This window comes from Physcomitrium patens, chromosome 23, assembly GCF_059467195.1.
Source record: "Physcomitrium patens ecotype Gransden chromosome 23, ASM5946719v1, whole genome shotgun sequence".
NCBI lineage: Eukaryota > Viridiplantae > Streptophyta > Bryopsida > Funariales > Funariaceae > Physcomitrium > Physcomitrium patens.
Window position 1 is genome coordinate 8459952 of NC_143432.1, and position 72089 is coordinate 8532040.

At 34.6% G+C, this 72089-nt stretch overlaps 2 protein-coding genes across 2 annotated transcripts; one reads left to right on the forward strand and one right to left on the reverse strand.

Annotated features, from left to right (window-relative positions):
- Positions 1-25635: 25635 nt before the first annotated feature.
- LOC141044818 (tRNA dimethylallyltransferase 9-like) lies at positions 25636-28992 on the reverse strand. Its single transcript, XM_073530551.2, has 4 exons — positions 28873-28992; positions 28645-28766; positions 27958-28524; positions 25636-27757 (listed from the first exon to the last, which is right to left on the reverse strand). Exons 1-4 carry the CDS (start codon positions 28990-28992, stop codon positions 26794-26796), a joined length of 1773 nt encoding a protein of 590 aa, XP_073386652.1. The 3' UTR covers positions 25636-26793.
- Positions 28993-40589: 11597 nt separating this feature from the next.
- LOC141044819 (tRNA dimethylallyltransferase 9-like) lies at positions 40590-43947 on the forward strand. Its single transcript, XM_073530552.2, has 4 exons — positions 40590-40709; positions 40816-40937; positions 41058-41624; positions 41825-43947. Exons 1-4 carry the CDS (start codon positions 40590-40592, stop codon positions 42786-42788), a joined length of 1773 nt encoding a protein of 590 aa, XP_073386653.1. The 3' UTR covers positions 42789-43947.
- Positions 43948-72089: the final 28142 nt, after the last annotated feature.

The window sequence follows — 72089 nt, forward strand, 5'->3', positions numbered from 1 at the left end:
GAGTATTTAAGCACATTAAAGCAACAAAAAGATTAGATAGATTAAGAATTTAAGAAAATTTGTAAGAAAACCTATGGATATTTTTTACGTAATAGATATTTATGGAAGCATCTAAAAAAAAATAAAAAATATCACAACAAATTATATGTGGTTTAGAAGCTCATTAAAAGATTATTAAAGCATTTTATGAAAGTTTATAGGTAGAACATTAAGATATTTTAGCAATATTTACTAATTTAAAAAAAAATATTGATAGAAGGGCATGTACAAAGTCGTAGCAACTTTTGTAGGATCTTATGAAACTTACTAAGTGTATTCAAATATTTGGCATTGAAATGGATTATATCCAATATATCCTTTAGTTTTACATTATAAGTGGATAGTAGATTTAGTGGCAATGCCTATGGATCTTAGACAAATAAAGTATTTGGTACTTGTATGAGAAGATTTATCAAATATGGTTGAAGGATGAGAATTAAAAACAAAAGATATTAAAGGTATATGTCAATTTTTATTAGAAGATGTTATTTGTCACTATGGTTGTATTGAAAAAATTATAGCTAATAGAGGTGAATTGGATGCAAAGAAAGTATGAAATGCTTTTAGTAGAATAGGAATTAAATTTTTTTTAACAACAATGTATAATCCAGAAGGTAATAGTAAGAATAAGCATGGACATTCATCTATTGTTAAGGCATTTATAAAGGTACGCAATGGCAAAGCATATGAATGGCCTAGACTACTATCATTTGCACTATGGGCTGATTGCACAAGTTATAATTCAATAACAAGTTATATACCTTGTAAATTAATGTATGGACAAAAATAAATTATACCAATAGAAGAGATTGTACCTACATGGAATTTAATATCTTAGAAGAGTGATCTCAATAAAGAAGAATTTTTAGTATTATAGATTCAACAATTAAAAAAAAGACCTAATGATATTGAAGTGATAATGAAGATGTTGAAAGAAGTAAAAAAAAAATAATAAAAAAAGATTTGATAAAAATATTGATTATGACCTAAGGCAATTGAAGATGGTGATTGGATGTTTGTTTATGATAATAACTTGAATAAACAATATGATACAACAAAAAAAATTATAAAGAGATGGTTTAGGCCTTATGTTGTCAAACAAATATATGATAATGGAATATATTTGTTAAGAGAACTTCATGGTACAAAAGTTAAGATACCTATAGTAGAAAAGCAAATCAAGTTATTTAAACAAAGAGGTGAAGACATTTGTTTTTATAAAGAACAAAATCCAATACAAGACCTTAAGATAGAAAAAAAAAAAACAAATTAAAAATCAAGAATTTTACCAAGTTGAAAAAAAACTATATCAATTTAATAATAAATACTTAGTGCATATTGGAATGCAAAGTTTTAAGAGGGATGGATGTTGTAATATAACATGGTTAATGAATGAAAGAAAAAAAATTATATTATAAGAGATCTTATTTTAAAATATAATAGTAAATTATCTTAAAAATATAGATAATAATCAAAAAGATAGTAAAACTAAAGGATGCTAATGTTACAAGATTTTTAATATGATATTATAAAATGATTCAAGTACAATTACTCATATGTAATAGTAGTCATATTTTATGTTATTTTGTATATTAAACTTCAATAATTCTTATTGCTCTATGTGATTGTATTTTTGAAACAATGCTCACTTAAGTATTGCAAATGGTCAAGATCTTGTAATTTTTGGATTGGAATGCAAGACAAATGAATAGAAAGCTTGCATCAACTGCACATTTTGTACAAATTGAAGAAAACCATGATCTAAAATGAAATAGAAACCTTCAAGAATTATATTTAGTAATTTGAACACATTAAATTCTTGTGGTCAAAGAATTGATGTAAACCTTAATGGTCACTTATATCACAAATATACAGAGGCTTTGCAATAGGTTATTTTGCTCAATGAGTATACACTAAGTGTGTAAGCAATTTTGATTGAGGCACGTTGTTGTGTTGTAACATGACTATTTGGTAAAAATATAAAAAAAAGATATTATTAATAATTAGTCATCTTGGATGTTAGAAACAATGGCCAATTCCAATGCCAATATTCAAGGTCAGTTAATGTCATCCCATCAGCGTCATCGAACCAAGTATCCTCCATACCAACGAGACAATCAGGATTATTTTTCAATCCTATATGGAACAAGTCTAGGAGGTATATACTGGTGGAGACATCCAATATGCATGATGGGGGTGCAGGAAGACCACTTCGTCATTTTTGTTGCAAACAGGTTGGTCATTATGCCAATGAATATTCCAATTCCAAAGCTAGTGATGATTACACGTTAGTGTGTAGGAATTGCAAGCAGTCGAGGCATACTTACCAGCAATGTAATCCTCTATCGAATTTCAATAAATAGGATCAGTAAATCCAAAGCCAAGAAAAAATTGAGGAGATAAATCGAGGTCCTTAAGATTCTCTGATAAATCGGGTGGAATGAGTCCGAGCTATTTTTACTAGGAATTGATAAAAGGAGATAGGACCAATTCAATATTTTGGTGAGTCTGATGTAAAGGGCCAATTTGACCCAATTATGGGGACATCCAATCTAGGTGCTGGTATGGACTTCTTACCCAGTATGAGATCTGATTTGATTGGGCAATCCAATGAGGTCCCGAATACGGAGGCTTTGGTTCCATTTCAAGCTATTCCATTCTCTATGCTGTTTCGAGAAAAACGTCCTTTCCGCGGAAAGATCATTTTAGAGACAAGAATTTTGAAGAAGCACCGTCAGTTGTTCCAATTCGCAGTCTAGGGTGGGAGAAAAGGGGACCACACGGAGTTAAAAGGGAGGAGAGGATAAGTAAAGGGGCATTCGGAGATTGAGATTTGGGTGACGGAGAGCTAGCTTTAAGCTCCTCCAAAAGGTATAGAATTGGATTTTCATAGGATTTGAAAGAACTTTTGCAATTATTGCTAAAAGTCAATGTTTCTATTGGTGATTTGGGTTTTTTTTTTTTTTTTTTTTTTTTTGTAATAAAGTTAAAGCTGATATTCTTGACTATTTTGTGAAATTGGAAAAACTTCTACGATTGAAATTTAGAGGTGTCTAGAGGATTGAGTATGCCGAGTACATGCAAAAGTTTATGTTAATCTGACGGAACAAATAGAAGTTATTTGACTATTAGTGTAAAGAGGTATTCGAAGTTAGCAGATTGGGATTGTTTAGGGTTTCTATAATATCTAAAGATCTACCAATTGGAATAAGGTGACTTTTGGCGTGGTAAGTCTAGGACTTCTAGGCGGCGATCTAGATATATTAGAGTGGATTTACGGCATTTTCTTGCAATCTGTAAGTTAGATTGGATTGAAACTTTTTGAGCATTTAGAAGGCTTGCAAAGACACTAGTGGTAGAAGTTTACAACAATCGGATGGTCAAATTGAAAATTATAGCTTGTCGAAGCTCATTGTCTAGGATTAGGATTTAAAAAATAAAATAAAAAAAATAAATAAATAAATAAATAAAATAAAATAAAAAATAAAACTAAAAAATAATAAAAGACTTGTGCTCATAATATCTTAAAGTTATTAAAATTAGTATTTCTAAATATTTTATATTGGGATTAAGCTTTTACATTGAAATCCGAAATAATTATATTTAGATGGTTGAAACCTACTAGCCTACTTGGATACTTGCAAAACATTGTTTTATCTTCTCGTAGAATAGGTAAATAAACTTTGTGGTAAGTTATTGGTTGGTTATTGACAACCTTGAGAATTAGACTGATGGTTAGGCAATTTAGTTGGTAACAGTAGGTTGTTAGTGGAATAAATAGTTAAAAATTCAAAGGATCATAACCTTTGGAATCCACTGGCCAACAGATCATCTTTTTGGTAGGATAAATAGATTGAAGAAAGTAAGCCGAGGGCCAGAATGTGAGAGTCGTAAGTCGTGATAATCTTGGTGCTACCTCTTTGTTTTCTTTATTATTTTCTTATAAAGAATTATCATTGAGAGAAGTATTGTTGAATTGATAATTATAGAATGGATTATGGGTTAAATTAAGATAGAAGTAGTAAGCCTCAGTATTTTGTAGTTTGATAATTGATTTCAGATAGCCAGAGTATAGTCAATTGTGATACTAACAGATCCAATTCATATAACCAGTCTTTCCCTGTGTTCGAACCCACCTCTATTAGTTCAATTACTTTGATCTACTAAAGCTTGAACACAACAAGAAGAACATTTTGGCGCCACTGTCGGAGAAATGATAACAATATGAAATATTAGAAATTCATTGTATGGGAGATGGAATTATATTTTGGATGAAAACGTGAGAAGAACCAGTTTTAGGGTTATAGATATGTGAGTTATAATTGAAGGCAATATTAATTTTATAAAGAAGAATGAAAGATTATGAGTGATAATTACGAGGGAGAGGATTATCAAAGAATTAATCTACAAACAAAAGAAAGACAGGAGCGATTACACATAAGAAATATCCTATAGGAACGACAAAAAAGAATTGCAGGTCCAAGAAAAACCAAAAGAAGAAAAATTCATATTCAAATAATAAGGAAACCAGTGATAATATCAATGGCCGCAAGAGTGTCAGAAGTACCAATTGCAATACAAATGGGAGCAGTAGGAGACCGAACTACAAGTGTGGCATAATTATCTATTTTTAGTAGTTGATCAGGCTCTGATCTCGATCACCATATATCTCAATTCTTGACAGCCTGCGTGGCTAATAATGGTAGAACTGAAGACATTTGGTTGAGATGATTGCCAGCAACTTTAAAAGATACAGCTTTTGAATGGTATATTTAGCAACCAGTGGATAGATTTCTCAATTAGAAGGCCTTGAAGAATGCCTTCCTAATCCATTTTAGACCAATTGGATTTGAAGATCGACTTCGAGAAAGTTTTATGAATAGCAAGATATTTGCGGAGGAATCCGTAGAGTCCTATTATAGCCGGATCATGGATATACTTTGTAAATAGTCAAATAATCAAATGCCAAATACGTTTATATTATTGATATTAATTAATGGTTTACATCTACCAAAATAAAAAATGTTTATAAAAGAGGCTCAACTAGCTACGGTAGAGGCATCGTTGGCACGAGCAAAGGTATGGAAAGAATGTCATTATGACCAATTGTTAACAATGGGGCCACGATGATTCCAAGTTCAAGAAGCCAACAAATACAACCAGAAAATGTGTTGATGGATAATTATCCACAAATGGCTGCCTCCAATGTGAAGAATGTTATGTTACAACAACCAATTAATGCTACACCACTCCAAGTAATAGCACCAATAATGATGAGACCTTACTTTAAATCGCCAACCTATCAAAAACCAGAGTTGTTTACAAATGCGACTATTAAAGATCCAAATGAAGCCTTGTTATTAAATCTAATAAAGAAGATGGAAGAATTGGCCATGAATTTGGCTAAAGATAAAGAGAAACGATATAAACCTTCTAATAAAAGACCTTATATATAGTGTAATAATTGTAAGGAACAAGGTCTTTTTGATACGGAATGTCCATCACTTAGACAAACAGATGTTCAATGTACATTTTATGGAGGAAAGCACCCTATCCAAAACTGTTGGCATTTACAAAGCCAACAACAATTTAGTAATGAGACCATGATCCCACCGACTTAGTGGTAAGTCAATCAAATTCAAACTGGAAATACGTATGGATGGAATGGAAATCGATCTAATCGACAAAATTGAACATTCAATAATTTTTAAAGTTCCAATTTTAATCAGAGGTCTGCATCAAACCCCCAGAACTATGGGAAGGGACAGTAGAGGTATCAGCAATATGCTCTACCAACATCATCGAATCAAGTATCCTCCGTACAAATGAGACAACCACAATTATTTTCTAACCCTATATGGAACAAGCCTAGTAGGTATATACTGGTGGAGACACTCAATATGCCAAATGGAGGTGTAAGAAGACCACTTTGTTGTTTTCGTTGCAAACAGATTGGTCATTATACCAGTGAATATTCCAATCATAGAGCTAGTGATGATTATGCGCCAGTATATGCAAATTATAAGTAGTCGGGACATACTTATCAGTAATGTAATGCTTTATTCAATTTCAATAATCGAGATCAATAGATCCAAAGCCAAGGAAAAATGGAGGAGATAAATCAAGGTCCTTAAGATTCACCAGTTCATCAAGTAGAAGTAGTCCAAGCTATCCCTACAAGAAGTCAGTAAAAGAGAAAAGAACCAATTCAACATTTGGGTGATCCTAAAGCGAAGGGCCAATTGTACCTAATTATAGGGCCATCAAATCCAGGTCTTGACGTAGATCCCTTACTCAGTATAAGACTAGAATCAATTGTGCACTCCAATGAGGTACCAATTACGGAGGCTTCAGTTCCGTTTCAAGTTGTTTTATTCTCTACACAGTTTTGAGAAATGTTCTTTCCATTGAAAGATCTTCAAAGAAGCATGAATTCTAATGAACCAATATCAGCCTAGTTGAGAGAACAATCTTATCCATTGAAAGAATCAATTTTAGAGGCTCCGTCAAATTTAATTCCAATAGCTTTACCAATTTCCAATATAAAAAAAACCAATTTATCTGCATCGATGTCTAAGACTAGGAAGAAAAAATAGACATTGGGAATTACGACTAATACAAAACCATATGATATTCTAAAAGATTTGGGCATCATACAATCTACGATCTCTATGAAGCAACTATTGGTGGTAGCACCTTAGTGCCGAGCTATCTTGAATTCCTCATTAATTTGTTGTAGATCTCGAAATAAAGAAATCAAAGAAGTAAGTTTGAATCTAGATCCAGGTGCAACAACGAATGATGTCTCAATTGATGGAGTGTTACTATCGGAAGTACAAGTAGATGGAGGATCTAGTATAAATCTTATGAATGTTGCTACAATAGAGGAGTTGGATTTCGATCATTTATTATCTACTATAGTAGTTTTGAGAATAGTTGATTCTAGTCAACTTAAATCTATGGATATTTTATGAAGTATTGATATAGTAATTGCACAGATTACCTACAAAATTGATTATATTATTTTTTGATTGCAAAGCTCTATATTGTCATACTCAATTTTATTGAAGTGATCGTGGTTGTATCAAGCTAAAGCTTAAAATGATTGGGACCATGGTACATTAACAATTGAGAAAGGTAATGATAAAATTAAACTTCAAAAGTATCCTATCTAATATTACGGAGAAAATCAATTGGCCAGTTCAAAAATTCACGTCGGATTGTGAAGATGAGTCTACAGAAGAAAAAATTGGTACACTTGACCTAATTTATGCTGATACAAGATAAGTTATCGAGCACACTAGAATGAACTACTAGTGTAGGGGACCGAGAGAGTACTTAGTTCCTCTAGATATTATTGACGATTTTGATCATATGATTGCATATTGAATGAATAGACAGGATATTAATCACGTAAGTACTATGGAAGTGGACTTGGAAAGTTTTCATGTATCGGATTTTATGAAAGATTCTAGAATTGAGTAGAACATCAGTCCAAGAACACCTGAAATTCCACAATGTCAACCAATTAATTTAGGTACAGGGAAGGCTCCCTAAATCATTCAGATTTATAATAGTATAAAAGGCAAGTAGAAAGAAATTTGGATGGATTACTTTTTAATGCATAAAACTACTTTCGCATCATCATATGCAGATTTGAAAGGAATTTTAGCTGAAGTTTGTGAGCATCAAATTATATTGGAGGAGAACGCTACACTAGTATGCAAAAGATAACATTGACTTAATCTAAAATACTCACTTATGGTAAAAGAAGAACTAGATAAACTCTTAGAGGTTGGATTTATCTATTTAGTTCCTTTCAGTGAATGGATTTCACTAATTGTTATGGTACCAAAAAAGAATGGAAAAATTTACACTTGTCAAGATTTCCAAAAATTAAATGCGGCTATCAAGAAGGATTATTTTCCTTTACCATTCACGGATAGTATATTGGATGCCGTTGTTGGACATAAATGTTATTTATTTCTTGATGGATTCTTCGATTATAATCAAGTTAAGATTGCAAAAGAAGATCAATTAAAAACTACTTTTACTACAAATTGGGAGATCTTTACCTACAAGATTATGCCGTTTGGGCTTTGTAATATACTAGCTACATTTCAAAGAGTAATGATGCAAGCATTCTAGAATTATTTACAAATTTCAATAGAAATATTTCTAGATGATTTTTGTACATTTAGTACGAGAGCCAGGTATTTAGAATGTCTAGGTCAATATTTAAATCAATGTACCAAATATGGAATTTCTTTAAATTCGGAAAAATACCAATTTGGTGTACCTTCTAGTAAACTGTTGGGTCATATAATTTCAATGGAAAGTATTGCTACAGATCCGGATAAAATAAAGATTATAATAGAATTAAAGCAACCAGACAGTATTACAAGTGTTTGAGTATTTGTTAGCCATGTCAGTTATTATTGGCAATTTATCTATCTATTCACAGTTATATGCCTTCTCTTGACAAATCTCTTAAAGAAACCACCAACCGATGGGATCAGTCCATTTTGGACAAATGAATGTACAATCGCATTCAAAACATTGAAACAAAATTTGGTTTCAGTACCAATATTGGTGGCACCTTGTTGGAAAAAACCATTCCAAGTTTATGTGGATGCATCTAATGTTGTGATTGATTCTGTGCTAAGCCAAAAAGATGACTGGAGTTTTGATCACCCTATTTATTATGTAAGTCGTCAATTAGTAGCAACTAAAAAAAATTATACAACAACCGAAAGAGAAGCATTCGGAATGATTTATTCCGTACAAAAGTTTCGATATTATCTTCTTGGTTATAAATTTATTTTTCATGTCAACCATGATGCTTTAAAATATATGATTAATAAGCATCAATTGAGTGGTCATATTGCACGATGAATTCTACTCTTGTAAGAATTTGACTTTACTATTCAAGTAAGACCAGAGAAATCACATTCCAATGCGGACCATTTATCTTGATTATCCAATATATTGGGTAATGAACCCATTAACGATGCACTATCCGATGCAGAACTATTTGCAATAGATGTAATTACTTCGGAATATAGTGAAATAATTCAATACTTGACATTTCAAACCTTTCTATCCAATTTTAATGAAAAGTTTAAACGATGCTTAATATTAAAATGTGCACCTTATACGATGATTGGTAAAGCTTTATATAAATAAGACAAGGATGGAGTTTTGTGATGCTATATTTATTAGACTAAAGTGCATATTATTTTGGAAGGTTGCCACTTGGATAGTTGTGGTAGATATTCTGCAAGGAACAACACGGCTTGTAAAGCTTTACAAGCTGGTTATTGGTGGCCAACAATGTTTGCAGATGCCTACCAATTTGTCCATCATTGTGACCCATGTTAGAGAATGGGTCAACCTACTGGAACTTCAACAATGCTATTGGTACCAATTTTGGCTCAAGCACCTTTTGAAAAATGGGGAATTGATTTTGTGAGACCAATTACACGAGCTTCGAGAAATGGATAAAAATAATATATACTGGTAGCAATGGATTACGTAATAAAATGGACTGAAGCAGTAGCTATGAAAACCGATAGTGCAAGTATAGTAGCAACTTTTTTCTATGAAAATATTATTATACGGTTCGATTGTCCACGAGAATTGGTTAGTGATCGAGGAATTCATTTTATAAATAGTACAATCAAAGCACTCATGGCTAAATACAAGATAAAATATTGGAAGACTACATCATATCACCCTAGAGCCAATAGACAAACGAAAAAGACTAATAGAATTTTATGTAAAATCTTAACAAAAATAGTTTCAGGAGTGGAAATAAATTGGGATACTAAGTTGTTCGCACCTTTATGGGCATATCGTACTGCATATAAAGTTACTACCAATGCTACCCCTTTTCAATTGATTTATGGCTCAGAAGCAATATTACTTATTGAATTAGAAGTCCAAAGTTTACAAATTACTATAGATACTAGATTGGAAGATCAGGATTCATTACGGCACCGTTTAGAAGAATTGAAAAAATTGGATGAAACTAGAGCAAATGCATTAATGATAATAGAAATAACACAAAAACAAAGGAAGACTTATTATGATAGTAAGCTTAGACCAAAGGCTTTTATGCCAAATGATTTGGTACTTATTTATGATAGTTTATTTAAAAAATTTCTAAAAAAATTTCAAGTTCGATGGCATGGGCCATATCATGTTATTGAAGGATTTCCAAATGGTTTAGTACAATTGGAAGATTTTATGGATACTAAATTTATGATACAGATCAATGGTAATCGACTTAAACTTTACTATCCATAAACTCGGGACGAGTTTTTTGTTACAAAAGAGGGAGTCAATCCAATTGATTGGACCATAGTAAGAAGTAGGAGGGGGGCTCTTTACAAGCATCATGTTTTCTTTTGTGGTTAAGGAGAAAATGGTGAACATGATATCTGAGACAATAAGGATGGAGACTGATTGGAAGGAATGGCAAGAACGACAAGAACGGCTGCACTTGGAGTTTGCAATGTTGCAGACTAAATTAGCTGTATTAGTGAAGGAGGCCAATAATTTAGTACAGATCAATACACCAGTTTCAGCGATGACACCTTCGGAGATACCTTTGAAACCGATAGAAGAATGGTAGAAGATATTGGAGGAGCATAACAACCAAATTGCTCCACATGAGTCTCAGGTACGGAAATTAAATTTGTTGGATGAAGATCTGATGGTGCATTTGGATGGAGAACCCTCAAACACTAAGGCATATGACAAAGATTTAAAGAGGAGAAGGTCATCAATTCAAAGGGTGGTAAGCCAATGCTGCTACGTCTTTATAAGTTGAGGCTAAATAATATTTGCGAAGACACTACACAATTAGGAGTGGAGCTATGTAGAATAGGTAAATAAACTTTGTAGTAAGTTATTGGTTGGTTATTGACAACCTTGAGAATTAGACTCATGGTTAGGCAATTCATATAACCAGTCTTTTCCTGTATTCGAACCCACCTCTATTAATTCAATTACTTTGGTCTACTGAAGCTTAAATGCAACGAGAACAATACTTCCACAGCCAGATGACAGATGTGTTCTCAAACAAGATAGCACGTAATACAATATAAGTGGTGAACTCGATGTGAAAGCTTGAGGTAGAAGTTATTGGATTTTTTTTATTTTCATTTTATTTTATAGAGAACGAGAATAAAAATTTTGAAGGATCTTTGGGAGGAGCTTCAAGTAGAGCTTCTAATAGAATTTCTTTGAAAGGACAAGGTATGTACATGGATCCATCCATTGCTAGTATATTTCAAGCCTTATCATTATCTATGCAGCAACAGCAAAGCAATGATCACAAAGAAGCTTTAGCAACAAAAACTTTGCAAGCAGTGGTAAATAAAATTGATTGGTTTGATGGAAGGGATATTTCAAAATACTTAAGAGGTTATATTTGGGAAATGGAATTAAATCAAGTTTCTGAGAAGAAGATGGTTGAATTATTTGGACTAGCCATGATACTAGAGATAAGAGAGCATATTATCTCAATTATAGAGCATTATGGAAATTCATGGGAGATTTTTTCACATGTATTAAAAGACAAATATTTCTTAGAGGACACTGATCATGTTACTAAAAAACTATTTCTAGAATGGATTGAGTGGCCTAATAAGAATTTGCAAGCAACAGAGCTACTAAGAAAATTTGAGAGGCAATATTCTCAATTATTGAAGGTAGAAAAATTGACATTAGAGCCAAACAAGGTTGAATTATTTCTTCAAGTTGCTGATGGAGAATTACAAGAGAAATTAGAGTTGCTTCGTAAAGACAAAGAAGAAGATGAAGGATTGACAACAAAGTAGAAAAATATTGAAAATGCGGTGGGTTTGCTTACAAAAAGAGAAAAGAGGAAGGATAAGAGTAATATTCTAAAAGCAATACAAGCACCTAAAATTCCAGTACATACAACATGACCAACAATGCCTATTGTTCAACCTTCAACATCTTTATCAAAAAAAAGAGAGATGGAAATTGAAGAAATTATACGTGGAATGCGAGATCTTTAAATCAAATTGGCAATATTTGAAGAAAATACTTCTACAAACAATTTGAAGAATGTTTCAAAATAAAGGTATGTACAAAGATGTATCTGGTGTAATGACGCTTCACATACTAGAAAGGATTGTAATAAATTTAATAATATGATACAGCAAGGAGTTATTTGCTGAAAAGATGGAAAGATTGCATTAAAGGATACAGAGAATCTCTTTTAAACCAATTTTGGCAAAGGAGGTATGAGAGCATTGGTTCAAGATTACTTAATAGAATATGGAATAGCATCACGAGAGAGTGCAAGTTATGGTGCTAGAGTAGATGATGACTTTGGCAGAAGTATAGAAACCAGTGAATTTTGGGCTTCTGCCATTTCTACAATGTAAAAAGAAAAAATGCCTCGGAAAGCATTATTGAGGACTGCAGCTGCAATATGAGGTGGAACAAGTTGGAAAGATCCTGTTGAGTCTCTTTCAGTTCATGCATATATTGCTAAGAGTCAACATGAAGCCTTGATGGAAGAAAAGAAACGAGAAAATTTTGATGATACAAGAGAAGGAAATTCTTCTAAGAGATAGACTCGAGGAAACAAGGCTCGTGAGGCGGTTTCATAAGAATTGCTCATAAAGGATATTTCAGCATCATTGGAAGAAAAAACAAAGGAGACAAAAGATAAGAATAAATCAATTGCTTATAAGCTACTTTCTGATATTAAAGCAGCAACAAATTTAAAAGAAGTGTTGAAAGAACGTATATTAAATGCTAAGGTGGAATTCACATTGAAAGAGATTTTGAGAATTGCAAAGAAGGAGTTTCATGATGTCATCATTGATAGCATTAAGCGAAAGAGGCAATTAATGGGCAAAGCTGAAATGAGACATACTATTGATGCAGAATTATATAAAGATGAAGAAGAGGTTGATATTGGTTACAAGCAATCAACAAATGAAAAGAATGGATATAATCAATGAGTACATTTCAAAGATTATAGTGATAAGAAAATGAAAGCTTTAAGCCATTATACTCAAAAACATTGGACAAGGGCAACTACTAAAGTATTGGTGAAAGTAGGAGATATAGAAGAACCAATTGTTGCTTTAGTTGACCATGGTTCTGAAATAAAACTTATGTCTAAGGATCTTTATAAGAAACAGAAATGGCCAATTGATGTAGAACATGGATAGATAATATGAGCAACTAATGACACGTGAGGCGAATTATATGGAGCTTGTTCATATGTCAAAATTTGGATTGGAGATATTGTGACAAAATAACATTTCTTTGTTCAAGATACAACGTCTTATCCATTGATTTTAAAACAACCTTATATTACGGCAACATGGATGGAAACAAAAGTACTAGATGATGGTTCTGCTTATGCAAGGGTACATAATGAAGATAAAAGGAAAGCTGTACAGTTTCTAACAGTACCTCCTAATCATGAACGGAATTGAGATAGGTTGAAGGAGAAACCATTGTCAAGGATTTCGAGAGGGAAGTACCACTATAAAGTGGAATTATGGAGGTACAAAAGAGGAGGTACTCTCGCGAGATGAAGGTACCTTTGATGCAAGTTTTATTGATATTTTTTAGAATGGAAATATTATATATAAGAAAGTTGATGATTTTAAAAGAAAAGAAAGAAAAAGATTATATATTATTGAAAGGGAATTATGCAAGTTAGAGACATTAGAAGATGATGAGAAGATTTTAGGTGTTTATGAAGAAAATAGATTGAAAGATTTTTTAGAATTAATTATATCTATTGGATTAGGAGATAATCATAAGATTGTCGAAATTCATTTGAGGGAGGTTTATTCTATACTTGAATCTTTTCAAGCACCATAAGTTATTGTAGAGACAAAATATAAAATAGTAGATAAAAAGATAAAACTTGTTGTCGGACCTTTACTAAAAGATTCTAAGGAACAAATGGAAGAAGCATAAAAAGAAGAGAGTTTAAGAGATCCAAAGAAGATTAGACATCAATTTACAAAGGAGACTTTTGAAGAATTGAAGATTGGATGTGATGGTTCCTTATTTCCAACAAAAATTGAATATTTTAAAAAAATGCTTGCAAAATGAGGTAAATTATTTACTTTTGGGTCTCGTAAAATAGAACATATAGATCCTAATATTGTTGCTCCTATGGTTATCTTTATAGTACCTCATGTGCCTTGGAATTTAAGGCCAATTCTCGTGCCGAGGGCACATTTATCTAAATTGGTAGAATTATTAAAAGAAAGGATGCAAATGAAAGTTTTAGAGCCTTCTTTTGCTCTATATTCTAGTTGTTGATTTATGGTGCCTAAGAAAAATGGATTCTTATGTTTTATTCAAGATATGTAGTCAATAAATGCAATAACTATAAGAAATTCAGGTTTAGGACCTTTAGTAGACAAGTTTGCAGAAGCATTTGTAGGAAGGATAATTTATTCAATAGATGATTTATATTCGAGTTATGATCAATTTTAACTTGCGCATGGGAGTAGAGATCTAACAACAATGAGAATGCCACTTGGATTACTTAAAATGTGTACTCTCCAACAGGGTGCTACTAATTCAATCGCACATATGATGAATGGGATGAATAAGGTATTAAGAGACTTCATTCCTGAAAAAAACTATGCCCTTTTTAGATGATGTTTCTATCAAAGGATGTAAAGAAGGAGAAAAAGATGAAACTTTAGATGAGAGGGGGTGTCGCAAATATGTTGTTGATCATATACAAGATTGTGAAAAGATTTTAACTTGACTTGAAGAGATTCATCTTATACTTTCAGGAGCAAAACTTATATTTGGAGTGCAGGAAGTTCTTATTATTGGATATTTGTGTGGATTTCATGGGAGAAAGCCAAATCCAAGTAAAGTTGATGCAATTGGAAGAATGAAAGATTCATGTGACTCTTTAACGGAAGTACATAGGTTTTAGAGGCTTGTGTATTTTATCGTATATAGATTTCTCATTATGCTCATGTAGCAGATCCATTGTATGAATTATTACGTAAGGATTATCGATTTAAATAGAAAAGAAAGCATACTGAAGTAATGCAGAAGCTAAAGGTATTATTGGTAACACCTCCAATTTTAAGAAAAATTGATTATGACTGTAATAGATAAGTAATTCTTACTGTGGATACCAGTCCTATTGCTATTGGATGGGTTGTGGATTAAGATGATTCGAGTGGAAATAGATTTGTAGTTTGATTTGGAACTAAAGTTTTAAGTACTCGTCAACGTGCATATTCACAAATCAAAAGAGAACTTTGGGAAGTTGTTTCAGCTATGAAGCTGAAAAGGATTATTTGATTGGTACAACAGTAGTAATTGAAATGAATTGCTTGCCATTACTTACAATGATTACTAATTGTTCAATGCCGCATATTACAATGTTAAGACGAATTGCTCATATTAAGTCATTAAATCTGGAATTTAAACATGTTGCTAGAAAAGACAATTTAGTAGCAGACATGCTATCTAAAGCAAGATATAAAAGAGAAGAAAAAATGGTTGAAGACATTGATGATGTTGGATCAAAATTCTATTCAGTATCAAATCTTATCAAAGAAGACAAGCTATTTCTTGAAGAATTTTATGAAAGAGAATTATTAGATATTGATCATTACTTGAATACCTTGACTAAACAAAAAAATTGGTCTACAAAAAAATTTAAAAAAATAAAAAAAAAAACATATAGATTTTTGCTTCAAGAAAGATTCTTATGAAAGAAACCAAAAAAAGGAATTGGAATGCCACAAAGAGTGATAGGCAATAAGGAAGAGAAACAAAAATTATTAAAGGAATTTTATGATAGTTTATGGACAGGACATAGAGGAATTTGGGCTACTTTTGCTAAACTTAAGGAACAATATTGATGGAAAAATATGTATCGAGATGTGCTCTTATTTGTAGAATCATGTGACATTTGTCAAGCATATTCTAATATACGACATGAAGATGGTCTTCATCCTACATATCCTCTAACTATTTATTTTAAATAGATTATTGATTTGATTATTATGCCAATCAAATTATGGCAAATGAGATATTTGGTCTTAGCTCATGAAGATTTATCAAATCAAGTAGAAGGAAGAGCATTGAGAATAAAAACTATGGAAGAAATTTGTAGATTTTTGCTTGAAGATGTTATTTGTCGCTACAGATGTATAGGAAAAATCACTGCAAATAATGGAGAATTAAATGCATAAGAAGCTTGTGAATTCTTTGAAAGATGTGGAATTAAACTATCACTGACTACTGCTTATAATCTTGAAGGAAATGCAAAAAATAAACGTGGTCATTCACCAATTGTGAAAGCATTAATTAAAGCTTGTACTGGGAAGGTTAGAGAATGGCCACGACTTTTGTCATTTGCATCATGGGCTGATCAAACAATTCATAGCTCAGTAACAAGATATATGCCTATTGAGCTTATGACAAGCCAAAAACCAATTTTGCCAATTGAAGAAAAAGTACCTACTTAGAGTATGCTACCATAGGAAGATGGATTGACAAGAGAAGAACTTCTAGCTATTAGAATTCAACAATTAGAGCAAAGATCAAAAGATGTGCAAATAACATTAGAAAGGTTAAAAAGAGCGAGGTTATAAAATAAGACACGATTTAATAAGCAACGTCAATTGAGGCCTAAAGTAATTGAAGAAGGTGATTGGATTTTGGTCTATGATAGTAGCTTGGATAATCAGCATAGTGCTTTAAGGAAGTTTTTTAAACGATGGTTTGGACCGTATGTGGTAACAACTGTTCATGATAATACAACTTATTCATTGCGGGAGTTAGATGGAAGAAGGTTAAAAATACCAATTGTAGGGAAGCGAGTAAATATATTTAAACAAAGATACACATAAATAAATATAAAAGACCTTAGTGAAGATATAGATATTCTTCAACAAGAAGATGAATTTGACATTGATAGCAAAAATGATGAAGAGAATTTGGACAAAGACTTGAAGAATGTATTATGAATCAAACAACAACTGGGTTATTTGGTGCATATCAGAGGATGCACAGATTCAAAGGAGGTGGATGTCATGTTGTAACACGACTATATGGTGAAAATATAAATAAAAAAGATATTATTAATATTTAGTCATCTTAGATGTTAGAAACAGTGGCCAAGTCTAGTGCCAATATTCAGGGTCAATTAATGTCATTCCATCGGCATTATCGAATTAAGTACCCTTTGTACCAACGAGATAATCAGGATCATTTTTCAACCCTTTATGGAACAAGCTTAGTAGATATACACTGGTGGAGACATCCAATATGCATGATGGGGATATAGGAAGACCACTTCATCATTTTTGTTGCAGACAGGTTGGTCATTATGCCAGTGAATGTTCTAATCCCAAAGCCAATGATGATTACTCGCTAGTGTGTAGGAATTGCAAGCAATCGAGGCATACTTATCAGCAATGTAATGCTCCATTCAATTTCAATAAATAGGATCAGCAGATTCAAAGCCAAGAAAAAATTGAGGAGATAAATCAAGGTCCTCAAGATTCTCCAATAAATTGGATGGAATGAGTTCGAGCCGTTCTCACCAAGAGTTGGCAAAAAGAGAAAGGACCAATTCAATATTCAGGTGAGTCTGATGTGAAGTGCCAATTTGACCTAATTACGGGGACATCCAATCCAAGTCCTAGTATAGGCCTCTTACACAATATGAGACCTGACTTAGTTGGGCAACTCAATGAGGTCCCGAATACGGAGGCTTCGGTTCCATTTCAAGCTGTTCCGTTCTCTATGCCATTTAAGAAGAAACGTCCTTTCCACGGAAAAGTCCTTTTAGAGACAGGAATTTTAGGGAAGCGCCATTGGCTGTTCCAATTCGGAGTCCAGGGTGGGAGAAAAAGGGACCACACAGAGTTAAAAGGGAGGAGAGGATAAAGAAAGGGACATTTGGAGATTGGGATTTTGGAGACGGAGAGCTAGCTTCAAGCTCCTCCAAAAGGTATAGAATTGGATTTTCATAGGATTTGGGAGAACTTTTGCAATCGTTGCTAAAAGTCAATGTTTCTATTGGTGATTTGGGTTTTTTTTTTTTTTTTTTTTTTTTGCAATAAAATTAAAGCTGATACTCTTGACTATTTTGTGAAATTAGAAAAACTTATGCAGTTAAAATTTAGAGGTGTCTAGAGGATTGAGTATGCCAAGTGCATGCAAAAATTTGTGTTAATCTGACGGAACAGATAGAGGTTATTTGACCATTAGTGTAAAGAGGTATCGAAAGTTAGCAGATTGGAGTTGTTTAGGATTTCTATAATATCTAGAGATCTATCAACTAGAATAAGGTAACTTTTGGTGTGGTAAGTCTAGGTCTTCTAGGTGGCGGTCAAGATACATTAGTGTGGGTTTACTGCATTTTCTTGCAATCTGTAAGTTAGATTGGATTGAAACTTCTTGAGCATTTAGAAGGCTTGCAAAGACACTAGTGGTAGAAGTTTACAACAATCGGACGGTCAGATTGAGAATTATAGCTTGCCGAAGCTTGTTGTCTAGGATTAGAGTTTAAAAAAAAATAATAATAATTAATTAATAAATAAATTAATAAATAAATTAATAAAAAAATAAAATAAAATAAAATAAAATAATAAAATAAAAAAATAAAAAAAGACTTGTATTTATAATATCTTGAAGTTATTAAAAATAGTATTTATAAGCATTTTGTTTTGGAATTAAGCTTTTACATTGAAATCTGAAATAGTTGTATTTAGATGGTTGAAACCCACTAGCCTACCTGGATACTTGCAAAACATTATTTTATCTTCTACAACCAGATGCCCGGTGCATTCTCAAGTAAGATAGCACATAATATAATAATGTAGCATGTGTCAATCTATTGCATAAATCAAACAAATAGTATAAGTAGATGAAACAAATAGCTTGTAAAAAATGGCTTATACAACATATTTTGATGAAATATTTTTCACAAGCTCAATGAATCATAGAAGATGCTCTATATGTCTTCACAAGCATATGTTTGATTAAACATGTTGTATCAACAACTTTTAAGGTTATCATCAAATTCTAGAATTGCAAAGTAATCACACGACTTCTGAGCATACCTTGCACTCTACATAGAAAAATATTTATGTTAGAATTCCATATGCTTTCAGTTTGAGAAAGTTGTGATAATACTTATTTTTTTTTAAAATCTTGTCTTGTGTATGTGAGATCTATAGAAAAACTACTTCAACAAACAATAGTGGTATACACATGACTATTTGAATGTATCACGACTTCTTTTCTACAATAAATAAATGAATGAATTAGAATAAAATTAAGTATATATTTTTTTAAAATGATAAAAAGAAATATTTTTATTATGTTAAAATTATGAAGTTTTAAAAAATAGAAATATTTACTTATAATATCATCTTATATAAACTAATAAAAAAATATAATGATTATATTCAAATAAATAGAAATACCAAGCATGCAAAAAAATTAAGAAGTGATATTTTTATATTTCTATTTGATTATATATTTAAAATATTTAAATATATTTTATTTTAATAATGATATAATGATATTTTATAAATTATTAAATCAAATTTTATTCAAGACTATTAATTATTTGCAAAAAAAGAAAAATAATATATTTCTATTTTTGATTAAGAAAACTTTTTTTATAGAAAAAAACATCCAATTCTTTTGTATAATTTAAATCTATGAATAAAAAAAATAATTATTTATTTTTATAATAAATCTTTTTTTTTTGTTATAAAAGACAATACAATCTAATACATAGGCAATCTAACTACCTCCAACAATTTCAACTTATTCAAAAACAAACAACTATAATTTAGGATAAATTTAGAATAAGCAAGACATAGTAGTAGTAGTAGCACAAATTGTGGTAGTATTAGCAATATCTTTAATTCATATTAGCATTTTTTTGAGGTTTTTTGAGTATTTAAAAACAATACCAATGAAAATATTTGAATGGTAAATTCATAGAAGAAAAAAAATTTGGACAGAGATTTGGCTGACTACCAAATACTATACAAATATAATTTTATCCTGCTTGCACTAATCTAGTAGAGGTGGTGTGCAACAAGCCTCTTGTTTGATGTTTGAGGCCCTTTCCCTCCACAAAACTTCTTGCCTCTCCATGTGTGTAAATACGTATGACGGCCTGTATCCGGGTTGTTGAAATGTGACCCTGAATTCCATCACAACGTCATTAAACTGAAGCCCGTCTTCGTCTATAATGACAAGGGCAGATGCATCCTTTTCACAATGGAGCAGAGCAATCTGATTTGCCCAGTTCACCTCTCTCCCACCCATTTGTAGATGAACACATAGTGCGGATCCACAGTGATGAGGCACAGGCTTGAGGTTTCAATAATGGTCGCCGACTACCAAGGTTGAGTCGAAGAGGTGTCAAAGGCTTGATGTAGCTGCAGTGATAGGGGTTAGCAGCTTCCGATGGAATCTTCGATGCGCAACGCATCTCCAACCTCATCAGCACTGTATATTCTCTAGCCTGACTTGATAGTGATTAGGATAGTGCGACTGTATTGGAACATGACTGCGTCCAGTAGAGTTGTTGCCGTTGTTGCATTCCAACTGGATACTGATATGAATGGTTGTGGCGTGAGAACGATCACATAGAGATTCTTTGGAGTTCTAGAGTCTCATTTCTTGGTAGGTCCACACATTGAATGGCGCGCTTTGAATGTCTGTAACTCACTCTTCCGGGTTTCCCTGCAATCTAAAGTTTGGCGTACTTTTCGTAGCATTCCTAATCAGACGGCAGGTCGAACCTTTGAACGTAAACACCGACTGCGATGTGGATATGATAGCGATCCGCTACAGATCATCAGATTGCTGCTGTGATTCTGTGACTGATGCCCGTCGAACATTTCGGGCATTGATACATCAGATTAAAGTACAGTGAGAAAGGCGATCGTGATGCTCTGCGTATTGAATATAAAAACTCTCCTCAGTTATACACGAACAACGTCACACCAAGTGACCTGTATTCAATCGGTGCAATGCACTTCAAATCACTTTACAGTCTGTATTCAAGATGCTTCGAGCAATATCACACACCTCTACGCTTACAGTGATCCCTAAGTAAAAGACTAATCAATCCGTAATATTACATTGATTTATTTTATAACAGAAGGTCCGGTTTATTCATAAGAAGAAAGTTGAATGAATGACTTCATCTAACACTCCCACTAGTTCATTGCACCTTTCTTCTTGCCGAATGTTTTGTCTTATCTCCCATTCACCCTGCACTGCAATAGAAGTGTCGACTTCCAACAAAGTTCAAAGTTTATGAAAATGATCTCAAAGAATGGCTTTGGTAAAGACATTAGTAAGCTAATTTTAAGGAGCTACATATTTAAAATCAATTTATTGTTTTTTTCCAAAGGTTGCAAATAAAGAAGTACTTAATTTTTTCATGTTTTTTTCCAAATACTAGATTTTTGACCAATGTAATTGTACCTTGGTTGTTGCAAAAAAATAGAACTAGCATGAACACTATTAACTATTAAGGCTAGTTTTTGTAATAATCTAGATCAACCAAATTACTTTTTTGGTAGCTTCAACCATGGCAATGAGCTTGGATACAATGGATGAATTTGTGATTAATTCTTATTGTTGACTTATTCCACCAACAAGGACATATACATATTTAATTTGATTTTTGCCATTATTTGGATCATGTACAAAATTAATATTAAAAAATTTACAAAGATAAAAATCAAGAGTAATAAATTATTATAATATATATTATTATCTATAAATATGCCAAATACAATATATAATTTATCGTAAAAATTATAATGTATGAATAAATTTATTTTAAAAGATATAAATTATTTTTTTAATAAAAGCATTAAATTTTTTATTCTATTATCTTGCATTATGTCTTATAGTCTTATAACTTATAGATGTTTTTTTAGAATTTAAAAAATAAATGGCAAAGATTTCTTTATTTATAATCCTTAAATTGATACATGTATTTTTTTTATTCAAGTTATTATTTTAAAAATATTTTTTCAATATCAACTTATTATAATTTAATATTTTGTGTGATTGTAATTGTTAAAAAAATACTAATAGAATGAAGTTTGACAATGGAACTAAATGTTTTAAAAATATTAATGTTGGTGTCAAGGTGAGAGTTTATTTCAAGAAAACATAGAGTTTCTTGCTATAGCTAGATATGGTCAAACATTGCCTTTCATTCAAATGAAGTCTACTACCTCATATATATATGGTAGCTCTTGATAGTATGTAATAGTTGACACTCTTTTTTTCACTCAAATAAATGCCATAGCTTTATACTTTATTAGATTTTAGTATGTGATGGCTCTTTAGGATGCTACTTAATTCATACATATATATACCAAATTTTACTTCCTAAAATTCTCTATAACATACTTTATGAGCAAAAAAAGCCATAAATTATGTTAGCATAAGGTAAATGATTCCTCTTTATAAAAAAAAAGACACCATAGTTTTATATCAACTCTTCTTGAAGTAAATGAGAGCTTTTCAAAAAGCTTATAAAAAGAAGAAAAATTTCTTAAAATTCCAAATCCAAATTCAAAATACACTATAAAAAAATCTCTAAAAAAAAACCTTGAAGATTGATTGGCTCTTTTTTTATCCAAAAAGATACTGTTGGTTCATATTAATTCCTCTTAGAGTAAGTGAGAGGTCTTTAGAAATTTTATAAAGAAAGAAATAACTTCTCAAAATCTCAAAACCAAGTTCAAAATATAATATGAAAAAACCTCCAAAATAAAACCTTAAAGAGTGATTGATTATTCATAAGAGGAGGAGAGAGTTTGAACAAAGGAGAAGGAGAAAGCAGTCCAAAAATTGATACTTACCTATATCACTCCACCTCAATTCCATATTTCTTTACTTTAGCACCATACCACTCTATCTCAAGTTCATACTAATCTATCTTGATTTATATATATATATATATACAAATATTTTTTTTTATATATTATACCTCTTTCTAGCATAACACCAAAATTTTATGTGAATCGTATTGCAATTGGCCAAACCTTATATTTGTCAATTTTTCCAATTGATTTATATTTATGTTTATATCTATTCATATCAAATAGCTTTATAATCATTTGGTAGTGGTTATAGATCTCTAGTTTTATTGATAAAAAAAAATATATATTTGATTTGCATGGCATTTATCTATTGTATAAAATTTGATAAATCTAAGGTATCATTAAAAATTTGGAGTTCAAAAAAACATGCTTCTATTACACCTAAATAAGTTGTTGAAGTATCAAAAGCTATAATAAAATAATTTAGTATGCAAAATAAAGAATTTAATATTTGAGGTATTGATTTATAACATTAATGTTGCGGTAGAATATATTGATCTTAAGTAGGATCATTATGGATAGAAACTCTTAACATTTTGAGGCCTCATATTAATTGTGTAATTTCTTGGTTGTTAGAAATTTTAATTTATAAATCTTCCACTACTTAAAAAGATTCTTTAACTTTTGTAAATATATTTATCAATTCAAAATATGTGCAATGCAAAACTTGGTACAAAACTTAGTACAAAATTCTATGGATTCATTATGCATGAACTCTCATGACGATTAGAGATTAAGATGGATCAATCTCAACATTGAGCATTGAAAGAAGATCATAAAATAAAAAATTATATGGATTATAACTTCTTAAAGTTTTATCAAATAAAACATCAAAGCTTTCAATAACTTTGTTTGATATCAAATCCTATGATCAACATGCTTTACTTAAAAGAAAATAATTCATAAATATTATGAATGTATTCTTACCATCAAGCTTGGTCTATTTTAATTTATTAACATGGACATAAGGAAGGCAACTAAAAGCCTTATAATGAGCTACTAATGATTCTTTTTATAAGTCCATAAATCAAAAGAAGTTTTATGTCTAATTTATTAGTTAATAGTGTGATTTAGAATATAAATTGCTCCATAGCAACAACTATAAATTTATTTTGTATAAAGTAGATCTTATAGTTTTTAAATAAAGTATGGTACAATTGTCTTGTTCTATAAATCTATTTTTATTATGGTACAATTGTCTTGTTCTATAAATCTATTTTTATTATGGTACAATTGTCTTGTTCTATAAATCTATTTTTATTATGGTACAATTGTCTTGTTCTACAAATCTGTTTCTATTGTGGAGCATAAATGGTGCTAAACTCATGACTAATAGCAACATTGTTTAAATACTTTTGGAATGCCAAATTATGGCACTTTGTAACATAATCTGTGCAACCACATGCCTAGAGTTAACATGTCATTCTCCTTTGAATGAATGAATGAAATCATTTGCTGCGGTCAGTTGTGTCCTCTGTTGCGACGGAATCAGCATATCAATTTCTACTATTGGACATCACCAAGTAGGCATGCAAAGTAAAGGTTGAAGTCATGAATTCAAAATCATTTGTGTTATCCAAAGAAATCAATTTTATGTTTCGCCGGTGTATTATTACTGTCACTAGAGCTCGAGTAACATTAAAGGCTTTTGGTAATATTGGCTTCACTAAGTGTGTTACGTGAAGAAGACGACGAATTACCTCTCCGAAGCAGACAATCAATGGACCACATATTTCTTTCACCGCAGTTAAAACAACGAGTTTTACTCTTCAAGTCGCAAAGACAATTCACATTGCGTTGATGTTCACGGCGGTTGATGGATCCGGGTTTTGAGCTTGTGCTCCTGTAAAGAAAGCTAAATCTCCCAACTCATCCAAAATTACCTTGGATTCGCAATAAGGTCTAGTGGCACAGAAGTCGCTCCTGGAGAGCTGGTACATCTTGCTCTTCCTTGTGGACATTTGTCTACGCAACAAGTATACTATTGCAACTTGGTGGCAAGCTCAACATAATTTTTGAAAAAATCATGTGTTCTGGAATTTCGCTATTAAGGTCTTTGAGCAGCAGCGCCACTGTCTCAATGTTTTGTATGTGAGAACTAATATCGTTAGTGTGGGACATTTTGTGGTCATATAATTTCTCCTATAATTGAAACACGTTTTCAGCGGTTCGCTGAAGGTCAATTGAACATAGCTTTGTCCACATATTTTTGGCAGTGGAACAACTTGCTAACTTCAAGTATACTCTTGAAAATATTCCCAATCTAATCAACATACAAGAATCTGCATTCTTCTGGTCCCATGCGTCGATTTGTTCTTGCAATTCATTGTTATTCCGTGTACCTGGTGTAACTGCTGGTCTCTTTTCAATTCCAGTGACTACGTTAATCACCTTTTTTGATTGAAACGCAATCTTCAAATGGTACAACCAGACAGAAAAATGGTCGCCATTGAAAACCTTGACACCAAACTTTTTTCTTTTCTCCTTTTGCATTAGCAAACGGAAAGAGTTAGAAAAAGAAGGAGCAGTACTATTTATTTCAAGATTAATAATCAATAGTGGAAAGCAAGAATGTAAAAATTAATATTTTCGGCAAGCACATCAATTAAGCACAGTAGAGGCTCATAACCTATTGAACATAAAAACTCTCCTCAGTTATACACTAACAACGTCACACGCAGTGACCTGTATTCAATCGGTGCAATGCACTTCCAATCACTTTACAGTCTGTATTCAAGATGCTGCGAGCAATATCACACATCCCTACGCTTACAGTGATCACTAAGTATAAGACTAACCAATCCGTAATACTGCATTCATTTATTTACAACAAAAGGTCAGATTCATTCGTAAGAAGACAGTTGAATGAATGACTTCATCCAAAAATGCACCAACTTTGGAACCCTCATGTTCGGGTCGGCGGGCTACTATGCATGCGACACTACCACAGAAACTGAGCGTCTGCCAAATCGTACACGCACAGAGTTTGAAACGAAGCAACACGCGAATGCATTACTTCCAAACGTAGACTGCTCATACCTCTCAACAAAAGTCAAGTAGCCACAAAAGATTGCCCAGTTGCAGGAAAGAGAAACACGGGAATCACTTCCGGATAACCCGAAACTAGCATACGTCGACTGATCCGGTCACCAGGTTGACCCGATTCAGTTCAACTTCTGGTGCCCGAAATTCGCCGCCTCGCGACATCACTGCATGCTCCACAGGCAGGTAATCTCGTCACCTACTGTTCTTCCGGATCAAACTTCCCATTTCCTCCAGCAGTAACCTCCTATCACCACCCTCGGGGATCCTTGCCTCCCATGGCCACTACCAACCGTGACCAGCGGGCAGGCCCTCTGCGCACAGTGACCTCACCCCACCTCTTGCGGAAGTGGCTCGAGAGAGCACGGCACCATTCCAAGAACCGTTGCAATCACGGGCCGACCTTGAAGCAAAATGTGGCAGCGGTGCGTGTTCCACTGCCGCCCACCGTCGCGTCGACCGGAGGCTACGCAATTCCGCAGCCTAGATGTCTGGACCTTACCAAAACTGCCGCCAAACCGCCGGGACAATGTGGTGAAGCACATCCCGAGTTTGAGGAATCGCCCCGACACCGGCGCTGTCTCCGCTAGCCGACGACTATCTACCGCAGCTGTGCCCACACCGAGCAGTCGCGCCAGGATTTGTCGGCACTGCCCAGAAGCCCGCGCTGGACTCAAAATAGGGCCTGGGCACAGGAAGATTCAGTTCCGCGTTGAGAACTCAGGCCACCGCACCAAAGCCCCACGTCCGAACTCTTCCGAGACTGTATGGTCAACTAATTCAGTCGCCCGGAAGGCTCCCGTCGGCCACCCTGAGTGGACTTTATCCACGCCAGACAGCCCGCAACCGCTGCTGCATCGCTGTAGATTTTCAGCGTCGGCTTGTAGCTCTTCATGCGCTTCTGTTCCTTCATGCTCCTAGTCTTCAACTCCTCCCCCGATGCGATTAGCGTGGGCTGTCCAGGTGCTCGCGCGTACTCCTCCACCAGTGCCTCCATCATCTCCTCCACCGGTCCACCCGCCTGCAGCCACCGAAACTTGCGCACCTCGCTGCGACTGTGGGTCCTGAACCATGCAATCTGCTTGCGCACCAGACCCTTGGAGTTGTGCTGGAACAAAGCCACGAACTTGAGGAACCTCTCCTGGGAGATGACCCCATCGGCCTGGCGTGCCTCCAGCAGGAGCTCCATGGCTTCTTCGTAGCCAATTGCCTTGGACGCCGAGTTGGTCTGAGGCCTGACGCCCAGGTTCAGAAGCCAGGCGGCCTCCTCCAGAAGAGCTGGTATCATCTGCTCGCAACGGATGTCGACGCGAGGGTAGAGATCGGCCCTGTGCTGGTAAAGGAAATAGCACTGGAAGTCATAATCCCAGTCGTCTTCGGCTCGGGCGTCGAACTCGCCCGTGAGATCCTCGTCTTCGAAGGGATGCGAGGTGATCCCCGCTCGGTTCTGCATGAACCACCTCATGTACATTCCTGTACCGCCGACGACGATCGGCACCAGCCCCTTGGCCAAGATATGTTCAGTCGCGGAGCGAGCGTCTCGAAGAAACTGCTCGTACGAGTATTCTACAGTGGGCGGAACAAGGTCCATGACGTGGTGGGGAATGCCCTGCCTTTCCTCCAGGGAAGCTTTCGCTGCACCAACGTCGAGGCCCTGGTAGACTTGCACGGAATCGGCGTTGATCACTTCCCCGCCGAGGGTTTTAGCGAGCTCGATTGACAACCGAGTCTTCCCAACCCTGAAGGATGGAAAAAAGCACAGTCAGAAAACGGGGACGATCGTAACAAGCCTCATGCACCGCGCACGTGTTCTCTCAGCGGACCCAGACAGGGAATGCAGTGTGACCACGACGCGGTGGACGGTCGACTGTGATCGATCGCAGTATGCACACGTTAGAGCTCTAAAACCGAACGTTAAGAAGTGAATGTGTGGGCTCACGCAGTGGGCCCTGCGATAAGGATCACCCGGGGCTTGACAGATCTCCTCGGCGCTTGCACCAGCTTCGTCGATGGGGGATTCTTCTCAACCACACTCCGGTCCCCATGATGCCTGACAGATACATCCGGCTCCACGAATGCGGTTCGGTTGAAATCGGGGTAGTCCAAGGAGGAGAATGGAAACTGGAGGCGGGAGGCATCCTGCGATACCGCTTTGCCAACGCTGGAGGCGCGTCGCTCTGGCGTCGCCACGCACCTGAATGGCGTGGTCAGGCCTCTCCTCCACGCCCTGCATTTCCCCAGGTCGACCCCTGTGAAGGACGCCCTGGCCGCACCGCTGCTGCGGTTAAAGCATCTCACGGTGGGCCGAACGATCGCAGGCTCAGGTGCTGAGGGCTCCCTCGCGCCGCTCCACAAAGGCGTGACGGCAGACGCTGCAGAATGAAGATGGACCACAGCTGTTGTCGACATCTCTGCAGGTACACTGGGCTGGCACAAAATTCGCCTGAACACAGCAGCACTGTCACGCCCGCCACAGCTCACAACCACGAGGTCCAGCGGAAGGTAACTGAATGAATTAGTAAACCAAGGAAATCGAAGCGTAGAGTCGAGACCGCGGCGTCCACGGCGCTAATGGCATTGGAATCTGCGACGACGGATGCGCCCTTTTATGAATCGAGCTCGTCACCCGACTGCCGAGGAGTGGCCTGGCGTGGGATTGAAGGCCACTCGGGTTGCGGCCGCACTAGGCGGGAGAGTGCAGCTGCCGTGGGGCCGCATTTCAGGGGAGAATATTAATGTTCCCCCTGACTGCACTTCGAGTGGGATGTTCAGCACAATGGTGATTTCCTCACGGCCATAAATGCTGTGCACAGCTACTACTCCTTCCGGAAGCAGGGTCCTCAGGTTTGCGCACCTGTGACAAGGTCGCAAAAACAGCCATCACAACGTCGAACTGGCAGCGCGTCGTTACGTCTGGTGCGTTCGGAACTTCGATCATCCATGGCCGACGACTTGCTCGTCTGAGCTCTCGCATGGACCCGTTTGGCATGGGTGGGGCGGAGTGTTTAAGGGCGATCGCGGCCTGGACGACCTGTGTTTGGAAGCGTCGTTGTGTCTGGTGGCAAAGTAGAGAGTGCAGGCTGGTCGCACGGTCTGAATCGATAGCCCGAGGTCACTGGCTCCTGTTCGGACGTCAAGAAAGATCGCCCCGGGGCGTCGCACTGCGTTGCTCCGATGGAGATCGTCGGTCTTCGCGCATCTCGGATATCTTTGAGCCATGTTGTCAGCGTCGAATGATTACATGCATCACGGTTTCTGTTTGATGTTGATGCACTGCAGGTGGCGTTTCTAGGACGTTGGTGAAGATACATGCGATTCGGTGCATTTTGTCGGCCGAGCTGATTCAGCCTCGTCCGGGAGGTTTTGGTGCCCACCAGCCTCGATCAGCGTCCAGGATGTGTGTTATGGCAATGAGTCCGTGGTCTGTTAGATATATGTGCAGGGGATACTTGCAGAGGCCTCCCCCAGGTCAATGACGAGCGGGTTTACGAGAGCAACAGAAAACGACTGCTGACTTTTTGTACGCACATTCCTGCCTCCGTCTTCTATTTTTTTGCATTTTTCTATTTTTGGTGTGATATTCTGCAGTGGGCTGGCATGTGTTGTGTTGTTGATTTCTCATGGAGGGTTCTGTTGGATGAAAACATCCAATCACCTTCTACATAGATTCCATTCGTTCTACCTAGAATTTGTCTATAAGTCAATGATTGATGGATTGATAGATTGCTCGAAGTATTCTGCAATTAGAGAGTGTCAGCGAACGAGAGAAAGAATACAAGTGTGTATTAAGCTCTGATGTTGCTATTGAACTGTTTACTGATTAATAAGTAGTATTTACTGCTTTACTATGTGTATAGAAAGAGTAGAAAACCTTTCAGATTATGGACCTTTCCCCGCAAGTACGCTGTGAAATTTATTGAAACAAAAATTGTTACTCTTCTTTTTCAAATTCAAAATTCTAGATACTACTTTCTGCTTTCTTTGAAAGCGATTCAGTAGTCAATTCTTGTCATTCTTATTCTTATTAAAACAAATACTCTTATATTCTGTTTTTCACTCTTTTCTAGAATTAAGAATCAAGAATCAAGAACCTTGGCAAAGTTATTCAAGAACCTCGCATTTTCTATGGAAAGCACTACATTATTTTTCCTGCTGTTTCTTATTAACCAGGAGTTCTCATTTCTATTGAAATTTATTCTGCAAATTCTTCCTTCGGCTATAATACACTAGGTTCTGTATTCTAACCTCTTACTCCATCTCAAATTTCTTTTTGCAATATTTGCATTCTATTATCTCATTTCTTTTCAAAGTTTTATTTCTCCTTGTTCCTTTGTTCTATAAAACTATTTCTACAATGGATAAGCATGACAAAATTTCTATCAAGTTGTTTGATGGAAGCCAATTTTCTATTTGAAAGTACTACATGGAGATTATCTTTAAAGCAAAGGTCTTACCAATCGTTATTAGAATTGATAAACAACCTATTATTGATACTATGACCGCTTCTATTGATGATCAAGAACTACTTGATATTTGGGATGAAAAAAATGATAATGCATGTATGTTCATAAGCAAATCTATTTCATAAAAAATACTAAGCAAACTTACTAGTTGTCCAACTGCAGTTGCTATGTGGCTGAAATTGTGTTCTATATATTTAAACAAGACTCTAAACAATGTTTTTATTCTTCAAAGGAAGTTCTTTGAGTATCAAATGTAACATATATATAATATCTCATCTCATATTTAGAACATTATGAAGATGACTACTATTTTAACAAATCTTGGCCATACTATTCCAAATAAGATGGTTATTTCAAAAATTATGTATAGCTTATCTTTGAGTCACAACATCATCATTGCTACTTGATTAAATGTATCTAAATCTTCTCAAATTGACAATTACCTTAAAAAATGTCTTTTCCATTATGAGAGCTTACTTCAAAGACAAGGAAGCAGTAATATTGAAACTGACTATACCTTCTTTATAAAGTCAACAACAATACCATCTCCACCTATTAACAAAAGAAAATAATGTCAATAAGATATCAAATATATATAAGACTTAAAGACATATGTAAAGTATTATAATTATTATGTCCTGAACACTAGTCCGCAAACTATTCTAAATAAAAAAAAAAAATGGCTGCAATGTAAAGATCGGCAAAAAATCAATAAAAAACTTAGTCAAGCTAACATTGCTAAGAATTTACAACTATCTATTACCTCCAAAGAAGAATCTAACTTTGATTTTGCTAATGATTTCATCTTTATTATGACTTCTATTATTTTTAGTCATATATTAGTAGCTGATTCTTTGGATGACGACTAGTTTGGTAAGAGTAGTTCTAACAAACACATGATAAGGTATCTATCGCTTAACTATCCATATCATATAAAGTAGATAAGATCAAAAGAATATAAATAGGCTATGGTTATGAACTCAAACTATTGACTTGTATTGTTCTATACATTTGAAAAAATTGCCTCTTTAAAGGTTGTGTCCTCTTCTTCTTTATGAGGCCAAGAACTTAGAATCTTCATGGTGAAGCCATCATACTAAGCTATTGTTTCTCATTTCACTGCTTTTAGTCTAGATAGATGTCATCAATAGAACATTTGAACCTTCATTTGTAGATTTATAAGGTTTCAATTGATTCCCATGTATAATCATTGATATCATATCTGCACCAATGAACTTGATATTTAATCCTTCTATAATTTATTCTTGAATCTTATACCTCTTTGACCTCAATTTCAATATGATCATTGATTTCAACTATAGAAGCTAGTGGTTGGCTTCAACCTAGTATGTTTGATTCTTTATACCTTTTCAAAAATAAAACATTAAAGATTGGATGAATTTTTATGGATGAAGGTAATTCCAAGCAATAAGTTAACTTATTGATTTGTTTCTGAATCAAAAAATGGTTCCAACTATCAATAGTCTAACTTATCACATAGTCTGTTGGTTTTATATTGCACCAAAGAAGCCACACTTTGTTATTAACTTGGAATGGAGGATGTTCCTTCTTCAATTCATTTATCACTAGTTTATAACGTTATTGAGCTCTTTTTAGGTGAATCTTCATGGTTGCTTGAAATTCACCCACGTTTGTTGCAAACTGCTCTACTACTCGATATGTCGACTTTGAAGGCTCTATTATATCCAACTTTGGATGATGACCATAGTTTGAATAAAATAGCATTTTTTGCATAAATGCATGGATTATATTTTTATATGCAATAAAGAGTCTTGTCATCTCTTCACCAATAATTGACTTCTTGTAAGATATAAAATGTGCTTTTTTGATCAATCAACCAATAATTATAAAGATAGTGTCAAATGAGCTGGATGGTGGAAGATATGTAATGAAATTCATAAAGATAGATGATCACAATTGTCTTAAAATAAGAAGGGATTGAAGAAGTTCATATGGCCTGTGTTGAGGGTTCTTTGATCTTAAACAAGTATCACATGATAGTACAAATTCATTAATGTCCTTCCATATTTTAGGCCACCAAAAGTCTCTAGAAAAAAATTCTAAGATCTTGTTGAATCTAAAATTTCCGACTGTAGGGAAGTCATGGCATGTTTGAAGAATGCACAAGCAAATTGGTCCTTTAAGAATAAAGAAAGTTCTTCAAAAAATAAGAAGTTGTCTTCAATCTTGAATTTAGAAGACTCTTCAGGAAGGTTATTGCCAAGATACTTCATTTTAAGAATAAGAGGGTCCGTGGTTCCTAATAGTTTATCGAGATTGCTATAAAATAATATTAGAAGCTTGGTCTTTTTTGACAAAGAGTGGATTATCTCTCTTTTTGAAAGTACTATAGTATTTCTAAAGATTGCAGATTATCCTCCCTTTAACTAATATTATTTTTTTTTTAATATTCTTTTGATTTTTTTCTTTATACCATAGATAAGGTTTTTTTTTTTTTTTTTTTTTTTTTTTCCTTTGAATAAATGTGTTTTTTTAATATTTTATTGCAAAAGGTGAAAAAATCAATATGAAAATTTTCAAAGAGATCAAGTTAGATTCTATTATTAATACTCTTGAAGCATTAAAGATTAAGACAAAGACTTTGTTGAAGCAAAATAAAGAACTATATATAACCATACACAATAGTCAAGGAATCAAAGTACTTCAACTACCACATCAAATGGCAATAAAAGTTCTGAATTTTTAAATAATTATATTTGCTTCAATAAACATGGGAGGTACATGCACTCAAGGCAATGATCTAATAATAACAAAAGAACTAAGAATCAACCTCCAAAAAAAGTTTGATGGTATCTACTTAAAAGTTCATAGCTTTATAAACCAAGTATGACTAATCACCTTGCTTCAACTTTAATGATATTTCACTTAAGTATCTCAAATTGATTTAGTTGGAAGAGATGATAAATCCATAGACATTAATACATTCATTCCTTAAAGATGAATTTGTTTAGAATTTTACAAGATTTCCCATTATTGAACATATGCTGCCTTGCCTTTTTTTGGTTTAAGGTAGAAACATCTTGATAATATATTTGATAATCCTTGTTGGTTCTTGAATCAATATGTGATGTAAAAATCAAATCAAAATAAAGATATACTCTAATGTGTTTTGTGATAGTTCAAAACTTGAGTTGACATGAAGTATTCAAGATTCTTGTGATTTGTATATACAACCATCTGATGAGAGGCGCCTTCAAGAAAGTGAAGCCATTCTTCAAAGGAATCCATGATAGAAAATAACTTTTTAATGTGGATTTTGTATTTGATTTTTTCCACTAAGAATTTTTTAGAATGAAATACAATTGGGTGAAGTTTGCCATCTTGTCCATATTACAATAAGACTACTCTTGATGCAAAGTTTGAGGCATCAGTTTCCATAAAGTAAGACTTATTGAAATTTGGATGTATTAAAATTGGAGCTATTATGAAAGCATCTTTTAAGCTTTAAAAAACTTTCTCTATTTTGGGATCCCACTCCAACTTGTCCTTATATGTCATTTGCATAAGTAGAGTAGTGATCTTGGAATAATTTATAACAAAAATCTTATAGAAATTTGCAAATTGAAGAAAGTATTAGACATCACATGTAGCTTTTGGCTTTGTCCAATTGATGATTACTTGTACCTTCTTTAGATCTATAAAAAGCCATTTGTTGGAAATAATATATCTAACAAATTTGACTTGAGGTGCATGAAATATATACTTTTCTAATTTTGCATATAGATTAACATTTTGTATCTTTTCTAATACAAGGCATACATGTTTTTTGTGGTCTTCTTAATTCTTGGAAAAGATTAGAATATCATCTAAATAGATTATAAAAAAGTTTTCAAGATGCTCATAAAATATGTCATTTATTAAGTGTTGGAATATAGCTAGTGCATTGATAAGTCCAAAAGGTATGACATTGTATTCAAAATGTCCATACCTAGTACAAAATATTGTCTATCATTTATCTCCCTCTTTAATGTGTACCAAGTTATACACGCCTCATAGATTAATCTTTGTAAAGATCTTTGCTTTGCTAAGTTAATCAAAAAGTTTGGATATCAATGGCAATGGATATCAACTCTTTACTATTATTTTATTAAGATTGTGATAATCAATATACATCCATAAAGATCCAACTTTCTTTTTCACAAATAATATCGGAGCACCAACTAACAACTTAGAATGTTGAATAAAATTCTTAGCTAGATTTTCATCAATTTATTCCTTTAAAGTTGCAAGCTCATTTTGGAATAGATTGAAGATAGGTCCAAACGATGGTTGAGTACCTTATTGAAGGTCAATTACACAATCGTAAAGGCAATACTTTGGTAAGATGTTCACATTTTTATTTTCAAATATATTTGTAAAATCTTTATATGTCTTTAGAATTGTTGTTGTAGCAACCATAAGTTCGAATCATGGATTTGCATAGACAGCAAATATACTATCTTATTTGGCCACTCTCACAAATATTCTAGCTCCAATAAATAAATATTGTTTAAATTTTGGCTTATTGGATGTTACAAGTTTTTTCATAGATTTGGAGGTTCTATGATCTATTAGAAGAAATTCTAACTTTTGAGATATCCAATCTATCCATGGATTGTATTTATTAAGCCATGAGATTCCTAAAATGATTAAATTTAATAGTGATCTAATGACATTGTATACTACTTGTCTGCTATAGTTATCAAAGGTTATTTCTAATAGAATTGTTTCATTAGTGACGTCTCTAAAGGATAAAAGTCAACCATCTATTACTTCTACATCTATAGCTTTGGATTTTTTGATCGTATATATTTTGTGTGATCTAGAAAATTCTTCGTCAATAAAACATGTTGAGGCTCTTGAATCAAATAATGCATGACACTATAGTTTTGTGACTTTTAACTATATATGTATAATAAAACAACGAGAAGGGTATGTAGAGAATATAAGATCTTTTTTGATTTGTGATAATAAAGAATCTAGCCATATGGTCCCTACTATGATTAGATACCTTTATTTTCTTACAAAGCTTTTGATGATGTGGCCGCATTCTTCATTTGATATATATGTTGGTATTTCTCTGAATAATTATCAACCTTATGGTCAAGTCTTCCATAACATAAGCATAGGCCAAATTCCCTTTGATGCTTTTTTTCTTGCTCAAAAAGAAGTTTGAAGCAAAAAACATCAAACTTTATATCTTTTACTTCCAAATTCTCATTAAAATTAGATGATGAAGAATCTACAGAATAATTGATATATACATGTGGCAAAATTAAAGAATATTTATCTTGTGATTGTTAAAATAAATGGTTATCACACTTCACAACTTGATTAATGGCTTCATTGAATGTTTGAGGATCTAGCATAGACAACAATAAGTCCTTGACATTGTCTCTTAATCTCCAATGAAATTGGCTCATCAATGCATCTTCTCTCTAATTTATATCACATGCTAATTGTAAAAAATCTAGGGCATACTTTGATGCAAAATGCGTTCCTTGTTGAAGGCTTTGAATTTTAGTTGTTGAAGAATAAATCTTATCATGTTCACCAAATACTTTTACAAATGCTACCAAAAATGCTTCAAAATTGTGCAATATAGGAGAATTCTTTTCAAATAATAGAAAAAACTAAGATAAAGCTTAACTTGAAAGCAAGGTTCCAACTAAATCAATTTGAGATACTTAAGTGAAATATCATTAAAGTTGAAGCAAGGTGATTAGTCATACTTGGTTTATAAAGCTATGAACTTTTAAGTAGATACCATCAAACTTTTTTTGGAGGTTGATTCTTAGTTCTTTTGTTATTATTAGATCATTGCCTTGAGTGCATGTACCTCCCATGTTTATTGAAGCAAATATAATTATTTAAAAATTCAGAACTTTTATTGCCATTTGATGTGGTAGTTGAAGTACTTTGATTCCTTGACTATTGTGTATGGTTATATATAGTTCTTTATTTTGCTTCAACAAAGTCTTTGTCTTAATCTTTAATGCTTCAAGAGTATTAATAATAGAATCTAACTTGATCTCTTTGAAAATTTTCATATTGATTTTTTCACCTTTTGCAATAAAATATTAAAAAAACACATTTATTCAAAGGAAAAAAAAAAAAAAAAAAAAAAAAAAACCTTATCTATGGTATAAAGAAAAAAATCAAAAGAATATTAAAAAAAAAATAATATTAGTTAAAGGGAGGATAATCTGCAATCTTTAGAAATACTATAGTACTTTCAAAAAGAGAGATAATCCACTCTTTGTCAAAAAAGACCAAGCTTCTAATATTATTTTATAGCAATCTCGATAAACTATTAGGAACCACGGACCCTCTTATTCTTAAAATGAAGTATCTTGGCAATAACCTTCCTGAAGAGTCTTCTAAATTCAAGATTGAAGACAACTTCTTATTTTTTGAAGAACTTTCTTTATTCTTAAAGGACCAATTTGCTTGTGCATTCTTCAAACATGCCATGACTTCCCTACAGTCGGAAATTTTAGATTCAACAAGATCTTAGAATTTTTTTCTAGAGACTTTTGGTGGCCTAAAATATGGAAGGACATTAATGAATTTGTACTATCATGTGATACTTGTTTAAGATCAAAGAACCCTCAACACAGGCCATATGAACTTCTTCAATCCCTTCTTATTTTAAGACAATTGTGATCATCTATCTTTATGAATTTCATTACATATCTTCCACCATCCAGCTCATTTGACACTATCTTTATAATTATTGGTTGATTGATCAAAAAAGCACATTTTATATCTTACAAGAAGTCAATTATTGGTGAAGAGATGACAAGACTCTTTATTGCATATAAAAATATAATCCATGCATCTATGCAAAAAATGCTATTTTATTCAAACTATGGTCATCATCCAAAGTTGGATATAATAGAGCCTTCAAAGTCGACATATCGAGTAGTAGAGCAGTTTGCAACAAACGTGGGTGAATTTCAAGCAACCATGAAGATTCACCTAAAAAGAGCTCAATAACGTTATAAACTAGTGATAAATGAATTGAAGAAGGAACATCCTCCATTCCAAGTTAATAACAAAGTGTGGCTTCTTTGGTGCAATATAAAACCAACAGACTATGTGATAAGTTAGACTATTGATAGTTGGAACCATTTTTTGATTCAGAAACAAATCAATAAGTTAACTTATTGCTTGGAATTACCTTCATCCATAAAAATTCATCCAATCTTTAATGTTTTATTTTTGAAAAGGTATAAAGAATCAAACATACTAGGTTGAAGCCAACCACTAGCTTCTATAGTTGAAATCAATGATCATATTGAAATTGAGGTCAAAGAGGTATAAGATTCAAGAATAAATTATAGAAGGATTAAATATCAAGTTCATTGGTGCAGATATGATATCAATGATTATACATGGGAATCAATTGAAACCTTATAAATCTACAAATGAAGGTTCAAATGTTCTATTGATGACATCTATCTAGACTAAAAGCAGTGAAATGAGAAACAATAGCTTAGTATGATGGCTTCACCATGAAGATTCTAAGTTCTTGGCCTCATAAAGAAGAAGAGGACACAACCTTTAAAGAGGCAATTTTTTCAAATGTATAGAACAATACAAGTCAATAGTTTGAGTTCATAACCATAGCCTATTTATATTCTTTTGATCTTATCTACTTTATATGATATGGATAGTTAAGCGATAGATACCTTATCATGTGTTTGTTAGAACTACTCTTACCAAACTAGTCGTCATCCAAAGAATCAGCTACTAATATATGACTAAAAATAATAGAAGTCATAATAAAGATGAAATCATTAGCAAAATCAAAGTTAGATTCTTCTTTGGAGGTAATAGATAGTTGTAAATTCTTAGCAATGTTAGCTTGACTAAGTTTTTTATTGATTTTTTGCCGATCTTTACATTGCAGCCATTTTTTTTTTTTATTTAGAATAGTTTGCGGACTAGTGTTCAGGACATAATAATTATAATACTTTACATATGTCTTTAAGTCTTATATATATTTGATATCTTATTGACATTATTTTCTTTTGTTAATAGGTGGAGATGGTATTGTTGTTGACTTTATAAAGAAGGTATAGTCAGTTTCAATATTACTGCTTCCTTGTCTTTGAAGTAAGCTCTCATAATGGAAAAGACATTTTTTAAGGTAATTGTCAATTTGAGAAGATTTAGATACATTTAATCAAGTAGCAATGATGATGTTGTGACTCAAAGATAAGCTATACATAATTTTTGAAATAACCATCTTATTTGGAATAGTATGGCCAAGATTTGTTAAAATAGTAGTCATCTTCATAATGTTCTAAATATGAGATGAGATATTATATATATGTTACATTTGATACTCAAAGAACTTCCTTTGAAGAATAAAAACATTGTTTAGAGTCTTGTTTAAATATATAGAACACAATTTCAGCCACATAGCAACTGCAGTTGGACAACTAGTAAGTTTGCTTAGTATTTTTTATGAAATAGATTTGCTTATGAACATACATGCATTATCATTTTTTTCATCCCAAATATCAAGTAGTTCTTGATCATCAATAGAAGCGGTCATAGTATCAATAATAGGTTGTTTATCAATTCTAATAACGATTGGTAAGACCTTTGCTTTAAAGATAATCTCCATGTAGTACTTTCAAATAGAAAATTGGCTTCCATCAAACAACTTGATAGAAATTTTGTCATGCTTATCCATTGTAGAAATAGTTTTATAGAACAAAGGAACAAGGAGAAATAAAACTTTGAAAAGAAATGAGATAATAGAATGCAAATATTGCAAAAAGAAATTTGAGATGGAGTAAGAGGTTAGAATACAGAACCTAGTGTATTATAGCCGAAGGAAGAATTTGCAGAATAAATTTCAATAGAAATGAGAACTCCTGGTTAATAAGAAACAGCAGGAAAAATAATGTAGTGCTTTCCATAGAAAATGCGAGGTTCTTGAATAACTTTGCCAAGGTTCTTGATTCTTGATTCTTAATTCTAGAAAAGAGTGAAAAACAGAATATAAGAGTATTTGTTTTAATAAGAATAAGAATGACAAGAATTGACTACTGAATCGCTTTCAAAGAAAGCAGAAAGTAGTATCTAGAATTTTGAATTTGAAAAAGAAGAGTAACAATTTTTGTTTCAATAAATTTCACAGCGTACTTGCGGGGAAAGGTCCATAATCTGAAAGGTTTTCTACTCTTTCTATACACATAGTAAAGCAGTAAATACTACTTATTAATCAGTAAACAGTTCAATAGCAACATCAGAGCTTAATACACACTTGTATTCTTTCTCTCGTTCGCTGACACTCTCTAATTGCAGAATACTTCGAGCAATCTATCAATCCATCAATCATTGACTTATAGACAAATTCTAGGTAGAACGAATGGAATCTATGTAGAAGGTGATTGGATGTTTTCATCCAACAGAACCCTCCATGAGAAATCAACAACACAACACATGCCAGCCCACTGCAGAATATCACACCAAAAATAGAAAAATGCAAAAAAATAGAAGACGGAGGCAGGAATGTGCGTACAAAAAGTCAGCAGTCGTTTTCTGTTGCTCTCGTAAACCCGCTCGTCATTGACCTGGGGGAGGCCTCTGCAAGTATCCCCTGCACATATATCTAACAGACCACGGACTCATTGCCATAACACACATCCTGGACGCTGATCGAGGCTGGTGGGCACCAAAACCTCCCGGACGAGGCTGAATCAGCTCGGCCGACAAAATGCACCGAATCGCATGTATCTTCACCAACGTCCTAGAAACGCCACCTGCAGTGCATCAACATCAAACAGAAACCGTGATGCATGTAATCATTCGACGCTGACAACATGGCTCAAAGATATCCGAGATGCGCGAAGACCGACGATCTCCATCGGAGCAACGCAGTGCGACGCCCCGGGGCGATCTTTCTTGACGTCCGAACAGGAGCCAGTGACCTCGGGCTATCGATTCAGACCGTGCGACCAGCCTGCACTCTCTACTTTGCCACCAGACACAACGACGCTTCCAAACACAGGTCGTCCAGGCCGCGATCGCCCTTAAACACTCCGCCCCACCCATGCCAAACGGGTCCATGCGAGAGCTCAGACGAGCAAGTCGTCGGCCATGGATGATCGAAGTTCCGAACGCACCAGACGTAACGACGCGCTGCCAGTTCGACGTTGTGATGGCTGTTTTTGCGACCTTGTCACAGGTGCGCAAACCTGAGGACCCTGCTTCCGGAAGGAGTAGTAGCTGTGCACAGCATTTATGGCCGTGAGGAAATCACCATTGTGCTGAACATCCCACTCGAAGTGCAGTCAGGGGGAACATTAATATTCTCCCCTGAAATGCGGCCCCACGGCAGCTGCACTCTCCCGCCTAGTGCGGCCGCAACCCGAGTGGCCTTCAATCCCACGCCAGGCCACTCCTCGGCAGTCGGGTGACGAGCTCGATTCATAAAAGGGCGCATCCGTCGTCGCAGATTCCAATGCCATTAGCGCCGTGGACGCCGCGGTCTCGACTCTACGCTTCGATTTCCTTGGTTTACTAATTCATTCAGTTACCTTCCGCTGGACCTCGTGGTTGTGAGCTGTGGCGGGCGTGACAGTGCTGCTGTGTTCAGGCGAATTTTGTGCCAGCCCAGTGTACCTGCAGAGATGTCGACAACAGCTGTGGTCCATCTTCATTCTGCAGCGTCTGCCGTCACGCCTTTGTGGAGCGGCGCGAGGGAGCCCTCAGCACCTGAGCCTGCGATCGTTCGGCCCACCGTGAGATGCTTTAACCGCAGCAGCGGTGCGGCCAGGGCGTCCTTCACAGGGGTCGACCTGGGGAAATGCAGGGCGTGGAGGAGAGGCCTGACCACGCCATTCAGGTGCGTGGCGACGCCAGAGCGACGCGCCTCCAGCGTTGGCAAAGCGGTATCGCAGGATGCCTCCCGCCTCCAGTTTCCATTCTCCTCCTTGGACTACCCCGATTTCAACCGAACCGCATTCGTGGAGCCGGATGTATCTGTCAGGCATCATGGGGACCGGAGTGTGGTTGAGAAGAATCCCCCATCGACGAAGCTGGTGCAAGCGCCGAGGAGATCTGTCAAGCCCCGGGTGATCCTTATCGCAGGGCCCACTGCGTGAGCCCACACATTCACTTCTTAACGTTCGGTTTTAGAGCTCTAACGTGTGCATACTGCGATCGATCACAGTCGACCGTCCACCGCGTCGTGGTCACACTGCATTCCCTGTCTGGGTCCGCTGAGAGAACACGTGCGCGGTGCATGAGGCTTGTTACGATCGTCCCCGTTTTCTGACTGTGCTTTTTTCCATCCTTCAGGGTTGGGAAGACTCGGTTGTCAATCGAGCTCGCTAAAACCCTCGGCGGGGAAGTGATCAACGCCGATTCCGTGCAAGTCTACCAGGGCCTCGACGTTGGTGCAGCGAAAGCTTCCCTGGAGGAAAGGCAGGGCATTCCCCACCACGTCATGGACCTTGTTCCGCCCACTGTAGAATACTCGTACGAGCAGTTTCTTCGAGACGCTCGCTCCGCGACTGAACATATCTTGGCCAAGGGGCTGGTGCCGATCGTCGTCGGCGGTACAGGAATGTACATGAGGTGGTTCATGCAGAACCGAGCGGGGATCACCTCGCATCCCTTCGAAGACGAGGATCTCACGGGCGAGTTCGACGCCCGAGCCGAAGACGACTGGGATTATGACTTCCAGTGCTATTTCCTTTACCAGCACAGGGCCGATCTCTACCCTCGCGTCGACATCCGTTGCGAGCAGATGATACCAGCTCTTCTGGAGGAGGCCGCCTGGCTTCTGAACCTGGGCGTCAGGCCTCAGACCAACTCGGCGTCCAAGGCAATTGGCTACGAAGAAGCCATGGAGCTCCTGCTGGAGGCACGCCAGGCCGATGGGGTCATCTCCCAGGAGAGGTTCCTCAAGTTCGTGGCTTTGTTCCAGCACAACTCCAAGGGTCTGGTGCGCAAGCAGATTGCATGGTTCAGGACCCACAGTCGCAGCGAGGTGCGCAAGTTTCGGTGGCTGCAGGCGGGTGGACCGGTGGAGGAGATGATGGAGGCACTGGTGGAGGAGTACGCGCGAGCACCTGGACAGCCCACGCTAATCGCATCGGGGGAGGAGTTGAAGACTAGGAGCATGAAGGAACAGAAGCGCATGAAGAGCTACAAGCCGACGCTGAAAATCTACAGCGATGCAGCAGCGGTTGCGGGCTGTCTGGCGTGGATAAAGTCCACTCAGGGTGGCCGACGGGAGCCTTCCGGGCGACTGAATTAGTTGACCATACAGTCTCGGAAGAGTTCGGACGTGGGGCTTTGGTGCGGTGGCCTGAGTTCTCAACGCGGAACTGAATCTTCCTGTGCCCAGGCCCTATTTTGAGTCCAGCGCGGGCTTCTGGGCAGTGCCGACAAATCCTGGCGCGACTGCTCGGTGTGGGCACAGCTGCGGTAGATAGTCGTCGGCTAGCGGAGACAGCGCCGGTGTCGGGGCGATTCCTCAAACTCGGGATGTGCTTCACCACATTGTCCCGGCGGTTTGGCGGCAGTTTTGGTAAGGTCCAGACATCTAGGCTGCGGAATTGCGTAGCCTCCGGTCGACGCGACGGTGGGCGGCAGTGGAACACGCACCGCTGCCACATTTTGCTTCAAGGTCGGCCCGTGATTGCAACGGTTCTTGGAATGGTGCCGTGCTCTCTCGAGCCACTTCCGCAAGAGGTGGGGTGAGGTCACTGTGCGCAGAGGGCCTGCCCGCTGGTCACGGTTGGTAGTGGCCATGGGAGGCAAGGATCCCCGAGGGTGGTGATAGGAGGTTACTGCTGGAGGAAATGGGAAGTTTGATCCGGAAGAACAGTAGGTGACGAGATTACCTGCCTGTGGAGCATGCAGTGATGTCGCGAGGCGGCGAATTTCGGGCACCAGAAGTTGAACTGAATCGGGTCAACCTGGTGACCGGATCAGTCGACGTATGCTAGTTTCGGGTTATCCGGAAGTGATTCCCGTGTTTCTCTTTCCTGCAACTGGGCAATCTTTTGTGGCTACTTGACTTTTGTTGAGAGGTATGAGCAGTCTACGTTTGGAAGTAATGCATTCGCGTGTTGCTTCGTTTCAAAACTCTGTGCGTGTACGATTTGGCAGACGCTCAGTTTCTGTGGTAGTGTCGCATGCATAGTAGCCCGCCGACCCGAACATGAGGGTTCCAAAGTTGGTGCATTTTTGGATGAAGTCATTCATTCAACTGTCTTCTTACGAATGAATCTGACCTTTTGTTGTAAATAAATGAATGCAGTATTACGGATTGGTTAGTCTTATACTTAGTGATCACTGTAAGCGTAGGGATGTGTGATATTGCTCGCAGCATCTTGAATACAGACTGTAAAGTGATTGGAAGTGCATTGCACCGATTGAATACAGGTCACTGCGTGTGACGTTGTTAGTGTATAACTGAGGAGAGTTTTTATGTTCAATAGGTTATGAGCCTCTACTGTGCTTAATTGATGTGCTTGCCGAAAATATTAATTTTTACATTCTTGCTTTCCACTATTGATTATTAATCTTGAAATAAATAGTACTGCTCCTTCTTTTTCTAACTCTTTCCGTTTGCTAATGCAAAAGGAGAAAAGAAAAAAGTTTGGTGTCAAGGTTTTCAATGGCGACCATTTTTCTGTCTGGTTGTACCATTTGAAGATTGCGTTTCAATCAAAAAAGGTGATTAACGTAGTCACTGGAATTGAAAAGAGACCAGCAGTTACACCAGGTACACGGAATAACAATGAATTGCAAGAACAAATCGACGCATGGGACCAGAAGAATGCAGATTCTTGTATGTTGATTAGATTGGGAATATTTTCAAGAGTATACTTGAAGTTAGCAAGTTGTTCCACTGCCAAAAATATGTGGACAAAGCTATGTTCAATTGACCTTCAGCGAACCGCTGAAAACGTGTTTCAATTATAGGAGAAATTATATGACCACAAAATGTCCCACACTAACGATATTAGTTCTCACATACAAAACATTGAGACAGTGGCGCTGCTGCTCAAAGACCTTAATAGCGAAATTCCAGAACACATGATTTTTTCAAAAATTATGTTGAGCTTGCCACCAAGTTGCAATAGTATACTTGTTGCGTAGACAAATGTCCACAAGGAAGAGCAAGATGTACCAGCTCTCCAGGAGCGACTTCTGTGCCACTAGACCTTATTGCGAATCCAAGGTAATTTTGGATGAGTTGGGAGATTTAGCTTTCTTTACAGGAGCACAAGCTCAAAACCCGGATCCATCAACTGCCGTGAACATCAACGCAATGTGAATTGTCTTTGCGACTTGAAGAGTAAAACTCGTTGTTTTAACTGCGGTGAAAGAAATATGTGGTCCATTGATTGTCTGCTTCGGAGAGGTAATTCGTCGTCTTCTTCACGTAACACACTTAGTGAAGCCAATATTACCAAAAGCCTTTAATGTTACTCGAGCTCTAGTGACAGTAATAATACACCGGCGAAACATAAAATTGATTTCTTTGGATAACACAAATGATTTTGAATTCATGACTTCAACCTTTACTTTGCATGCCTACTTGGTGATGTCCAATAGTAGAAATTGATATGCTGATTCCGTCGCAACAGAGGACACAACTGACCGCAGCAAATGATTTCATTCATTCATTCAAAGGAGAATGACATGTTAACTCTAGGCATGTGGTTGCACAGATTATGTTACAAAGTGCCATAATTTGGCATTCCAAAAGTATTTAAACAATGTTGCTATTAGTCATGAGTTTAGCACCATTTATGCTCCACAATAGAAACAGATTTGTAGAACAAGACAATTGTACCATAATAAAAATAGATTTATAGAACAAGACAATTGTACCATAATAAAAATAGATTTATAGAACAAGACAATTGTACCATAATAAAAATAGATTTATAGAACAAGACAATTGTACCATACTTTATTTAAAAACTATAAGATCTACTTTATACAAAATAAATTTATAGTTGTTGCTATGGAGCAATTTATATTCTAAATCACACTATTAACTAATAAATTAGACATAAAACTTCTTTTGATTTATGGACTTATAAAAAGAATCATTAGTAGCTCATTATAAGGCTTTTAGTTGCCTTCCTTATGTCCATGTTAATAAATTAAAATAGACCAAGCTTGATGGTAAGAATACATTCATAATATTTATGAATTATTTTCTTTTAAGTAAAGCATGTTGATCATAGGATTTGATATCAAACAAAGTTATTGGAAGCTTTGATGTTTTATTTGATAAAACTTTAAGAAGTTATAATCCATATAATTTTTTATTTTATGATCTTCTTTCAATGCTCAATGTTGAGATTGATCCATCTTAATCTCTAATCGTCATGAGAGTTCATGCATAATGAATCCATAGAATTTTGTACTAAGTTTTGTACCAAGTTTTGCATTGCACATATTTTGAATTGATAAATATATTTACAAAAGTTAAAGAATCTTTTTAAGTAGTGGAAGATTTATAAATTAAAATTTCTAACAACCAAGAAATTACACAATTAATATGAGGCCTCAAAATGTTAAGAGTTTCTATCCATAATGATCCTACTTAAGATCAATATATTCTACCGCAACATTAATGTTATAAATCAATACCTCAAATATTAAATTCTTTATTTTGCATACTAAATTATTTTATTATAGCTTTTGATACTTCAACAACTTATTTAGGTGTAATAGAAGCATGTTTTTTTGAACTCCAAATTTTTAATGATACCTTAGATTTATCAAATTTTATACAATAGATAAATGCCATGCAAATCAAATATATATTTTTTTTTATCAATAAAACTAGAGATCTATAACCACTACCAAATGATTATAAAGCTATTTGATATGAATAGATATAAACATAAATATAAATCAATTGGAAAAATTGACAAATATAAGGTTTGGCCAATTGCAATACGATTCACATAAAATTTTGGTGTTATGCTAGAAAGAGGTATAATATATAAAAAAAAATATTTGTATATATATATATATATAAATCAAGATAGATTAGTATGAACTTGAGATAGAGTGGTATGGTGCTAAAGTAAAGAAATATGGAATTGAGGTGGAGTGATATAGGTAAGTATCAATTTTTGGACTGCTTTCTCCTTCTCCTTTGTTCAAACTCTCTCCTCCTCTTATGAATAATCAATCACTCTTTAAGGTTTTATTTTGGAGGTTTTTTCATATTATATTTTGAACTTGGTTTTGAGATTTTGAGAAGTTATTTCTTTCTTTATAAAATTTCTAAAGACCTCTCACTTACTCTAAGAGGAATTAATATGAACCAACAGTATCTTTTTGGATAAAAAAAGAGCCAATCAATCTTCAAGGTTTTTTTTTAGAGATTTTTTTATAGTGTATTTTGAATTTGGATTTGGAATTTTAAGAAATTTTTCTTCTTTTTATAAGCTTTTTGAAAAGCTCTCATTTACTTCAAGAAGAGTTGATATAAAACTATGGTGTCTTTTTTTTTATAAAGAGGAATCATTTACCTTATGCTAACATAATTTATGGCTTTTTTTGCTCATAAAGTATGTTATAGAGAATTTTAGGAAGTAAAATTTGGTATATATATGTATGAATTAAGTAGCATCCTAAAGAGCCATCACATGCTAAAATCTAATAAAGTATAAAGCTATGGCATTTATTTGAGTGAAAAAAAGAGTGTCAACTATTACATACTATCAAGAGCTACCATATATATATGAGGTAGTAGACTTCATTTGAATGAAAGGCAATGTTTGACCATATCTAGCTATAGCAAGAAACTCTATGTTTTCTTGAAATAAACTCTCACCTTGACACCAACATTAATATTTTTAAAACATTTAGTTCCATTGTCAAACTTCATTCTATTAGTATTTTTTTAACAATTACAATCACACAAAATATTAAATTATAATAAGTTGATATTGAAAAAATATTTTTAAAATAATAACTTGAATAAAAAAAATACATGTATCAATTTAAGGATTATAAATAAAGAAATCTTTGCCATTTATTTTTTAAATTCTAAAAAAACATCTATAAGTTATAAGACTATAAGACATAATGCAAGATAATAGAATAAAAAATTTAATGCTTTTATTAAAAAAATAATTTATATCTTTTAAAATAAATTTATTCATACATTATAATTTTTACGATAAATTATATATTGTATTTGGCATATTTATAGATAATAATATATATTATAATAATTTATTACTCTTGATTTTTATCTTTGTAAATTTTTTAATATTAATTTTGTACATGATCCAAATAATGGCAAAAATCAAATTAAATATGTATATGTCCTTGTTGGTGGAATAAGTCAACAATAAGAATTAATCACAAATTCATCCATTGTATCCAAGCTCATTGCCATGGTTGAAGCTACCAAAAAAGTAATTTGGTTGATCTAGATTATTACAAAAACTAGCCTTAATAGTTAATAGTGTTCATGCTAGTTCTATTTTTTTGCAACAACCAAGGTACAATTACATTGGTCAAAAATCTAGTATTTGGAAAAAAACATGAAAAAATTAAGTACTTCTTTATTTGCAACCTTTGGAAAAAAACAATAAATTGATTTTAAATATGTAGCTCCTTAAAATTAGCTTACTAATGTCTTTACCAAAGCCATTCTTTGAGATCATTTTCATAAACTTTGAACTTTGTTGGAAGTCGACACTTCTATTGCAGTGCAGGGTGAATGGGAGATAAGACAAAACATTCGGCAAGAAGAAAGGTGCAATGAACTAGTGGGAGTGTTAGATGAAGTCATTCATTCAACTTTCTTCTTATGAATAAACCGGACCTTCTGTTATAAAATAAATCAATGTAATATTACGGATTGATTAGTCTTTTACTTAGGGATCACTGTAAGCGTAGAGGTGTGTGATATTGCTCGAAGCATCTTGAATACAGACTGTAAAGTGATTTGAAGTGCATTGCACCGATTGAATACAGGTCACTTGGTGTGACGTTGTTCGTGTATAACTGAGGAGAGTTTTTATATTCAATACGCAGAGCATCACGATCGCCTTTCTCACTGTACTTTAATCTGATGTATCAATGCCCGAAATGTTCGACGGGCATCAGTCACAGAATCACAGCAGCAATCTGATGATCTGTAGCGGATCGCTATCATATCCACATCGCAGTCGGTGTTTACGTTCAAAGGTTCGACCTGCCGTCTGATTAGGAATGCTACGAAAAGTACGCCAAACTTTAGATTGCAGGGAAACCCGGAAGAGTGAGTTACAGACATTCAAAGCGCGCCATTCAATGTGTGGACCTACCAAGAAATGAGACTCTAGAACTCCAAAGAATCTCTATGTGATCGTTCTCACGCCACAACCATTCATATCAGTATCCAGTTGGAATGCAACAACGGCAACAACTCTACTGGACGCAGTCATGTTCCAATACAGTCGCACTATCCTAATCACTATCAAGTCAGGCTAGAGAATATACAGTGCTGATGAGGTTGGAGATGCGTTGCGCATCGAAGATTCCATCGGAAGCTGCTAACCCCTATCACTGCAGCTACATCAAGCCTTTGACACCTCTTCGACTCAACCTTGGTAGTCGGCGACCATTATTGAAACCTCAAGCCTGTGCCTCATCACTGTGGATCCGCACTATGTGTTCATCTACAAATGGGTGGGAGAGAGGTGAACTGGGCAAATCAGATTGCTCTGCTCCATTGTGAAAAGGATGCATCTGCCCTTGTCATTATAGACGAAGACGGGCTTCAGTTTAATGACGTTGTGATGGAATTCAGGGTCACATTTCAACAACCCGGATACAGGCCGTCATACGTATTTACACACATGGAGAGGCAAGAAGTTTTGTGGAGGGAAAGGGCCTCAAACATCAAACAAGAGGCTTGTTGCACACCACCTCTACTAGATTAGTGCAAGCAGGATAAAATTATATTTGTATAGTATTTGGTAGTCAGCCAAATCTCTGTCCAAATTTTTTTTCTTCTATGAATTTACCATTCAAATATTTTCATTGGTATTGTTTTTAAATACTCAAAAAACCTCAAAAAAATGCTAATATGAATTAAAGATATTGCTAATACTACCACAATTTGTGCTACTACTACTACTATGTCTTGCTTATTCTAAATTTATCCTAAATTATAGTTGTTTGTTTTTGAATAAGTTGAAATTGTTGGAGGTAGTTAGATTGCCTATGTATTAGATTGTATTGTCTTTTATAACAAAAAAAAAAGATTTATTATAAAAATAAATAATTATTTTTTTTATTCATAGATTTAAATTATACAAAAGAATTGGATGTTTTTTTCTATAAAAAAAGTTTTCTTAATCAAAAATAGAAATATATTATTTTTCTTTTTTTGCAAATAATTAATAGTCTTGAATAAAATTTGATTTAATAATTTATAAAATATCATTATATCATTATTAAAATAAAATATATTTAAATATTTTAAATATATAATCAAATAGAAATATAAAAATATCACTTCTTAATTTTTTTGCATGCTTGGTATTTCTATTTATTTGAATATAATCATTATATTTTTTTATTAGTTTATATAAGATGATATTATAAGTAAATATTTCTATTTTTTAAAACTTCATAATTTTAACATAATAAAAACATTTCTTTTTATCATTTTAAAAAAATATATACTTAATTTTATTCTAATTCATTCATTTATTTATTGTAGAAAAGAAGTCGTGATACATTCAAATAGTCATGTGTATACCACTATTGTTTGTTGAAGTAGTTTTTCTATAGATCTCACATACATAAGACAAGATTTTAAAAAAAAATAAGTATTATCACAACTTTCTCAAACTGAAAGCATATGGAATTCTAACATAAATATTTTTCTATGTAGAGTGCAAGGTATGCTCAGAAGTCGTGTGATTACTTTGCAATTCTAGAATTTGATGATAACCTTAAAAGTTGTTGATACAACATGTTTAATCAAACATATGCTTGTGAAGACATATAGAGCATCTTCTATGATTCATTGAGCTTGTGAAAAATATTTCATCAAAATATGTTGTATAAGCCATTTTTTACAAGCTATTTGTTTCATCTACTTATACTATTTGTTTGATTTATGCAATAGATTGACACATGCTACATTATTATATTATGTGCTATCTTACTTGAGAATGCACCGGGCATCTGGTTGTAGAAGATAAAATAATGTTTTGCAAGTATCCAGGTAGGCTAGTGGGTTTCAACCATCTAAATACAACTATTTCAGATTTCAATGTAAAAGCTTAATTCCAAAAAAAAATGCTTATAAATACTATTTTTAATAACTTCAAGATATTATAAATACAAGTCTTTTTTTATTTTTTAATTTTATTATTTTATTTTATTTTATTTTATTATTTTATTTTATTTTATTTTATTTTTTTATTAATTTATTTATTAATTTATTTATTAATTAATTATTATTATTTTTTTTTAAACTCTAATCCTAGACAACAAGCTTCGGCAAGCTATAATTCTCAATCTGACCGTCCGATTGTTGTAAACTTCTACCACTAGTGTCTTTGCAAGCCTTCTAAATGCTCAAGAAGTTTCAATCCAATCTAACTTACAGATTGCAAGAAAATGCAGTAAACCCACACTAATGTATCTTGACCGCCACCTAGAAGACCTAGACTTACCACACCAAAAGTTACCTTATTCCAGTTGATAGATCTCCAGATATTATAGAAATCCTAAACAACTCCAATCTGCTAACTTTCGATACCTCTTTACACTAATGGTCAAATAACCTCTATCTGTTCCGTCAGATTAACACAAATTTTTGCATGCACTTGGCATACTCAATCCTCTAGATACCTCTAAATTTTAACTGCATAAGTTTTTCTAATTTCACAAAATAGTCAAGAGTATCGGCTTTAATTTTATTGCAAAAAAAAAAAAAAAAAAAAAAAAAACCCAAATCACCAATAGAAACATTGACTTTTAGCAACGATTGCAAAAGTTCTCCCAAATCCTATGAAAATCCAATTCTATACCTTTTGAAGGAGCTTGAAGCTAGCTCTCCGTCTCCAAAATCGCGATCTGCGAATGCCCCTTTCTTTATCCTCTCCTCCCTTTTAACTCTGTGTGGTCCCTTTTTCTCCCGCCCTGGACTCCGAATTGGAACAGCCAACGACGCTTCCCTAAAATCCCTGTCTCTAAGAGGACTTTTCCGTGGAAAGGACGTTTCCTCTTAAATGGCATAGAGAACGGAACAGCTTGAAATGGAACCGAAGCCTCCGTATTCGGGACCTCATTGAGTTGCCCAACCAAGTCAGGTTTCATATTGTGTAAGAGGCCTACACCAGGACTTGGATTGGATGTCCCCGTAATTAGGTCAAATTGGCACTTCACATCAGACTCACCTGAATATTGAATTGGTCCTTTCTCTTTTTGCCAACTCTTGGTGAGAACGGCTCGAACTCATTCCATCCAATTTATTGGAGAATCTTGAGGACCTTGATTTATCTCCTCAATTTTTTCTTGGCTTTGAATCTGCTGATCCTATTTATTGAAATTGAATGGAGCATTACATTGCTGATAAGTATGCCTCGATTGCTTGCAATTCCTACACACTAGCGAGTAATCATCATTGGCTTTGGGATTAGAACATTCACTGGCATAATGACCAACCGGTCTACAATAAAAATGACAAAGTCGTCTTCTTGTACCTCCATCATGTATATTCGGTGTCTCAACTAGTATATACTTACTAGGGTTGTTCCATATAGGGTTGAAAAATGATCTTGATTGTTTCATTGGTACGGTGTCATATTACGTGCTTTCCTGCTCGAGAACGTGCTGAGCGTCTGGCTGTAGAAGGTAGTATAGAGATTCGCCAATATTCAAGCAGTTTATCGGTTTTTGACTGTTGGAATACAAATAACTGCAAGAATACACCATAAATCTATACGGATGCCCTTCGACTGCTTGTCGAAGTCCTTTTTGCCCCAGCCGGTAGGTCTCTAGATGTTACAGAGAACCCCGAACAACCCAAACTGCTAATCTTCGATACCGCTTTATACTCACGATCTTGTATCCATTGACTGTCTTGTTAGATTAATCCAATAAATTTCATTCACTCTGCATACTCAATCCTATAGACACCTTTTTAACTCTTCATCACAAACGTAACTCGATTTCACAAAACAGTCAAGAGTAATCAAACCCACTTCATTAAAAATCCTGATTCACCATTACAACACTGACTTCAGCAACGATTGCCTCAGTCTTCCCAAAACCCTATGAAGAAAAAAAACCCAATTCTTTGTCTTCTTTCCCCGCCCGAAGCATGAAGCTAGCTCTCCCCCCACAAATCCTAATGAAACCAAACTAGTGACCTTGAAAAGAACTTGAAGCTAGCTCTTCGATCCAAAAACCCTAATAAAACCAAACTAGTGACCTTGAAAAGAAACTTAAAGCTAGCTCTCTGATTCTTCAAAAAACTCTCCGATCTGAAAAACCCCCCCCTCCCATTTCTTAACCTTCTTCTTCTTTAACCCTAATTCTCCCCTCTTTCAAACCCTAGTCTCTGAATTTCTTCAATCTTTTGTCTTGGATCAGGAATTGGCTCCTTCCGTCTTGGATCCGGAATTGGCTCTCGCCGTCAGAGCTTTCTCCTTTGTTTTTACCTTTAAGAGATCCTTTTACCGAAAACAACGTTTCCTGAAACGGCACAGAGAACAAGACAGCCTGAAACAGAATCGAAACCTCGTAATCGGGACCGCATTGAGTCGCCCGACCAATTCAGGTCTCATATCGACTAAGAATCCAGTAGTAAGACCCGGATGTTCCCGTAATTGGATCAAATTGGTCCTTCACGACAGATCGGCTGAGGCCCGTAGTAAGACCTGGATTTTCCCGTAATTAGACTGCATTGGGTTGTCTGACCAATTCAGGTCTCATATTGGATAAGAGGACCCGGATTGGATTCTTGAAATTGGATCCAATTAGCTCTTCGAACCAGGCTCACCCGCCGTGTGAATTGGTCCTTTCCCTTCCTGTTGACTCCCATTATTGGAATCGAATGGAGCATTTCAGTATGCCTCGGCTGATTGTAATGGGGTGACTGAACTTGGCCACTCAGTATTTGCATTGGAGTTGGTCGTTGCTCTCAATATTCGAGGTAACTGAACATTAATAAAAGTCCCCTTTCTTTATATTTTCACGGTATACTCGTGTTACAACACGACATCCACCCCCTCTGAACCTATGCATCCTTTGGTATGCACCAATTTACCCAATTGCTGTTTGATTCAGAATATATCCTCTCCGTCTTTGTCTTGTTCATCTTCGTCACCTTCATTATTCAAATCACTTTCATCTTCTTGCTGCGGAATCTCTATACCTTTATTAAGGTCTTCCATATTCATCTCCGCATGTCTTCGTTTAAATATTTTTACTCGCTTCCCTGCAATTGGTATTTTCAATTGTGTACCATCTAACTCCCGTAATGAGTAAGTTGCATTATCATGAACAGTTGTTACTACATATGATCCAAACCAACGTTTTGAAAATTTTCGCAAAGTACTATGTTGATTATCCAGACTATTGTCATAAACAAGTACCCAGTCGCCTTCCTCGATTGCTTTTGGACTCAATGGATGTTCTTTATCGAATCGCGCCTTATTTTGTAACCTTGCTCTTTTTAACCTTCCCAATGCTATCTGGACATCTTCCGATCTTTGCTCCAATTGTCGAATCCTAATAGCCAGAAGTTCTTCCCTTGTCAATCCATCTTCCCATAGTAGCATACTCCAAGTAAGTACCTTTTCTTCAATCCGCATAATTGGTTTTCGACCTGTCATAAGTTCTACTGGCGTATATCCTGTCACCGAACTATGTGTTGTTCGATCAGCCCATAATGCAAATGACAAAAGCCGTGGCCACTCTTTAACTTTCCTATTACAAGCTTTAACTAATGCTTTCACAATCGGTGGGTGACCACGTTCGCTTTTTGCATTCCCTTCTGGATTATAAGCAGTAGTCAGTGATAGTTTAACTCCACATCTTTCAAAGAACTTACGAGCTTCTTGTGCATTTAATTCTCCACGATCTGCAGTGATTTTTCCTACGCATCTGTAGCGGCAAATGACATCTTCAAGCAAAAACCTACAAATCCTCTCTGTACATTTTGTCCTCAATGCTCTTTTTTCTACTTGATTTGATAAATCTTCACGAGCTAAAACCAAATATCTCATCTGCCATAACCCAACCGGCATAATAACCAAATCAACAACCCATTTAAAATGAATAGCCAGAGGATACGTAGGATGAAGACCATCTCCATGTCGGATATTAGAATATGGTTGACAGATTTCACATGATTCTACAAATGAGAGCACATCTCGATACATATTTTTCCACCAATATCGTTCCTTGAGTTTAGCAAAAGTAGCCCAGATTCTTCTATGCCCTGCCCATAAATTATCATGAAACTCCTTTAATAATTTTAATTTTTCTTCCTTTTTGCCTATCACTCGTTGTGGCATTCCAATTCCTTTCTTCGGTCTCTTCCATAAGAATCCATCTCGAAGTAAAAATCCATATGCTTTTTTTCTTATTTGTTTGAATTTTTCTATAGACCAATTCCCCTGCTTAGTCAAGGTATTCAAGTAATGACCAATATCCAATAATTCTCCTTCATAAGATTCTTCAAGAAATAGCTTATCTTCTCTGTTGAAATTTGATATTGAATAGAATTTCAATCCGACGTCATCAATGTCTTCAACCATTTCATCCTCCCTCTCGTATCTTGCTCGAGATAGCATGTCTGCTACTACATTGTCCTTCCCAGTAATATGCTTAAATTCTGGATTTAGTGACTTAATATAAGCAATCCATCTCAACATTGCAATATCTAGTGTTGAACAGTTAGTAATCATTCTAAGCAATGGCAAGCAATCTATTTCAATTACTACTACTGCCCCAATCAAATAGTCCTTTTCAGCTTTCATAGCCGAAACGACTCCCCAAAGTTCTCTTTTGACTTACGAATATGCACGCTGATGAATACTTAAAACTTTAGCCCCAAATCGAACTGCAAATCTATTCCCATTTGAATCATCTTGACCCACAGCCCATCCAATGGCAATTGGACTAGCGTCCACAGTAAGAATCACTAGTCTATTGCACTTATAATCAACCTTCCTCAATATTAGAGGTGACATCAATAATTTCTTCAATCTTTGTATTGCCTGAATATGCCTTTCTTCCCATTTAAATCGGTAATCCTTGCATAACAGTTCATATAATGGATCCGCTATGTGAGCAAAATGAGGGATCCAGATTCGATAAAATACACATGCACCCAAAAACCTGCGAACCTGTGTTAAAGAATCACAATCCTCTTTCATCCTTCTAATTGCATCAACTTTAGTCGGATCTGATTTTCTTCCGTAAGATCCACATAAATGTCCAACAATCACAACCTCTCGTACTCCAAATATGGACTTCATACCCGATAATGTAAGATGAACTTCTCCAAGCCAAGTTAAAATCTTTTCATAATCTTGTATATGATCAACAATATATTTGCGACATCCCCTCGTATCTAAAGTTTCATCCTTGTCTCTTTCTCTGCACCTTTTTATAGGAACATCATCCAGAAAAGGCATAGTCTTTTTCGGAATAAAATCTCTCAATACCTTATTCATCCCATTCATCATATGCACAACTGAGTTGGTCGCGCCTTGAGGAAGAGTGCACATTCTAACCAATCCAAGTAGTGTCCTCATTTTTGTCATATCTCTACTTCCTTCGGCAAGTTGAAATTGATCATAACCTGAATACAAGTCACCTATTGAATAGATCACCCTTCCAGCAAACGCCTTAGTAAATTCATCCACAATAGGTTCAATTCCTGCATTCCTGACAATTACTGCATTCACCGGTTGCATATCTTGAATAAACCATAGTGACCCATTCTTCTTAGGTACCGTAAACCATCAACTAGAATATGGTGCAAACGAGGGTTCCAATATTTTCATCTTTATCTTTTCTTTTAATAGCTCAACCAATTTAGGTAAATGTGCCCTCGGTACTGGAATCGGTCTTAGATTCCAAGGTACATGCGGTACAGTGAAGATAACCATAGGTGTTATAATATTTAGATCCACACACCCAATTTCATGAGATTCGAAAGCAAACAATCTACCTTGTTTAGCCAACATCTTTTTGAAGCAAGTAATTTCCTTCGGCAATAAAGAACCATTAGAACCAATCTTCAATTCTTCAAAAATCTCTTTAGTAAACTGATGTCCAATACTCATTGGATCTCTTAAACTTGCTTCTTTTGATGCTTCTCCCATTTGTTCTTTAGAATCTTCTGGTAATGGTCTGGTAACAGGCTTTAACTTCTTATCTGCCGTTTTATATCTCGTTTCTACAGTGACTTCTGATGCTTAAAAAGATTCAAGTATGGTATAAACTTCTCTTGAATGAATCTCAATAATCTTATCATTATCCCTTAACCCAATAGATGTAATCAATTCCAATGAATCTTCCAGTCCATTTTCTTCATAAACACCTAAAATCCTCTCATCATCTTGCAATGTACCTAACTTGCATAATTGTCCTTCAATATCATATAATTTTTTTCTTTCTTTTCTTTTAAAATCATCAACTTTCTTATACATAATATTTCTATTCTCCAAAATACCAATAAAACTCGCATCAAAGGCACCTTCATCTCGTAAGAATACCTCCTCTTTTGTACCTCTATAATCTCGCTTTACAGTGGTACCTCCCCAAAATCCTTAAATCCTTCAACAATCTTTGGCAATGGTTTCTCCCTCAACCTATCTCGATTCCGTTCATGGTTAGGACGTACTGTTAGAAATTATACAGCTTTCCTCTCATCCTCGCTACGTACCCTTGCATAAGCAGAACCATCGTCAAGTACTTTTGTTTCCATCTGTGTTGCCGTAATATAAGGTTGTCTTAAAATCAACGGATAAGACGTTGTATCTTGAACAAAGAAATGTTGCTCCATCGCAACATCCCCAATCCGAATTTTGACATCTGGACAAGCTCCATATAATTCGTCCCATGTGTTATTAGCTGCTCAAATTGTCCATCCATGTTCCATATCAATTGGCCATTTTTGCTTCTTATAAAGATCTTTAGACATGAGATTTATTTCAGAACCATGGTCGACTAAAGCAACTATTGGTTCTTCTATATCTCCTACTTTCACCAATACCTCAATAGTTGCTCTTGCCCAATGCTTTCGAGTATAATGGCTCAAAGTTTCCATTTCCTTGTCACTAAAATCTTCGAAACGTACTCGTTGATTATACCCATTCTTTTCATTTGTTGGTTGCTTGTAACCAATATCAACCTCTTCTTCATCTCTATATATTCTTGCATCAATAGCATAACTCATTCCAGTTTCGTCCATTAATTACATCTTTTGCTTAATGCTGTCAATGATAACATCCTGAAACTCCTTCTTTGCAATTCTCAAGACTTTTTTCAATGTGAATTCCACCTTAGCGTTTAATATACGTTCTTCCAACACCCCTTTCAAATTTGTTGCCGCTTCAATGTCAGAAAGTAACTTATAAGCAATTGATTTGCCTTTATCTTTTATCTCCTTTGTTTTTTGTCCCAATGATGTTGAGGTATCCTTTACAGGCAATTCTTGTGAAGCTGCCTCCCGAGCCTTGTCTCCTCGAGTTTGCCTCTTAGAAGAATTTCCTTCTCTAGTATCATCAAAATTTCCTCGTCTCTTTTTTTCCATCAAAGCTTCATGTTGGCTCTTAGCAATATATGCATGAACTGAAAGAGACTCAACAGGATCCTCCCAACCTGTTCTACCTCGTATTGTAGCTGCAGTTCTCAATAACGCTTCTCGAGGTAATTTCCCTTCTTGCATTGTAGAAACGGCAGAAGCCCAAAACTCACTAGTTTCCATACTTCTACCAATTTCATCATCTACTCTAGCACCATAACTTGCACTTTCTCGTATTGCTGTTTCATGCTCTTTTAAGTAATCTTGAACCAATGCTCTCATTCCTCCCTTGCCAAAATTGGTTTGAAGAAGATCCTCCCTATCTTTCAATGCTATCTTCCCATCTTTCCAGCAAATAATTCCTTGCCGTATCATATTATTAAATTCATTGCAATCTTTTCTAGTGTGTGAAGCATCATCACACCAAATGCATCTTTGTACATATCCTTGTTTTGAAACATTCTTCGAATTGTTTATAGAAGTATTCTCTTCAAGTCTTGCCAATTTGATTTGAAGATCTCGCATTCCTCGTATAATTTCTTCCATCTCCATATCTGCTTTCTTTGATAAAGATGTCGAAGGTTGAACTGTAGGCATTGTTGGTGGTGTTGTACGTACTAAAGCTTTGGGTACTTGTACTGTTTTTAGAATATTGCTCCTATCCTTCTTCCTTTCTTTTTTTGTAAGCAACCCCACCGCATCTTTAACGTTCTTCCACTTCGTTGTCAATCCTTCATCTTCTTCTTTGTCTTCAAGAAGGAGTTCTAATTTCCCTTGCAATTCTCCATCAGCAGCTTGAAGAAATAGATCAACTTTGTTCGGCTCCAATGTCAATTTTTCTACCTTCGACAATTGAGAGTACTGCCTCTCAAATTCCCTTAGTAGCTCTCTTGCTTACAAATTCTTATTGGGCCGTTCAATCCATTCCAGAAACAGCTTCTTAGTAACGCGATCAGCATCTTCCAAGAAATATTCGTCTTTCAATGCATGTGAAAAAACCTTCCATGAATTTCCATAATGATCCGTAATTTATGTAATGTGGTCTCTTATCTCCGGTATCATGGCAAGTCCAAATAATTCAACCATTTTTTTCTCAGAAACCCGATTTAATTCCATTTCACGAACATAATATCTTAAATACCTTGAAATATTCCTTCCATCAAATTGATCAATTTTATTGACCACTGCTTGCAATGCTTTGGTTGCCAAAGCTTCCTTTTGATCATTGCTTTGCTGTTGCTGCATTGATAATGAGAAGGCTTGAAATATACTAGCAATAGACGGATCCATGTGCATACCTTGTCCTTTAGAAGAATCCCCACCAGAAACTCCTTCCAAAAATCCTTCAAAATTTTTATTTTCGTTTTCCATAAAATAAAGATAAAATCAAACGAAATCCAATACCTTCCACCTCAAGCTTTCACGTCGGGTTCACCACTTTTATCGTATTACGTGCTTTCTTGCTTGAGAACGCGCTGGGCATCTGGCTGTAGAAGGTAGTATAGAGATTTGCCAATATTCAAGCAGTTTATCAGTTTTTGATTGTTGGAATACAAACAACTACGAGAATACACCGTAAATCTATACGGATGCCCTTCGACTGCTTGTCGAAGTCCTTTTTGCCCCAGCCAGTAGGTCTCTAGATGTTACAGAGAACCCCGAACAATCCAAACTGCTAATCTTCGATACCGCTTTATACTCACGATCTTGTATCCACTGAGTGTCTTGTTAGATTAACCCAATAAATTTCATTCACTCCGCATACTCAATCCTATAGACACCCTTTTAACTCTTCATCACAGACGTAACTCGATTTCACAAAACAGTCAAGAGTAATCAAACCCACTTCATTAAAAATCCCGATTCACCATTACAACACTGACTTCAGTAACGATTGCCTTAGTCTTCCCAAAACCCTATGAAGAAAAAAAATCCAATTCTCTGTCTTCTTTCCCCGCCCGAAGCATGAAGCTAGCTCTCCCCCCACAAATCCTAATGAAACCAAACTAGTGACCTTGAAAAGAAACTTGAAGCTCCCCCGATTCTTCAAAAAACTCCCCGATCTGAAAAAAAAACCCCCTCCCCCCCATTTCTTAACCTTCTTCTCCTTTAACCCTAATTCTCCCCTCTTTCAAACCCTAGTCTCTGAATTTCTTCAATCTTTTGTCTTGGATCAGGAATTGGCTCCTTCCGTCTTGGATCCGGAATTGGCTCTCGCCGTCAGAGCTTTCTCCTTTGTTTTTACCTTTAAGAGATCCTTTTACGGAAAACAACGTTCCCTGAAACGGCACAGAGAACAGGACAGCCTGAAACAGAATCAAAACCCCGTAATCGGGACCGCATTGAGTCGCCCGACCAATTCAGGTCTCATATCGACTAAGAATCCAGTAGTAAGACCCGGATGTTCCCGTAATTGGATCAAATTGGTCCTTCACAACAGATCGGCTGAGGCCCGTAGTAAGACCTGGATTTTCCCGTAATTAGACTGCATTGGGTTGTCCGACCAATTCAGGTCTCATATTGGATAAGAGGATCCGGATTGGATTCTTGAAATTGGATCCAATTAGCTCTTCGAACTAGGCTCACCCGTCGTGTGAATTGGTCCTTTCCCTTCCTGTTGACTCCCGTTATTGGAATCGAATGAAGCATTTCAGTATGCCTCGGCTGACTGTAACGGGGTGACTAAACCTGGCCACTTAGTATTTGTACTGGAGTTGGTCGTTGCTCCCAATATTTGAGGTAACTGAATATTAATAAAAGTCCCCTTTCTTTATATTTTCATGGTATACTCGTGTTACAACACAACAACGGAGGGTATTTATTTCGATGACGCTAGTGGGGTGACATTAACTGACCCTGAATATTGGCATTGGAATTGGCCACTATTTCTAACATCTAAGATGACTAAATATTAATAACATCTTTTCTATTATATTTTCACGATATAGTTGTGTTACAACACGACATCCACCTCCTCTAAACCTGTGCATCTTCTGGTATGCACCAAATAATCTAGTTGTTGTTTGATTCATAATACGTTCTCCAAGTCTTTGTCCAAATCCTTTTCATCATTTTTGCTATCAATGTCAAATTCATCTTCTTGTTGAAGAATATCTATATCTTCACTAAGGTCTTTAATATTTATTTCTATGTATCTTTGTTTAAATATTTTTATTCGCTTCCCTGCATTTGGTATTTTTAATCTTGTTCCATCTAACTCCCGCAATGAGTAAGTTGTATTAACATGAACAATTTTTACTTCATACGATCCAAACCATCGTTTAGAAAACTTCCTTAAAGCACTATGTTGATTCTCCAAGCTACTATCATAGACCAAAATCCAATCATCTTCTTTAATTACTTTAGGCATCAATCCATGGTACTTATCAAATCATGTCTTATTTTGTAATCTTGCTCTTTTTAACCTTTCTAATCCTATTTGCATATCTTCTGATCTTTGCTCTAATTTTTGAATTCTAATAGCTAGAAATTCTTCTCTTATCAATCCATCTTCCCATGGTAGCATACTCCAAGTAGGTACTTTTTCTTCAATTGGCAAAATTGGTTTTTGGCTTGTCATAAGCTCAATAGGCATATATCTTGTTACTGAGCTATGAATTGTTTGATCAGCCCATGATGCAAATGACAAAAGTCGTGGCCATTCTCTAACCTTCTCATTACAAGCTTTAATTAATGCTTTCACAATCGGTGGGTGACCACATTTATTTTTTACATTTCCTTCAGGATTATAAGCAGTAGTCATTGATAGTTTAATTCCACATCTTTCAAAGAATTCACAAGCTTCTTGTGCATTTAATTCTCCATTATCTGCAGTGTTTTTTCCTATACATTCGTAGTGACAAATAACATCTTCAAGCAAAAATCTACAAATTTCTTCCATAGTTTTTTATTCTCAATGCTCTTCTTTCTACTTGATTTGATAAATCTTCATGAGCAAAGACCAAATATCTCATTTGCCATAATCCGATTGGCATAATAACCAAATCAACAATCCATTTAAAATAAATAACTAGAGGATATGTAGGATGAAGACCATCTTGATGTCGTATATTAGAATACGCTTGACAAATTTCACATGATTCTACAAATAAGAGCACATCTCGATACATATTTTTCTACCAATATCATTCCTTAAGTTTAGCAAAAGTAGTCCAAATTCCTCTATGTCCTACCCATAAACAATCATGAAATCCCTTTAATAATTTTTGTTTCTCTTCCTTATTGCCTATCACTCTTTGTGGCATTTTAATTCGTTTATTTTGGTCTCTTTCATAAGAATCTTTCTTGAAGCAAAAATCCATATGCTTTTTTTTTTATTTATTTAAATTTTTCTGTAGACCAATTTTTTTGTTTAGTCAAGGTATTCAAGTAATGATCAATATCTAATAATTTTCCTTCATAAAATTCTTCAAGAAATAACTTATCTTTTTTGTTAAAATTTGATACTGAATAGAATTTTGATCCAACATCATCAATGTCTTCAACTGTTTTTTCTTCTCTTTCATATCTAGCTCTAGATAGCATGTCTCCTACTAAATTATCTTTTCCAGCAACATGCTTAAATTCCGGATTTAATGAATTAATATAAGCAATTTGTCTTAACATTGCAATATGCGGCATTGAACAATTAGTAATCATTCCAAGTAATGGCAAGCAATCCATTTCAATTACTACAGTTGTACCAATCAAATAATCCTTTTCAGCTTTCATAGCCAAAACAACTTCCCAAAGTTCTCTTTTGATTTGTGAATATGTACGTTGATAAGTATTTAAAACTTTAGTTCCAAATCGAACTGCAAATCTATTTCCATTAGAATCATCTTGACCCACAACCCATCCAATAGCAGTAGGATTGGTATCCACAGTAAGAATTACTTGTCTATTACAGTCATAATCAATTTTTCTTAAAATTGGAGGTATTACCAATAATACCTTTAGCTTCTGCATTGCTTTAGTATGCTTTTTTTTCCATTTGAATCAATAACCCTTATGTAATAATGTACCACGGCCCCAATCATTTTGAGCTTTAGCTTGATACAACCACGATGGCCCCAATAAAATTGGATATGACAATATAGAGCTTTGCAATTAGAAAATAATATAATCAATTTTATAGATAATTTCCGCAATTACTGTATCAATACTTCGTAAAATATCCATAGATTTAACTTGACTGGAGTCAGCCATTCTCAAAACTACTGTAGTAGGCAATAAGTGATCTAAATCCAACTCCTCCATTGTAGCGGCATTCATAAGGTTTACACTAGATCTTCCATCTACTTGCACTCCCGATAATAACACTCCATCAATTGAGACATCAATCGTTGATACATCCAAATCGGGATTCAAACTTATTTCTTGGATTTCTTTATTTTGAGATTTGTGACAAATTAATGAGGAATTCAAGATAGTTCGACATTCAGGTGCTACCGCCAATAGTTGCTTCATAGAGATCATGGACTGTATGGTACCCAAATCTTTTAAAATATCATATGATTCTGTATTAGTCTTAATTCCCAATGTCCATTTTTTCTTCTTAGTCTTAGACACCAACGCAGATAAATTATTTTTCTCTATGTTGGAAATCGGTAAAGCTATTGGAACTAAATTTGATGGAGCCTATAAAATTGGTTCTTTCAATGGATAAGATTGTTCTCCAAACTAGGTTGATATTGGTTCCTTAGAATTCACACCTCTTAGAGGATCTTTCAATGGAAAGGGTGTTTCTCAAAACTTTGTAGAGAACAAAACAGCTTGAAACAAAACCGAAGCATCTATAATTGGTACCTCATTGGAGTGCACAATGGATTCTAGTCTTATACTGAGTAAGGGGCCCATGTCAAGACTTGGATTGGATGGCCCCATAATTGGGTCCAATTGGTCCTTCGCTTCAGGATCACCCAAATGTTGAATTAGTCCTTTCCTTTTTTGCTGACTTCTTATAAGGACACCTTAGACTACTTCTACCTGATGAACTGGTGAATTTTGAGGACCTTGATTTATCTCCTCCATTGTTCCTTGGCTTTGGATTTGTTGATCTCAATTATTGAAATTGAACAGAACATTACATTGCTGATAAGTATGTCCCAACTACTTGTAATTTGCACATACTGGCGCATAATCATCATTGGGTCTGGGATTGGGACATTCATTAGCTTAATGATCAATTTGTCTGCAACAAAAATAACGAAGTGGTCTTCTTACACCTTCATCCGGCATATTGGGTGTCTCCACCAATATATCCCTACTAGGCTTGTTCCATGTAGGATTAGAAAATGATTCTGGTTGTCTTGTTTATACGAAAGATACTTGGTTCGATGACGCTGGTGGAGGATATTGTTGATACTTCTACTACTCATTCCTGTAGTTCAGGGGGTTTGATGTAGATCCTTGATTAAAATTGGAACTTTAAAAATTATTGAATGTTCAATTTTGTCAATTAGATCGATTTCTATTCCATCCATATGTATTTTCCATTTGAACTTGATTGACTTTCCACTAAGTTGGTGGGATCATGGTCTGATTACTGAATTGTTGTTGCTTTTGTAAATGCTAGCAGTTTTGGATAGGATGCTTTTTTCCACAAAATATACATGGAATATCCATTTGTATAGGTGATGGACATTCCATATCAAAAAGACCTTGTCTCTTACAATTATTACACCATACATTAAGTCTCGTATTAAAAGGCTTATGTCGTTTATCCTTATCTTTAGCCAAATTCACAACCAATTTCTTTATTCAAAAGCTATATCTTTTAAAGTTGTTGGCAATCATCTCAACCAAATATCTTCAGTTCTACCATTATTAGCCACGTAGGCTGTCAAGAATTGAGATATATGGTTATCGGGATCAGAGCCCAGCCAACCACTAAAAGTAGGTAATTATGCCATACTTGTAGTTCGGTCTCCTACTGCTTCCATTTGTATTGCAATTGGTACTTCAAGCACTCCAACAGCCATTAGTATTATCACTGGTCTCCTTACTATTTGAATCTGAATTTTTCTTCCTTTGATTTTTCTTAGACCTACAATTCCTTTTTGTCGTTCCAATAGGATATTTCTTATGCGTAATTGCTCCTATCTTTTTTTCGTTTGTCGATTAATTCTTTAATGATCCTTCCCCCCATAATTATCACTCATAATCTTTCCTTCTTCTTTATAAAATCAATATTTCCTAGAATTATAACTCATATATTTGTAATCCTAAAATTGATTCTTCTCACGTTCTCATCCAATATATAATTCCATCTCCCATACAATCAATTTCTAACATTTCATATTATTATTATTTTTTTGGCAGTGGCACCAAAATGTTCTTCTTGTTGCATTCAAGCTTCAGTAGACCAAAGCAATTGAACTAATAGAGGTGGGTTCGAACAAGGAGAAAGACTGATTATATGAATTGGGTCTCTTAGTATCGCAATTGATTGTACTCTAGCTATCTAAAATCAATTATCAAACTACAAAACATCGAGGCTTACTACTTTCGTCTTAATTCAATCCATAATCCATTCTATGATTATCAATTCAACAATACTTCTCTCAATCAAAATTCTTCATAAGCAAATAATAAAAAACATAAAGAAGTAGCACCAAGCTTACCACGGCTTACAACTCTTACAATCTGGCTCTCAGCTTACAACTCTCACATTCTGGACCTCGGCTTACTTTCTTCAATCTATTTATCCTACCAAAAAGATGATCCATCAGCCAATGGATTCCAAAGGTTATGATCCTTTGAATTCTTAACAATTAATTCCACTAACAACCTACTGTTACCAACTAAATTATCTAATCATCAATCTAATTCTCAAGGTTATCAATAACCAATCAATAACTTATCAAAAAGTTTATTTACCTATTCTACAAGAAGATAAAACAATTTTTTGCAAATATCCACGAAGGCTAGTAGGTTTCAACCATCTAAATACAATTATTTTGGATTTCAATATAAAATCTTAATCTCAATATAAAATATATAGAAATACTGTTTTTAAGAACTTCAAGATATTATGAGCACAATTCTTTTGTTATTTTTTAGTTTTATTTATTTATTTTATTTTATTTTATTTATTTATTTATTAATTTATTTTTATTTTTATTTTTTTAAATCCTAATCCTAGATAGCGAGCATCGGCAAGCTATAATTTTCAATTTGACCATCCGATTGTTGTAAACTTCTACTACTAGTATCTTTACAAGCCTTCTAAATGCTCAAGAAGTTTCAATCCAATCTAACTTACAGATTGCAAGAAAATGCCGTAAACCCACACTGATGTACCTTGATTGCCACCTAAAAGTCCTAGAATTACCACGCCAAAAGTCACCTTATTCCAATTGGTAGATCTCCTGATATTACAGAAACCCTAAACAACCCCAATCTTCTAACTTTCGATACCTCTTTATACTAAGGGTCAAATAACCTCTATCTGTTCCGTCAAATTAACACAAAATTTTGCATGCACTTGGCATACTCAACCCTCTAGACACCTCTAAATTTCAACTGCAGAAATTTTTCCAATTTCACAAAACAGTCAAGAGTATCAGCTTTAACTTTATTGCAAAAAAAAAAAAAAAAAAAAAAAAATCCAAATCACCAATTCAAACACTAACTTTCAGCAACAATTGCAAAAGTTCTTCCAAATCCTATGAAAATCTAATTCTACACCTTTTAGAGGAGCTTAAAGCTAGCTCTCCATCCCCCAAATCTCAATCTCCAAATGCCCCTTTCTTTATCCTCTCTTCCTTTTTAACTATGTGTGGTCCCCTTTTCTCTTGCCCTGGACTCCGAATTTGAACAGCCGACGGTGCTTCTTCAGAATTCTTGTCTCTAAGAGGATCTTTCTGCGGAAAAGACAATTCCCCTAAAATGGCACAGAGAACGAAACAGCTTGAAATAGAACTGAAGCCTCCGTATTTGAGACCTCATTCGATTGCCCAACCAAATCAGATCTCATACTGGGTAAGAAGTCCATACCAGCACCTAGATTGGATGTCCCCGTAATTGGATCAAATTGGCCCTTCACATGAGACTCACCAAAATATTGAATTGATCCTATCTCCTTTTATCAATTCCTAGTAAAAATAGCTCGGACTCATTCCACTCGATTTATCAGAGAATCTTAAGGACCTCGATTTATCTCTTCAATTTTTTCTTGGCTTTGGATCTGCTGATCCTATTTATTGAAATTGGACAGAGCATTATATTGCTGGTAAGTATGCCTCGACTGCTTGCAATTCCTACACACTAACGCGTAATCATCACTAGCTTTGGGATTGGAACATTCATTGGCATAATGACCAACCTGTCTGCAATGAAAATGATGAAGTGGTCTTCTTGCACCCCCATCATGCATATTAGATGTCTCCACCAGTATATACCTACTAGACTTGTTTCATATAGGATTGGAAAATGATCTTGATTGTTTCATTGATAAGGAGGGTACTTGATTCAATGACGTCGATGGAGTGACATTAAGTGACCCTGAATATTGGCATTAGAATTGGCCATTGTTTCTAACATTTAAGATGACTAAATATTAATAATACCTTTTTCTTTTATATTTTTACCATATAGTCGTGTTACAACACGACAACGTGCCTCAATCAAAATTGCTTACACACTTAGTGTATATTCACTGAACAAAACAACCTATTGTAAAGCCTCTGTACACTTGTGATATAAGTGACCATTAAGGTCTACATCAATTCTTTGACCACAAGAATTTAATGTGTTCAAAGTACTAAATATAATTCTTGAAGGTTTCTACTTCATTTCAGATCATGGTTGTCTTCAATTTGTACAAAATGTATAGTTGATGCAAGCTTTCTATTCATTTGTCTTGCATTCCAATCCAAAAATTACAAGATCTTGACCATTTGCAACACTTAAGTGAGCATTGCTCCAAAAATACAATCACATAGAGCAATAAGAATTATTGAAGTTTAATATACACAATAATATAAAATATGACTATTATTACACATGAGTAATTGTACTTGAATCATTTTATAATATCATATAAAAAATCTTGTAACATTAGAATCCTTTAGTTTTACTATCTTTTTGATTATTATCTATATTTTTAAGATAATTTACTATTATATTTTAAAATAAGATCTCTTATAATATAATTTTTTTTCTTTCATTTATTAACCATGTTATATTACAACATCCATCCTTCTTGAAACTATGCATTCGAATATGCACTAAGTATTTTTTATTAAATTGATATAGAGTTTTTTTCAACTTGGTCAAATTCTTGATTTTTAATTTGTTTTTTTTTTTTCTATCTTAAGGTCTTGTATTGGATTTTGTTCTTTATAAAAACAAATGTCTTCACCTCTTTGTTTAAATAACTTGATTTGCTTCCCTACTATAGGTATCTTAACTTTTGTACCATGAAGTTCTCCTAACAAATATATTCCATTATGATATATTTGTTTGACAACATAAGGCCTAAACCATCTCTTTATAATTTTTTTTGTTGTATCATATTGTTTATTCAAGTTATTATCATAAACAAACATCCAATCACCATCTTCAATTGCCTTAAGTCATAATCAATGTATTTTTCAAATCTTTTTTTATTCTTTTTTTTTACTTCTTTCAACATCTTCATTACCGCTTCAGTATCATTAGGTCTTTTTTTTAATTGTTGAATTTATAATACTAAAAATTCTTCTTTATTGAGATCATTCTTCTAAGATATTATATTCCATGTAGGTACAATCTCTTCTATTGGTATAATTGATTTTTGTCCATACATTAATTTACAAGGTATATAACTTGTTATTGAATTATAACTTGTGCAATCAGCCCATAGTGCAAATGATAGTAGTCTAGGCCATTCATATGCTTTGCCATTGCGTACCTTTATAAATGCCTTAACAATAGATGAATGTCCATGCTTATTCTTACTATTATCTTCTGGATTATACATTGTTGTTAAAAAAAATTTAATTCCTATTCTACTAAAAATATTTCATGCTTTCTTTGCATCCAATTCACCTCTATTAGCTATAATTTTTTCAATACAACCATAGTGACAAATAACATCTTCTAATAAAAATTGACATATACCTTTAATATCTTTTGTTTTTAATTCTCATCCTTCAACCATATTTGATAAATCTTCTCATACAAGTACCAAATACTTTATTTGTCTAAGATCCATAGGCATTGCCACTAAATCTACTATCCACTTATAATGTAAAACTAAAGGATATATTGGATATAATCCATTTCAATGCCAAATATTTGAATACACTTAGTAAGTTTCATAAGATCCTACAAAAGTTGCTACGACTTTGTACATGCCCTTCTATCAATATTTTTTTTAAATTAGTAAATATTGCTAAAATATCTTAATGTTCTACCTATAAACTTTCATAAAATGCTTTAATAATCTTTTAATGAGCTTCTAAACCACATATAATTTGTTGTGATATTTTTTATTTTTTTTAGATACTTCCATAAATATCTATTACGTAAAAAATATCCATAGGCTTTCTTACAAATTTTTTTAAATTCTTAATCTATCTAATCTTTTTGTTGCTTTAATGTGCTTAAATACTCTCCAACATCTTTCCATTCTCCTTTATATAAATGTCTTTAAAATATTTCTAATGGTGTATTCAAACATATACCTTCTCTTTTTGATAATATTTTAGTATAAAAATTTATATCCACATCATCTTCCAAATTAATCATATCTTGTTCATTATAATATCTTGCTTTAGATAACATATCTGCAATTGAATTTTCTTTCTTTGCATTGTATTTAAATTTTGGATTTATAGATTTAATCTATACTATTTAGCTTAAAATAGAAATATTAGAAATTAAAAAATATATAATTATATTGAGTCTAAATTAAAAAATCTATTTTTATAGCTATTGATGGATCAATTAGATATTCTTTTTTATTTTTTATAGCTATTACTTCATCCCATAATTTTCTTTTGATTTATATATATTCCCTCTACTTAATATTTAAAACCTTTATACCAAACCTTATAACATATATATTCTCTTGTTCATCATCTTATCAAATTATCTAACCTATTCTTATTGGACTTACATCAATTCTTAATACCATTGGCTTTTTATATTTGTAATTTATTTTCTTCAAAATTGGAGGTAAAGAAAGAATTTTTTTCAATTTTTCCATAGCTTTTCTTTGTTCTCCTTTTCATTGAAATTTTTTATTCTTTCTTAACAATTCATACAATAGATCTGCTATATACGCAAAATAATGTATCTATATAAGATAAAAAAAATATGCTGCTAAAAACCTTTTGACTTCTGTTGAATTTGTGCATTCTTTCATTTTTCTTATAATATCAACCTTTTCTATATTTGGCTTGTATCCATATAATCTATATATGTATTCTACCACCAAAACTTCTTTTACTCCTAATATTGATTCTGCTCTTAATAAGATTAAATAAACTTTTTTTAATCTTGTCAAAATCTTTTCACAATCATGAATATGATTGGTCACAAAAATTTTACATCTCTTGTAATTCAATATTTCATCTTTTCTTTTTTCTTTACATTCTTTAATTGATGCATCATCTAAAAAACATATTTTAATTTTTAAAATTAAATCTCATAATATTTTATGCATTCCATTCATCATATGAGCCACAAAATTTGTAGCCTTTTTTGGTATCGTATACATTCTAACTAATCCTAATGGTGTCTTTATTGTTGTCAAATCTCTACTTTGTATTACCAATTGAAATTAATCATATCTCAAATAAAGATCTTCTATAGAATAAATTATTCTTTTGGCAAATGCCTCTGCAAATTCACTTACAATTAGACTTGAGTCCATGTTTCTAATAGCTACTTTATTTACTAGTGGCATATCTTGAATAAACCTCAACGTTCCATTTTTCTTAAGTACTATGAACCATTGATTGAAATATGGTGCAATAGATGGTTCTAAAATTTCTATCATAATCTTTTCATTAAATAATTAAACTAACTTTGTCAAATAGGTGATTAGAACTAGAATTAGCCTTAAATTCCATGGTTCATGTGGAATTGTGAAAATACCATAAGTACTACAATATTAACATCAATGCACCTTATTTCATGTGATTTGAATATAAATGTCTTATTATGTTGTGAAAAAATTATTTTTAAATATTTTTTCTCATTCTTTGCTAAAAATTCCTCGCATCTAACTTTCAAACCATCAATTCATCTTTGAATTCATAACCTATTTTTCTTGGATTTCATAAATTGGGTTGTATAGAAGTTTTTTCAACCTTTTCTTCTAAATTTGATAGTAGTAGCAATGCCACTAGTTTAACTTTCTTTGTAACGGTCTTATATTTTGTATTCACCTTCACTTCATATTTATATATATATTCTTTTATTCCATATTAAAATTACTTAGAATATATATTTATTTCTTTATCACCTCCTTCAAAATCTAAATTCAATAATATTTATAAATTATCCATAGTATCACCAAAACAAGATTATTTAAACATCTTTGATATGTGTTCATCTTCATTAATCACTCTATATTATTCTTCTCATGTTCCATATTTTTGATATTTTTCTTTTCTATTATTTCAAATTTATCTATATTTTAAAATAGAATATATTCATCTTGTGATAATTCTATAATGGTCTCATTTCTTCTCTTAGGCAAGAAGTTGCCATCCATTTTATAATTGCAATCTTTCTTTACAATGGCTTCTAGTAAAAATCTTTTGAATCATCTAGATCTTTAAATTCTTTTTATATCCT

Coding starts and splice junctions, on each gene's coding strand:
- LOC141044818 (XM_073530551.2), bottom strand. CDS start 28,992: ATGCGAGAGCTCAGACGAGCAAGTCGTCGGCCATGGATGATCGAAGTT. Junction 28,767..28,872: donor TTTTTGCGACCTTGTCACAG/GTGCGCAAACCT, acceptor CTCGAAGTGCAG/TCAGGGGGAACATTAATATT. Junction 28,525..28,644: donor GGCCACTCCTCGGCAGTCGG/GTGACGAGCTCG, acceptor TAATTCATTCAG/TTACCTTCCGCTGGACCTCG.
- LOC141044819 (XM_073530552.2), top strand. CDS start 40,590: ATGCGAGAGCTCAGACGAGCAAGTCGTCGGCCATGGATGATCGAAGTT. Junction 40,710..40,815: donor TTTTTGCGACCTTGTCACAG/GTGCGCAAACCT, acceptor CTCGAAGTGCAG/TCAGGGGGAACATTAATATT. Junction 40,938..41,057: donor GGCCACTCCTCGGCAGTCGG/GTGACGAGCTCG, acceptor TAATTCATTCAG/TTACCTTCCGCTGGACCTCG.